This window comes from Siniperca chuatsi, linkage group LG15 (assembly GCF_020085105.1).
Source record: "Siniperca chuatsi isolate FFG_IHB_CAS linkage group LG15, ASM2008510v1, whole genome shotgun sequence".
Lineage (NCBI taxonomy): Eukaryota > Metazoa > Chordata > Actinopteri > Centrarchiformes > Sinipercidae > Siniperca > Siniperca chuatsi.
Genome location: NC_058056.1, coordinates 4,040,974 through 4,113,062, shown reverse-complemented (window position 1 = coordinate 4,113,062; position 72,089 = coordinate 4,040,974). Strand labels below are relative to the sequence as shown.

Sequence of the window (72,089 nt, the reverse complement as noted above, 5' to 3'; positions counted from 1 at the left end):
AACAGTAGTGACACAGGTGAATTCTGCATTTACCTGAAACACATCAAGAGTGTTTAGTATAATAAAATCAAAATTTAATTTCAAGCTGAAAAGCAGTGTTATACCACATGAGGTTCCAAAACCTCAGAGTCCACTGACTTTTGGCCATGTGGGTTAAGTTAAGCTAACATTATTCCTGGGGCCAGAGCGAGCGACAATGAATCCTATTTAAAATTGCTGACTAAGGATAAATGTAAATACAGTAAGATTTTTATTCATGTTAATGGTAACGACTCCCAATCTGAGGTCACTAAAGTTAATGTTGAGTCGTTGTCAGAGTCTGTGTCATATGCAATGTCAGACAATGTCAGTTGTTTTCTCTGGGCCCATGCTAAACCTTCATTCCACCGCTGGCTGACTTGGTGGTGTCTAGCAAACGATGTGGGCTTTGTAGATAATTGGCGGACTTTCTGGGGAAGATCTGGTCTGATTAGGACCACTTTGGATGGAGCAGCTCTCATCTAGAAATCTGGCTGAGTTTATTAGTGGACCAAAACCATGACAACCAAGAGCTGAGACCAGTAGGCAGAGTTGCAGTCCTACAGGCTTCTCTGCGCTACCAGAGCAGTTACCCACCAAAAACTCCCTAGTTAAAAGGTTAACAGAAGAGGAGTTATACATAAAAACCTAAACAAAATTACCGCCACTAAAATAGCACAACAAAATAGGAGAATTAAATATGAATTTCTATACATGAGATCTCTGTCATCGAAAGCTGTATTAGTGAACAATTTAATATCAGAGTATCATACTGACTTATTTTGTCTTACCTGGCTGGGTCATGAAGAATATGCTAGCCTAAATGAATCCACTCCGCCCAGTCATATTAATACTTATATTCCTCGAGGCACTGGCCGATGAGGTGGAGTTGCAGCCATCTTCGACTCAAGCCTATTAATCAACCCTAAACCTAAACTAAATTATAACAAATTCGAAAGCCTTGTTCTTAGTCTTTCACACCCAACCTGCAAAACACGACAACCAATTCTATTTGTTATTGTGGACTTACTCCTGGTCCTTATTCTGAATTTTTATCTGAATTCTCAGAGTTTTTATCAAGTTTAGTCCTTAAAACAGATAAAGTAATTATTGTGAGTAATTTCAATATTTATGTGGACGTTGAAAATGATATGCTACTTTCAGCCCCTCTCAAATTGACCATCTTGTTGATAGTGCTGCAGGCTCACTACGAACGACACTCGATTCTATTGCCCCTCTAAAAAAGAAGATAATAAAACAAAGAAGATTAGCTCCATGGTATATCCCCCAAACCCTGCAAATTAAAGCAAACATCGCGAAAACTTGAAAGGAAATGGCGTTCCACCAATCTGGAGAAATCTCGTTTAGCCTGGCAAGACAGTCTTAAAACATTTCGGAAAGCCAGTGGAAAATAATAACAACCCCAGGTTTCTTTTCAGCACTGTAGCCAGGCTGACAGAGAGTCACAGCTCTACTGAGCCATGTATTCCTATAGCACTCAGTAGTAACGACTTTATGAGCTTCTTTAATGATAAAATTTTTACTATTTGAGAAAAAATTCATCATGTCCTGCCCTGATTTATCTTCAAACACAGGACCCTTAAAAACAGCTGAAAAACATAAATATATATATATATATTTAGACTGCATTTCTCCTATTGACCTCCTTCAACTAACTTCAATGATCTCTTCATCTAAGCCATCAACTTGTCTCTTAGACCCCATTCCAACGAGGCTGCTTAAAGAAGTTTTACCCTTAGTTAGCACTTCTTTACTGAATATGATCAATCTGTCTTTATTAAAAGGCTATGTCTTTTAAAATAGCTGTAAATTGAACCTCTTCTTAAAAAGCCCACTCTTGATCCAGGGGTTTCAGCCAACTATAGACCTATATCTAACCTTCCCTTTGTCTCTAAGATCCTTGAGAAAGCAGTCGCCAATCAGTTGTGTGACTTTCTCAATAACAATAGTTTATTTGAAGATTTTCAGTCAGGATTTAGAGTGCATCATAGCACAGAGACAGCACTGGTGAAAATTACAAATGACATTTTAATTGCATCAGACAATGGACTTGTCTCTATACTTGTCTTGTTAGATCTTAGTGCTGCATTCGACACATCCTATTACAGAGACTGGAACATGTAATTGCCATTAAAGGAACCACACTAAGCTGATTTAAATCCTATCTATCAGATCAATCTCAGTTTGTACATGTTAACGGTTAGTCCTCCGTGCACGTCAAAGTTAGTCACGGAGTACCACTCTGTGCTTGGACCGATTTTATTCACCTTATATATGCTTCTTTTAGGCAATGTTATTAGGAAATATTTCATTGTTGTGCGGATGATACCTAATTATATATATTGATCAAGCCAGATGAAACTTCAGCTGAACTTCATGCATGCCTTAAGGACATAAAAACCTGGATGATCTGCACTTTTCTGATGTTAAACTTTGACAAAACTGTTGTTATTGTACTTGGCCCCAAACACCTCTGAGACACATTATCTAAAGATATAGTTGCTCTAGATGGCATTGCCCTGGCCTCCAGCACCACCATAAGGAACCTCGGAGTTATCTCTGATCAGTATTTATCCTTTAACTCCCACATGAAACAAAATTCAAGGACTGCCTTCTTTCACCTACGTAACATTGCAAAAATCAGGCACATTCTGTCTCAAAATGATGCCAAAAAACTAGTCCATGCATTTGTTACTTCTAGGCTGGATTATTGCAATTCCTTATTATAAGGCTGCCCGAATAAGTCCCTAAAGAGTCTCCAGTTGATCCAGAATGCTGTGGCACGTGTAATGACAAGAACTAGGAAAATACATCACATTTCACTAATATTAGCTTTTCTGCACTGGCTCCCTGTAAAATCCTGAATAGAATTAAAAACCTACAAAGCACTTAATGGTCAGGCACCATCATATCTTAAAGATCTCATAATATCTTACTACCCTACTAGAACACTGCACTCTCACAATACAGGGTTACTTTTGGTTCCTAGAGTCTCCAAAAGTAGAATGGGAGCCAGAGCCTTCAGTTATCAAGCTCCTCTCCTCTGGCAGCAGGTCCCAGTTTGGGTTTGGGAGGCAGACACCATCTCCACATTTAAGAGTAGGCTTTATACTTTCCTCTTTACAAAGCTTTTAGGTACGGCTGGCTTGGGTGAGTCCTGAACCACCCCTTAGTTATGCTGCTGCTGCTCTCTCCTGTAGTTTTGTGCTTTCTCGTCTCTCTCTTCTCTCTTTCTGTCACTTTCAGCAGGTATTTCTGTCTCTGGAGCTGCAGAGTGTGGATCAGTGATTATGGTCCACCTGCTGCCACATGTTCCTGCACGTCTTATTACTATTATTATCATTATTATTCCTATCATGTTCATTCCTAATATTAATATTACCACTACCATTACATTAATATTATTTTAACATTCTAGGTGGAATTTGCATTGTGCTCCCCCCCACCAAACCAACATGGCAACGGCAGATATATCCAACATTGAGTCTGGTTCTGGAAAGGAAGTTTTTCCTCGCCACTGTCGCCAAGTGCTTGCTCAAGGTGGGATTTATTGGGTCTCTATAAAATAAATAATATTATAAAGAGTACAGTCTAGACCTACTCTATAGGAAAAGTGCAATGAGATAACTACTGTTATGAATTGGTGCTATATAAATAATATTGAATTTAACTGAATTTACCAATTAAAACCTAATCAAGCTAAAATTATTAACTACAGAACTATTAAAACTCCTACAGATTAAACTTGAAATTTCTTTTGTGACAGATTCTAACACTTTCAAGAGAAACATGAACGAGGGCACATCATTTAATTTCAATCATTTCAATCAGCGATGCAAAGCTTTTCAAATCTAAGTTCAAAGTATATGACAGATCGTACAAAAGTCAAAAATGCTCATCGTCTGATGGCGTACATGCACCTTTTTGTTAATATTGTTTAATTATTCATGTACTTCCCAAAAAAATTTAAGAATGGCAAAGTATTGAGGAGAAGGCTTTCATTTGTGGTTGCATTACGCGCATGGCAGAGCTCGGCACAGTGGCGGCTCGTCCAAGGTGTCCTTGGCCATGTCCAAGAAAGTTTAGAAAATGCGTTGGGACAATCTTTATTCAGTTCAACCCTGCAGTGCTTTTTAAATATCTTGATTACACATATTCAATTCAGCTTTTTACTATTACATTAACAAGACTCATTATTAGATTAATGCAATGGAACTCTCGTTTTAATTGTCAAAAGTCCAATTATTTAGTAGTTTCACCATAAATAATTATCTAATGCACATAACATCCATGTTTTACTTCTTAGAGTGTATTGACCAATCAGAACAGAGGACTGCTTTGATGTGTAATCATCCAAACAACCTCAGGTGTGTGTGTAACTGACTGTGCTGAGTCATTGAGACAGACAGAGGACCACTTGAACAAGACACCCTCATTAAAAAACTGTAGGTCGTATCGTTGAAATGACCACACCGACAGCATACTTAGGCTTTTCTGAACGTCTACATATGTAATTTGTGTGGATAAAGTTAAATGAGTCAAAATTTCTGGAGGAAAGCAGAGAGTGCCAGTTTTTAAAATCACTGTAATGGTCACATTTTTAACATGGCATTTAATATTATATTTCATGGTAGTTAATTGACTTTTTGTCAGTTGAGAGCTCACCAAGCCAAATATATAAGTCTATTTTATTCCATAGTTACATGTCAACGACCAGAGCCCAATTTTCCTACGTTTTGATCTTTAAATTATCTATGTGGAATGAATTTTTATGAATGAGAAAAGTAACAGCAATACTGTCCTAATTGAGCTGAATATTTTGATGTTTGATTGAAGTTTCTACGTTGAAAAATGTGGAAGGAGTTGCAAATCGAAAAAGCGGACTGATAATAAAGAATTTTTCGTGGAAGAACATAGGTTTCAGCATTCACATACAACGAAAGAAGCGGGTGTGAATGCTGGCTATTGAAAGGCTGATGCTAAATTGGATTGTTGACTTTAAATGTTGAATATTACCAATAACGTATGAAAGATGTGGAATATTTAACATTTGTTGAAAAGCTGATGCTAAAGTTGAATATTTCCAATAATATATTTCCAATAATGTATGAAAGATATCAGGTTTGAATGGAGTTTTCCGCAGAAATTATGAATAAATAATAGTTGGAAAATGCATGAAAAAGTGTACGAAGGAATATGAATAGTGTGGGTTCAAGGATGCAAAATATAGTATAAGCTAGGAGCTGAAATGCATTGCTGTCTTAAGTTTACATGAAGAAGTAGCTGAAGGACTATGAAGACTTGAAAACATGGGGAAGTGTTTGATTAGTATGAATAGGATTTAAAAGTTGAATAAGCCTCATATTGCATTAAAAGATGGAGCAATTTAAGATTTATATGGAGTGTCTTTCTAATAGTATGAATGAGCAGATGAGACTTGAAAAATGCTTGAAAAAGTGAGAGGATATCTGAGTGCTGGTTGTGTGTGTGTGTGTGTGTCAAACTAATTAGCTCATGTCAATCAGCTGTGTATCCAAGGTTGCCATGGTGATGCTAACTGCTGCATGTGACTTCTGGCTGAAGGAGTTCATTTTATAGACATTTTAGCTGAGCTGCACTTCTCAAATTCCTGCTTTTAGCTCCAAGACTAACTTAGATTGCCAAAGTTAAAATACCATGAGAGAGAGGAAAACCTGCTGCAGAGGCTGTGTAAGATTTGTGTGTGTAGTTTCAAAATTGTGAGAATGAGAGCAGGGTAGAAATGTCTCTGTTCCTGCCTCCCTCCTGAAAATTCTGGTCTCTGTTATTATGGAAGTCTACTGTATATTATTGAAGTTGAGTGAGTTTAAAGGCTTTTCTCAGTGTCTGCCATTGTAACTTTACTAAGTTTTAATGGGATTTGAAAAGTTGTGGACCATTTTGATGTTTGAATGGAGTTTCTAGCTGAAAGTATGAATGAATAAATAAGGGTTGAAAAAGTAATGTATGAAAAATGTGGAAAATTTTAAGGTTTGTTGAAAAAGCTAACTCTAAACTGAATTTCTGGCGTTAAAATTTGAATACTACCAGTAATGTATGAAAGATGTGGAACACCGTAAGGTTTGAATGGAGTTTTGTTCAAAAAGTATGAATGAAAAGGTAAGGTAGAAAATAGCTGAATCATAGCGTAAATGTAATTAAAAAGCTGAACATTTAGAGAGAGAGAGAGAGAGAGAGAGAGAGAGAGAGAGAGAGAGAGAGAGAGACAGACAGACAGACAGACAGACAGACAAGAGGTCAGAGACAGAGAGAGTCTTTCTGAAGTCTTAGTCAACTTAAAATTAACTCAGGTTGGTGGAAAATTGAGTGTCTTGTGCAGACTACCATAGTTGGTAAATTGTGACAATAACTATAAAGATCACCATCACACAAATGTGTAATCTTGTGTGTTGATTTTTCTCCTATACAAAAAATGTGGATATATATTATTGAATCAAAATTTCTATATTTTCAAATTAGCAGAGCTGCAACACAATCAAAGGTCAGTGTTCATGACTCCACCATAAGAAAGAGACTGGGCAAAAAAAAAACAGCCCCAGACCATCACACTACCACCACCATATATCAACTTCTGTCTCGTCAATCCACAGAGTATTTTCCCAAAAGTCTTGGGGATCATCAAGATGTTTTCTGGCAAAAATGAGACTGTGGAGGTGGGTATGGGTAGCTTTAAGCTGCAGAGGGAGAGGTGGGGGAGTTGCTCAGGTGAGCAGCATCAAGGAGAGATAATTGGCACAGCTGAACCCAGTTAACTAATTATTCTCTCCTTAAATACAGTAGCATGCTGGACAAGGGAAAAGAAGAGAGGCGGTTGGAGAGCGGACGGAGGAAGAAAGATACATACACTGAAACCCTGGTGTCAGCGTGGTATCTCAGGGCCAAGAGGAACTCTCGGTAGCACGATTACGCTACAGAGACAAGCCTTGATGTTCTTTTTGCTCGCAGTGGTTTTCGTCTTGGAATTCTGCCATGCCGGCTATTTTTGCCCAGCCTCTTTCTTATGGTGGAGTCATGAACGCTGACCTTAACTGAGGCAAGTGAGGCCTGCAGTTCTTTTGATGTTGTTTTGGGGTCTCTGAATGGCTGAAGAAGAACAAAATGAAGACTTTGGAGTGGCCTAGTCAAAGTCCTGACCTGAATCCTATTGAGATGCTGTGGCATGAAAAATGCAGTTCATGCTCGAAAACCCTCCAATGTGGCTGAATTACAACAATTCTGCAAAGATGAGTGGGCCAAAATTCCTCCACAGCGCTGTAAAAGACTCATTGCAAGTTATCGCAAATGCTTGATTGCAGTTGTTGCTGCTAAGGGTAGCCCAACCAGTTATTAGGTTTAGGGGGCAATCACTATTTCACACAGGGCCATGTAGGTTTGGATTTTGTTTTCCCTTAATAATAACAACCTTCATTTAAAACTGCATTTTGTGTTTACTTGTGTTATCTTTGACTAATATTTAAATTTGTTTGATGATCTGAAACATTTAAGTTTGACAAACATGCAAAAAAATAAGAAATCAGGAAGGGGGCAAACACTTTTTCACACCACTGTAACTGCAAAGCATTGCTAAAAATGCAGAAATCTGAAATTAAGTCTCTGAAAAATCTTAAAGCTCAATGCATAGCAATGCACTGCTGAACAACCTGAAATCTGAACTGCATTGGCTAAAGAAGCTTAGAGCTGAAATACATTGCTAAAATATCTGGAAGCTAAATTGTGAAACTGTTACTGCTGGAAATTAAAATGAGTTACCTGAAAGAAGAAATGCATTGTATTAATTTCAGACCGATGAACTGCATTGCTAAACACTTTGGAACAAAAAGAGTAATGTCCTAAAAAGCAGAGAGTAATTAAGTCTCCTTAAAGGAGTTAAGGTGTCATCTGAAGTGTATAAATAGAAAGAAATTAAAATGTTGGTTGAAGTGTAAGATATGCCATTTCAGATAATTCATCTTTGACAATATTACAATTTAGCCTTCATTATACTTACTTGTAGGCCCAATTGAAATTATTAATTTTTTTTAACTCAAAATTCACTTCTAAGTCACTTCTTTCACACACAATACATCAGGAATATTTACTAGAAGTCACATCAACAATATAATGTACAAACAATATGATGTTCATACAGAATTACAAAATTATAATTTATTTCTAAGAGGAAAACGTGTCTCAATTAATTTTGGATCTTTAAATGTTAGCTGTATTACTTCACTGCACTGTGATTACTACACAATCATTCAATTAATCTTAAATCAAATGCTGAAAATGCTTTCAATTTGAAACATAATCTGTACATATTATGAAGAAATAGCAGCACAAAATAGGAATTAATAGTTTTTAATATTTTCAGTATACATTTATATTATACAGTGACATGGAAAGACTTGAGTTTCCATCAAATGGATGAAATTATCAGGCTAATAGTGTGCTCAAATGCGTGTGAGCCCACTTTAACTGAGGGAAAGAAATAAAACTTAATAAAATTTGCTTAATAATTTCATTGTCAATAAGTTTGCTTATTAAACACTTAAGCTTGCAATAAAACAAATAATCAAACAAATAAAAAGAGCATAGAAAATACATGAATACATGAAAGCGATATTTGAAAAATCAAAATCCATAGTGCCTAAACACTAAGGCAGGGCTCAACAATATATATAGCCATCATCAATAGTACCAGGTACTGTGCAAAAGATGCATAGTTCGGGTAACTGAAATCTATCTAGACATCCTTCTTTCACCCATTCTCTTAATTGTTTTTTGTTTGTTTGTTTTACAATAAGCACAGTGCTTATCAAGACCTTTAGTCAAGATTCATGGGTAAATATTAAAGGGATGCAATGTGTCCGGATTGGGGAACCTGGACACCATTTAACAAATATCATGCCTAAATACACTCTTATCATAGCAAGAGTGAGACGTTTGTCAAAACAGAGGTTTTGACATTAGAAGTTTGCATACAAAGTGTCCTTTGAGGGACATCAATAAACAAAGATATTACAATTTTAATGGTTTACAATATTGTTCTGCCCTACCATTAAAGGCTTTTCACATCGTGGTTAGACCTGAACAAATACATCCATTAGTTCATGGCTTCAAGCTCCAGTAGCCATGTCAACATTGTCATTTCAGTTTTGTGTTATCCGAACATTTAGCTCAGTTTACTGAGCCTTACTCAAAAGCTGGGTTATCCTTGACTTTTAAGGATTCTTCCCCAAAACATGGGGTTAACATGTGACTTTAGGTTAGAAGACTAGCATGGGACATTTATTTTCCAGTCAAATCATTTGATGAGGCTCATTTAACCAAGCCATGTGTTTTGGGCATTCTGAAGACAGCTTCGACTTCTTAGTCTGAATTTTTAGCACTTGGCTTATACTGTATATGACTGCTTTTCAATAGGGTTTAGATTAGCTCAAGGCTAAGTATACAAATGTGGAAAAACCTTTAATATACCTACCAGCTTAAACCCCACACTATTTTAAAAATATGTCCTCTCTTCCAAGTTAATTAGGTCAGATGCAACTGACCTAACTGACATGTTTTCGCCCTTTATCTGTGTCGTTTATCTGTTGAATAGAAAAGAGATAATGGGGGAAAGGGAAGCATGACATGAAAAGGAAATAAATAAAATAAAAATAATAAATCAAATAATACATTTTGATGAAATACAAAATGAAAATACATTTAATGGATCATATAAGGTAGAGATCAATAATCAAGAAAACAAAATAAATTGCTGTCCTATTTTTCAGAGAAGCAATTATTTTGTTCATGGGTCAGTATTGCATTCTGTCATGTTGCTGTTTGTTGAATCTGTCCATTGTTGGCACAGACCAAAACTTTCAATGGAGCACAGTGTCAGTGAGAAGATGTAAAAAGCTGTAACGTCAAGACCTTTTACATGTCCAGTGGCTGTAGAACAGCTGCTTCCAGTTATCTTGTCAGTGTTTGGTGTGAGGACATGGGGAAGGAGGAGGAGAGGACTTAAAAAGAGAAACAGTAAGAAACTATTACTCACATTCCTGTAGTTGTTAATGCAAATAGCTTGCACAGTAATGCCAACAGTATTTTTGTTAGTTGTTTGGTCAAAGAGGGATCTTGTACCTAGGGATTAAAATAAATTGCTACCTTTACAACTTGTCTAGTGATGAGCTTGATGCTGCACAGGGGAGGAACTGTCTCCCTGAAAGTGATGACTGATCTGCAGCAGTTTGTTTTCCTGCAGCAGTATACCTCATCACTTGCCAAAAGAGCAATTGTAGTTTGGCTCTACTGAACTGAGCTGTCCACAGAAATGGATGCACAGATGGTGATGTGGAGGTAGGAGGATGGAGTTGGCAAGAGAAAACAGAATGTTAATAGAAGTTAACTGAAGACTGTAACACAAAAGATGTTCAAGAGTTACATAATATACAATCATCAAATATCTCACTTCTGCAGGGCAGAAAACCGTCTTTTGTCCAGTGCCATTTCACACAGAGAAGTTTTGGAAGGCTGCATGTGTCACAGATACGCCAGGCTTTCCTATCACACTCCTGCTCCCCATCAGCACCTAATCACAGCCAGCATAAAAGCTCAGCACTCACCTCAGCCTGTTGTCCGACCTTGTTGAACTAAGGACTCACCATAGGATTCTTCATGACTCCTGCATTCCATTCCAATGTCTCCACTCCAGCGTGTCCCTACTCCTGCGTGTTCCCCCACTCCATCCTACTCCAGCCTGTTACCCACTCCATCCTACTCCAGCGTGTTCCCCGCTCCATCCTGCTCCAACGAGGTGTCTGCTCTGTTCAACTCTAGCAGGATTCCCTGTCTCCGTGCCTGCATACCTGTCTGCTCTGGCTGTAATCAAATAAACACACCTCAGTTTCCATATCAGTGTCTCCTGCCTCTCTATCCGTAACAGAAGGTCGAGTGGCAGGCTCCGGATTCCCGGACATCACTGGTGCAGTCTGCCAGCTACTCTGCCAATCTTCCCGTCACCGGCTCCCTGTCCTGCTGTCCCACCACCGGCTCCCTGTCCTGCTGTCCCATCCTACTGACAGGGAGCTCAGCCTTCACCGCTGATCTCAAGGGACCCTCAGCCATTGGCATTCCGCCAGGACTCTAAATGGTTTTGATCTTTGTCACGGACCTCATACAGTGAGCTCCGCACATGTCCAGCTCCCGGACTGTCCGTCCGAAGCGCCCGGCTCCACACCTGTCCAGGCCCCGGTGTGACCCTAGACTCTGTAGGGTGTTAACTCACAATGAAATTGGTACTGCAGCATCTAGTCTGTGGCAGCATGATGCCTTGGTTGCTATGAGCCAGAGAATCAGAGTCAGAGAAAAGGTGGCAGGAGTTATCTCATCCTCTGCTGAACAATGACTGGGAGTAGCAGGAAGTAGAATGTGTCTCTGTGTGGTCCAGAAGTGATGGGTTTGCTGTAGATTGACAGTTGAGCTGGTGCTTGTGTTGTTATGAGCTGGTCCTCACAGTGCTGGAGGAGGTGAGGCCCAAGCTGGCAGGTGTCCTCACAGAGGATACAGGAGAACTGTGTCTCCCATCCAAGGGAAAAGTAAACATACACTCTCTAGAAGGACGGGTGGCCTTGCCAGAGACTATAACTTATGTTATAGTATGTGAACTTCACATATGTATGTGAAGTTCACATACTTTCTGATGTATTTCTGATACAGTAAATGTTAGCAGATGTGTACAATGCTGTATACAGCTGCTTAAACAGTTTTGGCTTATGCATTTATCAACCCAGACCCAGACCCACCCTGATAAATGCACAGGCCAAAATATGTTGAAAATATAGCTCATTACAGTATGGTTACCTGAAAAACATACGACCCATAATATTATCCATTATTACCAAACAAAATTTCATTCTACTTAATATGTAATAATAGTAATAGTAAGTAATAATAATAGTAAAAATATGTCATGTAACCACATAATCAGGTTTCCTTTGCATGGACAGTTAAATAAAATAAGTCCAACAATAATGTAGTTACCTAAAAAACACAACATGATGCTCAGTGTATTTTTGTCATACCTTCCATTTTTAAAACCTAATGGAGGAACTCAAACAGAGTACACAATTGTGACAACTGTTACGTTATCACCATACCAGAATGGACACGTCATTGTCCAGCATTGTGTTATTCTCTCAACAACAAAGAGACCTTGCAGATCTGTTTCTCACATTGCAGGTTGACACATAACAGCAGTCACATTAGGTTTTGAGGAGGGGGTTCTCTTGGCCACCCTCCTTCCCTCCCAGCCTCAGAGAGACTGAGGCAGCCTGGCAAGGTGCTGAAGACTGGCTGCACAGAGGACACCACTACTCTTGATAATTATGGACCATTGTATTTGTAATTTAAATCTTTGTAAGTGTGTGTTCTGTCATATTCTCTACATCATTCTCAGTAAACAGTGTCATCATAATATACTCCTTTTGATTTTATCATTGGACATTTCAATAATTTATTCTTATAAAATCAAACTGTGTTATTAATACATGTTTCACTCACTTTTGTTCTTCTCAATTAGTCTATACTCAATTGTGGTATGCTTTATTAAAACAAACTGTTATGCTGTGTTTTTTTTCCTAATTCAAGTTCTAATAAACTATTTTCTTAACCTTTGCATTGAAAATATTAGTTTAAGTTCAGTCACAAGTCCTTTGCATTTTTTAATTTAAAACTCAACTGACTTCTTTATGAACTGTTTGAGGACATTACACAGTATACAGGATTGTGATAACTGTAATAGGTTTTCATGACACCAGAGTGGAGACAATGCTGTGGCTGAGAAATGAAAATGAGGTCCAGCAGTGTGTTATATGTGGTTGCAGCAGTGATGAGTTGTGCATATCCCCTGGACTGAAACAGCTCCAGTATTGGCTTACTTGCGTTGGATAAGAGATTCTCATTGATGGAATGCAATCAATGGGGCAATTCAACCTTCAGAGCCAAAAACTTGTAGGTGCGTTTCTGTGAGACACAAAACATCTGAGAGACACAGTTCATGTTGGCTCTTGATGTCATTGACATGAGAAGGCAATCCTTCTGTGTTATGGTGAACAATGGTCAGAGTGTCATGTCTGTTCAATGTTTGTTTGATATGAAGAAGAGGTATCATGTCGTCCAAGCTGACTTGTCTCACGGTCTGTATGGCTGCAGTGATTTCTGGGTTGGCATATATTTTACTCTCATCCATATCCAGCAGATGCAGTCCACTGAGAGAGATCACTCTGCTGATAGCTACATAAGTCATGCCAGGTTCAAAAATGTGTTTCAATGAGACTACAGCTGATGTCCTTGTCATACCTTGAACCTTATGTATTGTAGAAGCAAAGGCAAGCTTAATAGGAAGCTGTCTGCAGACCACTCTTTTCTGTTTCAGATTCTCCTCGGTTCTCTCTATGTACACTAGATTGTCAGGCCCTCCTGGTGCTCTATCACGGTAATTCCTTCCAGCTGTTTCATCATCCATCTTGAGCCCAAGCATAGTGACATGTACAAAACCATTTTGTTCAGAGGTTAGTACCCTGACTAGTGTAGAGAATGATCCATTCACTAATCCTTGAGGCACGTCTATGTTTCTAGTGAGCATGACACAAGCAATCTCAGCAACATTTAGTGTATCTGGTAAGTAATTTCTGCCTCCTTTAAATGGTGTGGCTTGTCGAGCCATTCTGCCAGTGTGTGGGTCCTTTTTATAATCATCTGTATCAAGTTGTGTGAATCATCTTGTTTATTAGTTACGAAAATGTGCAGGACATCAGTTGGACAAAGTGCTAGTTCAGTGATGGCCTGTGACAGCAAAGCTCTCTTTGCTTCAGACAGCTCATCTGACTTTTCCTTCACACGGATCCGGTTCAGCATCTCTGCAAAAGTGACATCACCCTTCTGACGCATAATCTCAGTCAGAGTGATCATCTGAAAGTGTTCCTACCACAGGCCAATCTCACATGGGTCATACAGACAGAGGACCTTGGACTGTTGCACTGGTCGTAGCTGATAAAAGTCTCCTACAGCTATTATGGACATTCCTCCAAAAGGTATCTGACTGCCTTTGATCTGTTTGAGTCTCACATCCACATAGGCAAAAAGGGGCTTTGACACCATGGACACTTCGACTCGACAGTTTGCACAGTATCTTAGATGCCTCTGAGCAGATGCATTTGATAAGATGTGACTTTCTTGTTCCAGCACCACCGTTTAAGTAAAAGAGAAATGGATATGGATTCAATTCACAGATGCGCTTCATGCACCAGTCTCTAACTGTATAGAATACACATGCTTGTTTCTGGTTCAGATTCTGATACATTTGGCGTAGTAGTTTGGGGTCGATTGCAGGAAGCTCTCTGATGGCTCTGGCTTCTGTTACAGCATTAGCCTGATTAGTGTATTCTGGGACATTCTCTTGTATATTTTCATGATCTGGTTCTCTTGCCTCCAGTTCTTCAAGACACTCCAACATCACTACTTCAGATTCAGGCACCAGATTACACCATTCATCAATTATACCTCTGTTCTGTTGAAACTCCTTGACTGCATTCTCAATTTTTTCACGTTTTTTATCATATTTGTCTCTGTTTCGTTTGACAGTGTGTTGGACATACTCAGGATGGTCGGAACCTGGTAGTTGAACCCAGCCACCATTGTAGAAGGACTCATATGTGGGTCTTTTCAGTTCTTGGTCTGATCGGTGATGGAGGTACAGTTTCAGTAATGTGCCATAAATCTGCTCAGGATATTTCTCCTGTGATGTGCAGTGAAATCTGATGATAGTAGGCTTATCAGTTTCTTTCCTTTGAACAAAGCCCATCTCATTCAGCAGGCGCAAAACATTTTTGTCTTTTGTCTCTCGGCCATAGACAATTCTGCAAGTAGAGGCAAAATCAGCCGAGTACATTGCCTCAAACTCTGGTGTTTCAGGTCTGGCTTTGTATTTGTCTGTCAAAGATATCATCCACACATTTACACATTCTGATGCTGTGTTTTCCAGGTATGACATGGGGCAACTCATTTTCAATGCGTTGTCATCTGTTGGTATGAATACGACACCACGTGAGCACTTCTTCAAGTTAATACCACATGCACGAGTCACACAATGAGCCCTCTCTTTTTGGAATAGGCCTCATTTCATCACATTCATTGACATTGTCTCTGTTGGAGTTCTAAATCAGTGTTTTGAGATACTCACTTATAGAGTTCTCACTTTTGCATATATATGTGCAGATGTAATGTATTAAACTGTAATAATTGAGTATGAACTGCACATCAATGTTGGCGTTCCAGGCATCGAGTAGATACAGGTTGTAGCCAGGAGCTGATCTAAACTCAGGGAGGCAGTTTCCGGGTCATTCAGCAGCAGGTTCAGTGGTGTGAGCTTTGATGTATTTGGGCACAAAGTTTCAGACAGCCTGGTCACTATCTTCCTCAAACACAGGTGCACCTTCTACCCATATGAGACAGTGTATGTGTGGGCTTCCTCTGTGCTGAAACTCTACCTGGTAAAAGTAGTCAACTTTCCCAAGGGGATGTGCAGGAGACAAGATTAAATCTCTGTATAAGGCCTCAACACGTTTATCAAACATGTGCATTGTTGTCACACTTTGTGGACCAGTTGAGCTCATCAAAATTAACTTCCTCATCCTGCTGAGTTTTTATTGCCTCAATCACTTCAGGCCAACGCATTTCAGCTGCAGAAAATGTACAGAAGAATGTTGGAGTTCTGAGTTGTCTGATCATGGCAAAAAGATCTCTTGTTGTTTTCTCCCAATACGCTGGAGTCCCTCTCAAAGGCTGCATGAATCTGACTGCATCTTTATTTCTCACCAGTCTCTCTACCTTGTGTCTGTCTTGCAACATTCCTGATTTTGCGTCCATCTCTGGTGAAAGGTTTTCCTTTACATAACTGTATTATCTTGCTGGAAGTGGCCAAGTGTATTTCAGTCACAAACTGTGCAAAGCAGAAATAGTTTGTGACTCTGGCAAACCAATCATCAGCACCAAAAAGCTGTGTTCTGAAATACTTACTGGGTGTTACTTCAATAGGTCTGTTTTCATCCAGTGTGTTTTGACCAGTGGGAAACTGAACAAGGAAAGCCATCGCCTCCAGTTTAGGTGTTCTGAAAAAGCTGACTGGACTGTTTCTTTCTGCAGGAGCAACAGAATAGATTCCTTCCCTAAAACACATCTCCTTTGAAACATCACCTGGCTGTAGGCATGATTCAAGAGCAAGACCACAATTAGGCATGTCACCTTCCTGTTCTGGATCATCTCTCTGCTCCTGTTGTTGACTGTCGTCACAAAGCAGCATGTCATTGTTTTGTTACTCATTTTCAGGATCATTTTCTGCCTCACACAGTGCATTACTCTCACATCTGTCAATTTCCATCAAGTCATCTTCATCATAATCATCATCCTCCATGTTGTCATCTACATCATCATCATCATTATCTTCCTCTTCATCATCAGGAAGTGTTGGATCACATAAGTCATGCTCATCTCTGATACTTATTTCCTCATATTGTGGGTGAATGTGTTACAGAGGACATCAGCTGTTTCAGACTGTTACCTGGTCTGTCACCTGAGACTCACTTCTCAGTATGGATAGAGCATTTATTGTATTTTCTAATTCAGCCAGAACGCAAACAACATTTCCTCGGCTCTCTGTCGACCTTTGGGAAGAGGAATTATTTTGGCAAATGTAATGCACTTGGCTATGAGATGTCTCTCCAATATTTCAGCAAGTGCCAAGTTGTTAGCTTGCTAGCTGTTAGCATGACTCCATTTTTAAGATGATTATGACAGGTGTAACAAATCCACTCTCTCCTTCTCTCATCAGATACCTTGCACTGTTGTTCATTTCTGCACTCATTACAGTCATGGACATACTTTCCTGTCAGGCATGCTGCAACCACATCTGTATTTTTGACGTAGTTTTACCTTCTGCAGTGTTGGACTTATGACACACAGTAAACACATAAGTGGGGCCGTCCTTTATTTGTGATCTGAAAACAGATATGGCTTCTTGGATCAAAGAGTTGTCACTCATGTGTCTATTTATCCATGTGTATTTCCTTTAGATTTTTGTTGCACATCTGATGTTTTGCATACTCCTAAATGCACGATTGTTTTTATACCTGTCTCGCATTCATTGTCTCATTAGTTGTCTGTGTCTGACCCTGAATGCTTGGTCATGTGCATAACGAGTGATATAAGATTGCTGCCTCTCCCTGAATTCAAGATGGTCTCTGTATCGTTTGGTAATGATGTTTTTTCTGTTTATGTTCAGCATATTTTCTGTAACAGTTGTTCATGTGCTGTTTGTGCCTCAGCCTGAAGTCAGCATTTTCTCTGTATCGGGTTGTTATATTATTTATAATTCAGAATTGTTTCGATAGTGGTTGGTTGTTTTCTTTGTCTGAGTTCTTCATTAGAATATTTCCTGTTTGAGTAAGATGTTTTCTTTGCTCTGTATGTTTCATCAGAAGCATACTTTTCCTTTGCTTTCCTTTTTTGATTCTCCGTTCTTTACATTTTCAGAGAGCAATAGTCTCTTATATTTTCGCCTTTGCTGTTTACTAAGTTTATGGGAGATGTCATGCACAACATTATCACTGGCCACAGCATTTATTATTGGAGCAGATAAGTTTGATTCACTTTGACGAGCATCATGTGATGTGAGAGAATTCAAGCTGAACTGGCTGAATGTTTGTGGTTCAGTTTCCATATCAGTGGAATCATGTACAATGTTATCAGAGACATCAGTGACAACAGTGTTTATCTTAGGACCACTTGACTCATTTTGAGCAGAATCATCCAGCAGAGCGGATGTTACAGCATCACTGTGAGGTGTAGGCCGACTCTCTGTGTCTGGGATAGCAGTTTTCAGGTGGGGCTGTGTTCACATTGTAAAACTCATGCCTCTTTATACATCACGTTACCTCATCTGCTCTGGTGATGTTTTCATTCTCATGATGGAATGCAAGAAATGTTAGTGAGTTACAGGTACACTGCTTATTTCTGGATTTGCCATATTTATGAGAAGCCTGGCTGTGGGATGCACGGACATGTTCAGAAGGCAGATCTCCCAGGTTTACACAGTCTCCATGGGAAGGCCCTACTACACACTGATCATCACTGTGACGTCCCCTCTTTACAATGTCAGCATATGATACCTGTGGTACACATGATGCATCATGCTGACCTCCCTGTTTCACACTTTCAACAAGAGATGCTGCAGACATCTTGACTTTTCCACCGCTTTGAGGACCAACACATTCTGCTTGTTCACTTGCTGCTGCACAGTGAACCTCTTTTGACCTCTTCCAGCGCAGACTTGCAGCTTACACTTCCTTGGCATTGTTGTTGTGCTCCAAAACCACAGTTTTTTAAACTTTTATTTTATACAACCAAGATATTTAACACAATATTAATAATAAAAGCTTACTGTTAATGGAACAGGATCAGAAGATAGAGGAAACCTTTGTTTGCTTTAAAAAAAAATCTAATTTAGGAATAGAAAATTTACTCACAGAAAAGAGTTCAAGTTTCAAAACTATTCAGTCAATTTCTAATTATTTACTACAGGAACATACTATTAACAGTTGCCAATTTCCAGAAAATCCTTGTCAAGGAAATATATTTAAGCTACACCAAAAAGGATGAATTATGCTAATTTAATGCTATTTACAATTTACAGATTTATATGCACACTAGGCAGTAGTTAACTGTTTCAGTATATTCAGCAAAGAGGGAAATAGAAAAATAGTCCAGTCTCAGATATAGAACGTACAGAAATGCTGTTTGTTCAATATTTCAAAGCACTTTCAGTACTAATGCTAATTTTTTTTTACTCAAAGGATAATAACTGAACACTACAGTATTTGTATGTTTTAGTGCTTGTAATACAAATTACTTAAATGTCAAATTCACTGACAGCAACCTGAATAAAATTCCTCAAACTGTCTTAATATATTATTGAATATAATCAGGTTTATATTCAAATATCAGAATCAAAGAATACACTTTCACCTTACAGCTGATGGTTGATTTATTACAGTATATAAAGGTTTAAAACAACAAAGCACTTATATACACTTACTGATTTAAACAATGTGAGCAGGTCAATAGATTAGGTACCACTGTGTATATGTGAATCTGGACAATTAATACAATGTATGTAGTTGTATTACTTTTACACTTATTTACACTACTTGAATAAACAAAAACTGATTGTGTGCAGTCAAATGTGAAGATATTTGCAATTAAAGCAAACCTTTGGGTACAAACCTACAGTTCTCCAAAATGGTAGTAAACTTCAGGAACAACTATAATTCTTTTCTAGTATAAATATGTATTTTCACTCCAATTATTTCTTATGTATATTGTTTCACAAGAATACAGTGTTATCTTTGATTATGTATTTAGTTACAAAGTAAAAAAATATGTATTTAGTATGTACAAGATTCAATTTTGAATTACAGTTTTGTCTTTTTGCAATGTAATATCCAAACCAATTTTGTAAAAAAGACTTTTCCTTAATAATTACATTTTCCCCCCCAGATAGAATATACAAGAAAATATGGACAATGTAAACAATTAGCTTATTGCCAATTGCAAAGATCAAATCATGTGTGTGATAGAGAGATATGAGAGTTACAAACTGTGAGCAGAGAGACTCACAGACCCAAAAAATGATCAGGTACCAATAACCATTAAACCAAAAACACAGATGCCAGTAATCTGTAGTAACCATGAACCAAATATATTCGAGTAGGTAAAATGTTGCAACCAGAACCAGAATCCTATTATTACTACTTTATTAATATTACTACTACTTTCTGCCTGTTAAACTGAAGTTTTTCCTTGCTACTGTAGCCAAGTGCTTGCTCATGGTGGGTTTTGTTGGGTCTCTGTAAATAATTTTATAAAGCGTATGGTCTAGACCTGCTCTATAGGAAAAGTGCAATGAGATAACTTCTGTTATGATTTGGCGCTATATAAATAAAATTTAATTGGAAATTGATTGTTAAAAAAGCCGGAAGCTAAACTGAAATACTGTCAACACTAAGTTGAACACTAATGAACACTAATTTACCTGAAAAGGCTGAAAGTTGAAATGCATCACACTGCACTGCTGAAAAACCTGGAAGTTGGAATGTAAAACTGACAGAGTTGGAAGCTGACCTTAATTACCAAATAATGCTTACAGCTGAAATACATTGCTAAAGCTAAAGACTTACCTGTAATACTGTCAAAGCTACATTCACTTCTCTTAAGTTCTTGAAAAAAGCTTAACATTTTTAAAAAGCATAAAAGGTAGAAAAAGGTGGAATAGAAGCTTAAATGTCCCTAAAGTGCTGAACATTTTGACATTTGAATGGTTTCTGTACATAAAAGTATGCAGAAGTAGTACTCCACTAACTCCAAGATATAACTGCAAAGCACTGCTGAAAATGCAGAAGTCTGAAATTAATTATCTGAAAAATCTGGAAGCTAAACTGTAATACTGTCAAAGATGGACGTCCAACTCTGAAAGTCTGAATCCAAGTCACTAAGCTTGAAAAACTAGACATAATGTGATTTTTTGAAGAGTGTATGGCCATAAAATTAGGTAAATGCCCACCCCCAGTTCAAAAGGTATCATTCCATGGTCAGATCCGTTTAGAGAAGCAGAAAGAGAGACACAAAAGAGACAAAGAAATTTGTAGGAAAAGGTTCCTACAAAGCCCTATGCTCACAAGAAAGAACAGTACTACAGTTGTTGTAGTAGTAGTAGTAGCAGCAGCAGCAGCAGCAGAGATTGTAGTAGTAGTAAAGACTGTAGTGGTATTAGTAGTAGTAAAGACAGTAGTAGTAAAAACTAGTGGTAGTATTAGTAGTAAAGACTGTAGTAGTAGTAGTAGTAGCAACAGGAGTAATAAAAACTGCAGTAGTAGTAGTAGTAATAAAGACTGTAGTAGTACTAAAGACTGTAGAACTAGTATTAATACTAGTACTACTACTAAAGATTGCAGTAATAAAGACTGTAGTAGTAGTAGTAGTAGTAGTAGTAGTATTAAAGACTGAAGTAGTAGTAGGGGTAGTATTAGCACTATTAGAAGTAGTAAAGACGGTAGTAATAGTAAAGACTGTAGTAGCAGTCGTAGTTCTAAGAACTGTAGTAGGTGGTGGTAGCAGTATTATTAGTAGTAAAATCTGTGATAGTAGTCGTAGTTGTAAAGACTGAAGTAGTAGTAGTCTGGGTTGCAAAGATCCAGAGTTAGTAAAGACTGCAGCAGCAGTCGTAGTAGCAGTACCAGCATTAGTAATGACTGTAGTAGTACTACTACTAAAGGCTGCAGTACTAAAGACTGTAGTAGTAGTAGCAGTATTAGAAGTAGTAAAGACTGAAGTAGTTGTAAGGGTAGTAGTAGCAGTAGTAGTAGTAGTAGTAGTAAAGTCTGCAGTAGTAGTAGTAGCGGCAGTAGCAGTAGTAGTAGTAATAGTAGTAGTAGTAGACTGTAGTAATAAAGGATTATAATTTGAAGATTTCTCCCATTATAAAAATCTTTTTGAAAAAAAGCTTAATATTTTAAAAAAAAGTTTAAAAAGGTAGTAAATAGCTGAATCATAGCACACGTGGAACATTTTCATATTTGAATGGTTTCTGTAGCTAAATGGATGCAGGAGTAGGAGGTATGCAGTTTGCTGAAGAAGAGACAAACAGAAATACAAACAGAGTGAGAGACAGACAGGAAGGGTGAGAGACAGGCAGACTGACAGACAAACAGACACAGAAAGAGGTAGATTTGAATTCCGAATTAAAACTCAAACAACTCAAGGTTTGAATTTATTAACAGGTTGAAAGGACAGAGGCCTAAACTGCCCAACAACAATGCATCAATCAGATCAAAAGAACAAACTGCTTTGATATTTAACGAGCTAATCAACTTCACCTGTGTGCAACTGTATATGGGTAAAGAGAGAGAAATCTGTAAAACGTCCCATCAGAGAAGACACAGTAAAACTTAAACTGTAGGCCATATTGGTGAAATGACGCCCACCAACCCCAGAAGGCACTGATTAACATTTAGATGTATAAATTGTGTGGCTAAAGTTCAAAATGCGAAATCACAGTTTCAAAAGTCGGCACATTTTTGTTTTTGACTGAGATGTAAAACATCACAATGAATGAGACAGCTGAATAACAGGAGGAGTGAGAGAGACAGATAAGGAGTAAGAGTCAGACAGACAGACAAACAGGCAGGGAGTAAGTGTCAGACAGACACAATGACAGACAGACAGAAAGAAAGGTCTAAACTGAGCTAAAAATAGCTCAACTTTTATCCACCAATCAGAACAGAGGAACAAACTCCATTGATGTGTAATCAGCCAGTCAACAACACCTGTGTGTAACTGTATCTGTGTAGCCTGAAAGTGCTCAGAGGCAGAGAGCCCTGTAAAAGTTTCCTTAAAAAAAGACACAATGAAGCTTAAACTGTAGGTCATATTGGTAAAATGACTTCACCATCAGCATCGGAACATTTATGTGTGGAAGTTAAAAATAACAATCACAGTTTTGCCTGAGACTGTGAGAGGTAAAATAACACTACAGTCAATGAGATAGTTGAAGAGTTTTCTTGGTGTTTTGAGGTAGATAATTCAAAAACTGTATGTCCTATTGCTTAAATAGTTACATTATCTGAACCAGGACAAGTTTGTCTGTCGTAGACTCAGGTTTTAGGACCCAAACGCAGAACACACGGAACAGAGCTCGGTAAATAGACCACAGTCTTTTATTGAACAGAAAGTTGGTGGGTTGTGAGAAGTTCGGCGTAGTTGTCTGTCGCTTCGGGAAACTCTACCGGACCAGGTCGGGGCGAAAACTGGCGGCACTCTGAATGGAGACGGGGCTGACGGCACAGGACTGATGAGTGTAGATATGGTAGCAGAACAACCAGGCGGTGGACTGGTGAAGCGAGGTGTAGAGTGGTCTGGAGCGGTGATCACCGGCAGCGGACGTGTCTGAGGCAGAGAGAGATCCAAATCACCGATATGCAAGATAATACTCATTTAATCGTAACTTACAGTTAGCCGTTGAACGTGGCGTACTCAAATGCACGGGACGATCTGGCGTCGGTGGTGTGGAGGTGCCTGGTATAAGAACAGTGGAGACTGATGAATAATGGAATGCAGGTGTGCCGGTGATCAGCCGCAAGCAGGTGCCTAGGAAGCCAGACAAACAACACAAAGACAGACAGAGGACAGCCAGAAGACATAAGGGAGGGTGGAAACACAGGGTAACATGAGGATCAGAGGGGCATAGAGGCTAGCTATGACAGGACCCCCCCTCTAATGGGCGCCTCCTGGCGCCCCTCCAGGTTTCTCCGGATGAGCCAGGTGGAAGTCCCGTATCAGCTGGGGGTCCAAGATGCGAGCTCGGGGAACCCAGCATCGCTCCTCGGGACCATAGCCCTCCCAGTCCACCAAATACTGAAACCCCCTACCTCGCCGTCGAACATCCAGCAGCCGCCGGACGGTGTAAGCCGGAGGGCACAAATCACTGACCGCCACAGGCTTGATCTGGGATACGTGGAAGGTGGGGTGCACCCTCATTGACTGGGGTAACCTTAACCTCACCGCAACGGGGTTGATGATACGCTCAATGGTGAATGGCCCAATGTAACGGGGGGCCAAATTCTGGGACTCTGTACGCAGCGGAATGTTCCTGGATGATAACCAGACCCGTTGACCTGGCTCATATGTCGGGGCTGGAATTCTCCGCCGATCCGCGATCTGCCGGTTCCGGTCCCCCGACCGACACAGTGCCGCTCGGGTCTCTTTCCAGACCCTATGACAGCGGCGGAGATGGTGCTGCACCGAAGGAACTGCCAGCTCCCTCTCCTGGGACGGGAACAGAGGAGGCTGGTAGCCCAAGGATGCCTCAAAGGGAGAGAGACCCGAGGCGGAGCAAGTGAGTGAGTTGTGTGCGTACTCTACCCAGGCCAGTTGGGAGCTCCAGGTGGATGGATTGCTGGCCACCACGCAGCGTAAAGCAGCCTCGAGATCTTGATTGGTCCTCTCAGTCTGTCCATTGGACTGTGGATGGAAACCCGACGAGAGACTGACTGTGGCCCCCAGCGCCTGGCAGAAAGCCTTCCAGACTTGAGAAATGAATTGGGGACCCCAGTCAGAAACTATATCCAGTGGAATACCATGTAGACGAAAAACGTGCTGGATCATAAGGTTGGCTGTCTCCCGGGCTGAAGGAAGTTTGACCAGGTGCACGAAGTGGGCTGCCGGTCCACGATCGAGGCAATCCGGTGACGAAGTCCAGGGCTAGGTGAGACCAGGGGTGGCTAGGGATAGGGAGAGGCCGGAGTAAGCCTGCCGGTGGTCGGTGAGACGCCTTCCCTCTAGCGCATACACAGCATGCAGCAACGAAATCACGGGTATCAGCCTCCATAGTGGTCCACCAGAAATGTCTCCTCAGCAGTGAAAGGGTCCGGGTCACCCCAGGATGACAGGCGAAGCGTGACTTGTGTCCCCATTGAAGCACCTGTGAACGAGCCGCGTCCGGGACAAACAATCGATTAGGAGGCCCGTTCCCGGGGTCTGGTTGGTCATGCTGAGCCCTCCTAATGATTTGCTCAACCTCCCAGGAGACAGCAGCCACCACACAGGCGGACGGGAGGATAGAGTCTGGCTCGAGAGAAACATCCATAGTAGCGTGCTGCCGGGAGAGAGCGTCAGGTTTAGTGTTCTTCGACCCAGGACGATAAGTGAGAACAAACCGAAAACGACCGAAGAACAGAGCCCAACGTGCTTGGCGGGAATTCAGTCTTTTAGCACTTTGGATGTATTCCAGATTTTTATGATCTGTCCACACAACAAACGGTTGTTCAGCTCCCTCCAACCAGTGCCGCCATTCTTCCAAAGCCAGCTTGACGGCTAGAAGTTCTCTATTTCCGACATCGTAGTTGCGTTCAGCCGGGGAGAGTCGCCGAGAGAAGAAAGCGCACGGATGGAGCTTCTGATCAGAGGGGGAACGCTGAGAAAGGACCGCCCCGACGCCGATGTCTGAGGCGTCCACTTCTACGATGAATTGTCGCGTGGGATCTGGCTGGATGAGGATCGGGGCCGAGGTGAAGAGGGCTTTCAAACGGGTCCAGGCCGCCTTAGCCTCCGGGTCCCAGGTGAAGGGGATCTTGGGAGAGGTAAGCTTGGTTAGAGGGGCAGCAACCCGACTATAGTCGCGGATGAACCGGCGATAGAAGTTGGCGAATCCCAGAAAGCGCTGTAGCTGCTTCCGTGTGGTGGGTGTTGGCCAATCAGCCACTGCTTGTGTCTTGGCAGGATCTGTCCTCATCTGACCGCCCTCAAGGATGTAACCAAGGAAACTTACGGAGCTGACATGGAACTCACACTTCTCTGCTTTTACGAAGAGCTGGTTCTCCAGAAGCCTCTGCAACACCTGCCGAACGTGGTGGACATGGCTGGACAGGTCAGGGGAGAAGATTAAGATGTCATCCAGGTAAACGAACACAAAGTGGTTGAGGAAATCCTGCAATACATCATTAATTAACGCTTGGAAGACGGCTGGGGCGTTGGTAAGTCCGAATGGCATGACTAGATATTCGAAATGACCCAAGGGGGTGTTAAAAGCTGTCTTCCACTCGTCTCCCTCTCTAATGCGAACTAGGTGATATGCGTTCCGGAGATCTAATTTTGTGAAGACCCTGGCTCCCTGGAGTGGTTCGAAAGCTGCATTGATCAGAGGCAGGGGATATTTTTTCCTGATAGTAATTTGATTGAGTCCTCGATAATCTATGCAGGGGCGTAGTGTCTTGTCCTTTTTAGTGACGAAGAAGAATCCTGCCCCTGCTGGCGAGGAGGACGAGCGAATGAGTCCAGCGCGAAGTGAGTCCCCAATGTACTTCTCCATGGCCTCTCTCTCTGGTCGTGAAAGATTGTAGAGTCGGGTTGCTGGCAGGGGAGCCCCAGGGAGAAGATCAATGGCACAATCATACGGGCGATGCGGTGGCAGGGATAGTGCCAGGTCTTTGTTAAAGACCTCACCGAGATCGTGATATTCTTGAGGGACTGAGGACAGATCTGGAGGAGCCGCACTTGGTGCCCTAATGTTGTTCTCAGGTGGTGACCGGGCGGATCGCAGGCAGGCGGCCAGACAAAAGGGACTCTAGCCCATTATTGTCCCTTTTTCCCAGTCGATGTGAGGATTATGCAATTGCAGCCAAGGATAACCGAGCACCAGTGGTGTGTTCGGAGAAGAGATTAATTGGAACTGTATGCTCTCCCTGTGGTTTCCGGAGAGCACCAGACCCAATGGGACCGTACGGTGGGTAACTCGGGCCAAGAATCTGCCATCTAGTGCCTCCGCGTTGCGTGGAGTATCCAATGGTTCGGTGCAGATACCAGCCTGCCGAACCAACTCAACGTCGAGGAAGTTACCCTCAGCTCCGGAGTCTATCAGCGCCAGCAGCGGGAGAGTCTCGTTCTGAAAGTAGAGGGTGGCTGGAAAGTGCAACTTGCGCTGACAAGGGTCACGGGGGTTGTTGTGACTCACCCGAACCCCCACTGCGACGGGTGAGCCTAGTCTTTTGGCCGTCTAAGGCATTTAGCCAGGAAGTGGCCCTTGTTACCGCAGTAGAAACACTCTCCAGCAGCGAGTCGGCGGCGACGGCGTTCAGATGGAGACAAAGGAGTGCGGCCTAGTTGCATCGGCTCCTCCATAAGACAGGCGGAGTTGGACGACGGTGGTGTCTCCGAACCGGTGTTCTGGCTTGTTATCCGGGTTACGGAGCGGGAGGAGGGGGCCGTGTGGCGAGATGGATGGAAGTTAGCACGGATGGCACGCTCCTGGCGCCGCTCATGCAAACGGTTGTCCAGCCGGATGCACAGCGATACCAGCGCGTCCAGCCCGCTGGGTTCCTCCCGCGTGGCTAGCTCATCTTTGAGTCCTTCCTTTAGACCGGCAACAAACGCACTCATGAGCGCCTCCTCATTCCAACCTGAGGCCGCGGCCAAGGTGTGGAACTCTACTGCGTAGTCAGCGACACTTCGCTCTCCCTGATGGATCCGCAATAGCCGCTTCCCTGCGTTTCCTCCATCGTCGGGATGGTCGAAAACCTTTTTCAGTTCGTCCAAAAATTCTGCCAGGGACATCGACGAGAGTGGTCGTCGGGCGTGTGTAGCCTCTGCCCAGGCTAGCGCTCTGCCTCTCAATAATCCTACAATATAGTTTACCTTGGACTGGTCGGAAGGGAAGGTGACCGGGCGCTGGCAAAAAACCAATGAGCACTGCAACAGGAAACTCCCACATCCAGTGACGTCTCCAGAGAAAGGAACTGGGTCGGAGGCATGGGATTCCCGGATGGCTGCAGGAGGGGGCGTGGCCGGAGGTTCCGCCGAGGGCGAAGGTGACGCTGACGGGGCTGCGGTGGAAAGTTGGGCAGTGAGCCGGGAAACTTGTTGGGTTAACTGAGTGAGCTGGGTAAGCATGGCCTGATTACTCTCCGCGAGAGCCTGTATTAGATGCTCATGTTGACAAACACATTGTCTACTAATTGATGTATAAATTATGTATGAAGAATCTAAACTGTGGGCATGAGAGCAAGTTGAACAGAATTTCTTAAGATTTTACAACTGCCACGCACTCTAACGATGATTGCATCCACTGTAGCTCACCCTATACACACCCATTATAAACTCAGAAAAGGACTCAAGAAAGCTTAAAACTTAAAATGTGATAATTTAAAAACTGTAAAAGCGAGCATAAAAAAAAGAAAACAATATACGGAAGAAGAATAATGAACTAGAATGTGCAATTTCTGGAGAAATTGTGTGAGAGCTGGAAGCTGTTGGCTGCTGCTTCCAATGCTCCCAGCGCTGCTACAGCAGCAGTTTTCAAAATCTTTTAGCGCCACCTACAAGTGAACTTTGCTGAATTTGGTCACCATGGAATATTACATTAAAAGAGATACAGCTGTTAATTAGTATGGTGGTGTTTAACTAATGGCCACAAGATTGGTGCCACGCTTATGTCATGCACGTGCTAATGGAGAACTTGTGTACCAAGTTTCATTTTATTGAAGTCGGAGCTGGCCAAGTCCAAAATCCAAAGTCCATAAATGAAGTCCACAAGAAACAGAGCATAAATCCCACACAGAAAACTAAGGTTGGGAAGCTTAACACAAATACAATGATGATCTGACACACAACAACGGAAGACACAAACTTAAGTACACACAGCTAGGGGAGACAACGAGACACAGGTGAAACTGATCAAGACACAGGTGAAAACAATCAAAGCCAATCAAAGACAGGAAGCAAAACTAAAAGACACATGAGGGAAGGAGACCCAAAACCATGACATAAACAGAGGACAAAAAATTGCTGAATAATAATAATGAACAACAAAAAATAACTGTTTTTTAAAAATGTATATCAATCTAAATATTGAAAAGAATTACATAAAATCACTGAAACATGTTAGAATAAAGAAAAGTAATAGCATAAATCTCATGAAGAGGATGTACAATTTGACGTTGAAACAAAGTTTGTAGCACAAATGGTACAGGAGTAATTAGATGCTCAAGAATAGCGAAATAAATAAATAATAATGAAGAGAACAAAAGTGTGAGAGCTGGAGGGTATTCCATCAATGCCACTAATGAAATCTGCACTTAATTGAAAAAGCCCAGTTTGAATTAACCTCGACTTTGACTTGGCTGCAGCAGCCTCCTGAACCTCCTGAGCTGCAGCAATCCCCTGTTTCTGACCTGCTTGAACTCTCTTAGCTGCAGCAGTCCCCTGAACTCTCTGAGCTGCAGCTCAAGCCATTCCACTAACACAATTCAGCTGTGTCTAGTCAAGGTCAAACTCAAGCCAGGCTTGAACAATCTAGCATTGAGCACAGAGTATATAAGCAGCCCAGTCGATTGTTGAAAAGAGGATATATGTTGCAAAAAGAAGGGAAGACGAGAGTGGTGGTCCTATAAGTGGCGGGAAAAACCCTGCTGATGGAACTATACAAGGAAAGGAGTCATCACCAAAAAGGATAATACTGCAGCAATTAACAAGGCGAGGGAGATGGCTTGGCAAAAAATTGCAGACAGACTAAATGCGCAAGTTTTACAAGCCTACTTATTGTTTTATTTGTATTTGTTAATAAATGAACATTCAGATTACTAGATACAGTAAGACTGTATTTCTTTATTATCAGCAGGCTAGACAATATCAGATGTATGTTTAAAATTATGGTGTAGGCTAACTTAGGAGAACTGACATAACTACAATGCCTAATTCTGTGAGGTGTGTGTGAAGCATCTCTGACCTATATTCATTCTTCTCTGTTACATCTCAACAAGAGCCATCTCAATAGCCAGAAAAGAATGTGGCACCAAGTGAAACTTAAGCACAAAATATTTTCCAGAGAGGTATGTAGCCTTCAATGAATATGACATATATTGTCTTTTATGTGTGTGTATGTTTATGCATATAGTATGTACATAAGGATGTATGTAGCCTATGTGTGTATATATGTATATCTATGCTTGTATGTATGCACGTTTCATTATTTACCACTTGTAACTGTTCTTAGTATTGCCTATGCATTTAATCTTCTGACCTTGGAAAACACTTTGTGCTTACTGCTTGAAAAGCACTTTATAAATAAAATAATTATTAAATGTAAATGTTAAAATATTAGCTGTAATGGTAATAACTAATGGAAGGCCTATATCTTTCAGTGAGTGGCGACACTTTATGTCCGCTAGATCCCCCGACTCATTATGCCCAAGGCTTACCTGACATGTGTGAGTAGGTCTTTTGTGTAAAACACTGTATCTTATGCAATTCTTTCTTCTTTTGCTTTATCAACTGCAGTGTTCTTCTATTTGCAGGGAGATGGTGTAAGCCACGGGCCATTGATGAGGTGATTATCTGCAGTTACAGAGATGTAAGACCAAATGTGAAGTGTTTTGGATGTGTCTGCATTCTACAAATGATAACATGATGATGAGAGAGAGAGAGAGAGAGAGAGAGAGAGAGAGAGAGAGAGAGAGAGAGATTTTGGGGAAGTGGGGGTGAGGATTATTTTTTTTAATTTAATTTTAATTAGTAGAATAGTAATTGTAGTGTTAATATTAATAAATTAGTAATAATAGGATGACAGCTATAGGAAAATAATGTCAGTATTAGTAACAGAGCCAATTACAACAACTGTAGTAGCAGTTGTTGAGCGGGAACACGGGGGCAGCAGGTGGCCCACAACCACAGATCCAGATCTCTGCGGCTCCGGAGGCAGAAATACCTGCTAAAAGCGATAGAAGGAGAGAGGAGAGAAATGAGAAAGCACAAAACTAAGGGAGAGAGAAGCTGTGGAGTTAGTAACATGCAGTAATGGGATAAAAATGCATACAGATGTAGAGGGAGAGAAGTCTCCCGGCATTCTAGGCCTATAGCAGCATAACTAAGATGGTTCAGGGCTCACCCAAGCCAGCCCTAACTATAAACTTTATCAAAGAGGAAAGTCTTAACCCTACTCTTAAATGTGGAGATGGTGTCTGCCTCCCGAACCCAAACTGGGATCTGATTCCATAGGAGAGGAGCTTGATAACTGAAGGCTCTGGCTCCCATTCTACTTTTGGAGACTCCAGGAACCAAAAGTAACCCTGCATTCTGGGAGCGCAGTGTTCTAGTTGATAATAAGGTATTATGAGATCTTTAAGATATGATGGTGCCAGACCATTACGAGCTTTGTAGGTGAGGAGAAGGATTTTAAATTCTATTCTGGATTTTATGGGGAGCCAGTGCAGAGAAGCTAATATTGGAGAAATATGATCTCTTTTCCTAGTTGTCAATACACGTGCAGCAGCATTCTGGATCAACTGGAGACTCTTTAGGGACTTATTCGGGCAGCCTGATAATAAGGAATTGCAATAATCCAGCCTAGAAGTAACAAATGCATGGACTAGTTTTTCGGCATCATTTTGAAACAGGATGTGCCTGATTTTTGCAATGTTATGTAACTGAAAAAAGGCAGTCCTTGAAGTTTGTTTCATGTGGGAATTAAAGGATAAATCCTGTTCAAAGATAACTGAGGTTACTTACAGTGGTGCTGGAGGCCAGGGCAATGCCATCTAGAGTAACTATATCTTTAGATAATGTGTCTCAGAGGTGTTTGGGGCCAAGTACAATAACTTCAGTTTTGTCAAAGTTTAACATCAGAAAATTGCAGGTCATCCAGGTCTTTATGTCCTTAAGGCATTCTTGAAGTTTGGCTAACTGGTTAGTTTCATCTGGCTTGATTGATAGATATAATTAGGTATCATCCATATAACAATGAAAGTTTATGGAGTGTTTCCTAATATTGTTGCCTAAAGGAAGCATATATAAAGGTGAATAGAATCGGTCCAAGCACAGAACCTTGTGGAACTCTGTGACTAACTTTGGCGTGCACGGAGGACTCACCGTTAACATGTACAAACTGAGATTGATCTGATAGATAGTATTCAAACCAGCTTAGTGCAGTTCCTTTAATGGCAATTAAATGTTCCAGTCTCTGTAATAGGATGTGATGGTCAGTGGTATTGAACGCAGCACTAAGATCTAACAAGACAAGTACAGAGACAAGTCCATTGTCTCATGCAATTAAAAGGTCATTTGTAATTTTCACCAGTGCTGGCTCTGTGCTTTGATGCACTTTAAATCCTGACTGAAAATCTTCAAATAAACTATTGTTATTTAGATTGGCGACTGCTTTCTCAAGGATCTTAGAGAGAAAAGGGAAGGTTAGATATACGGTAGGTCTATAGTTAGCTAAAACCCCTGGATCAAGAGTGGGCTTTTTAAGAAACTGTTTAATTACAGCTACTTTAAAGGATTGTGGTACATAGCCTGTTAATAAAGACAGACTGATCATATCCAGTAAAGAAGTGCTAACTAAGGGTAAAACGTCTTTAAGCAGCCTAGTTGAAATGGGGCCTAAGAGACAGGTTGATGGCTTAGATGAATTAATCATCGAAGTCAGCTGAAAAAGATCGACAGGAGCAAAACAGCTAAAACACACATCAGGTTCTACAGCTGTTTCCAAGGTTCCTGTGTTTGAAGATAAATCGGTACCGGTCGAAGGCAGGACTTGGTGAATTTTTTCTATAATAGTTAAAATTTTATCATTAAAGAAGCTCATGAAGTCGTTACTACTGAAGGCTATAGGAATACATCATTCAGTAGAGCTGTGATTCTCTTTCAGCCTGGCTACAGTGCTGAAAAGAAACCTAGGGTTGATTTTATTTTCTTCTATTAATGATGTGTAGTAAGCTGCTCTGGCATTACGGAGGGCCTTCCTATATGTTTTTGTCTTGCCAGACTAAACGAGATTCTTCCAGGTTGTTGGAACGCCATTTCCTTTCACGTTTCCGTGATGTTTGCTTTAATTTGCGGGTTTGGGGGTTATACCATGGAGCTAACCTTCTTTGTTTTATTATCTTCTTTTTTAGAGGAGCGATAGAATCGTGTGTCGTTCACAGTGAACCTGCAGCGCTATCAACTAGATGGTCAAATTGGGAGGGGCTGCGATTTGCATAGGAGTCCTCTGTTATATTGTGACATAACATTGAATTAAATACAGATGGGATCGCTTCCTTGAATCTAGCCACAGCAATATCAGATAGACATCTAGAGTAAGAATTTTTGTCTAATGGCGTGTAGTCTAGCAATAGCATTTCAAAAGTTATTAAATAATGGTCCAATAATGAAGGATTCTGTGGAAAGACTATTAAATGTTCAATTTCAATGCCATATACCAGAACAAGGTCGAGGGTGTGGTTAAAACAGTGAGTGGCTTCATGTACAATCTGACAAAAGCCAATCAAATCTAATAATGAGATAAATGCAGTACTAAGGTTATCATTTTCAATGTCCACATGAATACTGAAATCACCTAAAATAATTACTTTATCTGTTTTAACTAAACTTGATTAAAAACTTCAGTCTAAAATTCAGAATATGGACCAGGAGCGCGGTACACTATAACAAACAGAATTGGCTGTCGTGTTTTCCAGATTGGGTGTGAAAGACATGGAGCTAAAAATTAAGACGTTGGGGATAAACAAATTGGAGAATGATAATAAGTATACATTTAAACACAGCAGAAGGTCGTGGTTTGGACTGCAATTGATGTTTTGTCTTAAATTATACAAGCTAAGCTTTCAAATAAAAGGTTTCACTCAAATAAAGGTGACCATGAATGAAATGGGGATTAACTGAAATAGGTCTTAGTTTATCTTTCAGAACACATAGCATATGTGATGCGAGTGCAAAAAGACACTTGACGGTCTTTTGGGATTCTGTTTCCGCCTGTCGGACATTCTTTGACACACAGCTAAATTAAGCTTGACAGTTAGCTTGCTATGGAGCAGGCTAGTTCAGCGGTATAAGTTACCTTAGTTACTGAGCAGGGAATCCTATAAGCCACAGTAATGGAACGGATCTCTCACTTAAATTAGTGAGACTTATCAAAATAAGCCAGGATTTTCCTTTATCCACCTTGATGGAATACCCTTTTGGAAGCTTCCAGCTCTCACCCTAATTATTATAATAATAATAATTAATAATAAAGAGAAGAAAAGTGTGACTTGTTGGTGCATTTCCAAAAGAAAATGCATTTGAGAGCTCAAAGCTCTTAGCAGCTGCTGCTGCTGCCATCTGCTGCTACAAGGTGCTGCTCCAACAGCAAGTTTTGTCCGTAAATGCAACATTCAAAGTTGGCCCCTCTGCAGCTTAGAGCGAGAGAGTCTTGCATAGCTAGACCTATTTCCACACTTTGTTTTAGTGCTGTGCCAGTGATGGAGATACATCCATAATATCATATCATTCTATACATTGTATTTTTTTTTATGAAAATCCTACTTATTCTGCCTTTAAAGACAACAGAATTGTAGAAACATCATTTTTTAATGTTACTTTAGCAATCCCTGGAAGCTGAATACTATTGAAAAATGTATCACGACTAACAGTGCCTGCAGATCGGATCAAACCTACAATCTCACATTTGTAAGAGAGCCATGCTATGCACTAACCTAACATATCACACAACAAAAAACATGCAAGTCAGGGCAGATATATAGTGAAGAAATCCCATCTTTACTTATTGCAGATTCAGGGCTAGATGCTTATTTCTGGGTTTGAGTGGTATGACTTTATTGTTTATGCACAAGATGACAAACTGATTCAGAGGACTGTTTGTTATTTTTACCAACACACTCCCATTGAGAGAGTGGTAAATATGGTTCTTTTAATAGACAAACAAAGCTAATAAAGCTTTGAGAACAGATATTAATATTCTTAACATGTTTTACCTTATTTTATGCTCACTTCTAAATTATCACAGCTCTGCTGCAAATTATATATTATATATATATATATATATATATATATATATATATATATATATATATATATATATATATATATATATATATATATATATATACATACAGATTCCACCAATAATACATCAGTGACATGTTGTGTTACGGTACAGACAGGCAGGCAAGGGACACCAAGATGGACCAGAATGTTCTTTATTGAATGACAGCCAGATATAATGGGTATGGAGAGAGGGAAGTCTGTAGGAGGGAGATCGCTGGAGGCAGGCAGGGAGATCGCTGGAGAAGGGAGATAGAAGTGTTATGCCGAGTGGCATGGAGAGTCCTAAATTCGAACGAGGTCGGACACATACTGAGGTGAGTGCAGGGCTTATATACTGGCTGTGATTGGGAACTAATGGGGAGCAGGAGTGTAATTGGGAGCAGGTGTGGGTGATTAGTGGATGGTGGAGCCTGGCGTATCTGTGACATGTTGCTGTTAATGCATTGTAATGCATAATTTTATCTTTGGTGTTTCAGATTTAGATTGTAATCCTTCATCTTTATCGTCCAGAATTTGTTATATAAAATTACTCATCTGATTGTTTAGGTGTCTCTGAAAATAAGTGATTTGGAATAGTAAGTGAGGAGAACTGATGGGTGAGCAAATAATCTGATAGTACAGCTGAAGTTGAACAAAGTGTATTTTAAGAAATAAATATTTGATAACTTCCACAATACAAAAAATATTTCATGTAAGTGGAGATAGATAAATAATTGCTATTTGTGGACTCTACATAACTGTTAAATATGCATTATTATATGCAACATTTTTGTGAAATCTGTATCATGTCAAAAATGCTATCTAGAGTATGACATCCTACACTGTTGGGTGAGCAAAAAAGGTGATAGAACAAGTGGCTGTTTCATTAAATTGATATTCAATAAATTAAACAATATACAACAGATTTCAGTTTAGTGTACACATTATACAGACAATTATATAAATATAGATAAATAGTTATTTACAGACTTTATATATAACTGTGTAATAGTCTTTGTGCCACATTTATGTGCAAATAATTGCTGTGTACATTTTTGAAGTCTTACAATGGCTTTTTTGCCCAAGCATTTACAAGAGATCTGTTTTCATAGTTTATGCAACAGTATAGTGGTCGCAACATGGAGAAAATACAAGCCAAATGCAATAAAGATTCATAAAATACTGCAGAAGAGGTTGGACTGACCGACTGCGTCAATACTGCACCGACATGAACCACTATGACGTCACTGATATGCGTTGAGCAACAAGCAAGACAAAATAGTAAGTGCTTTATTTTTCGAAAGCATAAGTATTTAAAGAGCTAGCTAAACCTAGAAAGCATGACACGGATTTAAATGTTGTATTTGTTGTAACGTTTATAAATATGCAATGTTGAAGTTGTGAACGCAGCACGTTTTCGAGAGCGAATACCGAGTGTTTCATAGTAATCGCGGAGGGTGAAAGTTGGAGTTGGGAATGGTAATACATTGTAGTAGAATAATCTAATAAAAGGCCCGTTCGAGAAAGCAGACGAGAGCAGGCGGCAGCAGTAGTGGGCAGAGACAAAAGGCTGCAGTTAAGTCGGACTGTTTCCAGCAGCACCAGTCTGTAGGAAGTCACAGAAACACTCACATCTTCTTAGATCTGATTCCGATTTATTAAAATGTTATCTGACCCATATATCAGTTTGTACTCAGTCTCTAATTGTTTTAATTAAACAATTAGAGAGGGTAATCTATTAAAATGCTATACAGGCGATCTGTCATTCTGTTCATGTTTCAACCTTCATTTTACATGAATTATCCTGTAAATCAGCATTATATCAGTTTGCTGTTGTCAGCTCCTACACATGCACACACACACACCCCGGACAGTAGAGCCGCGGTGCAGACAGTAAAGGTAAATTGAGGTGAATTTATCTGAATGTGGAAAAAGTACATAGCAAAGTGAAGTATCAAAGACTTGTGGTAGAATAATGGTATTGAGATCATGGTGTATAGAGTTTCACGTTGCACGACCACCATAGATGTTATATGTTATTTTTATGTAAAATAAAATACATCCACAGAGCTTTTAGAAAGGTGCAGAAATTAAGTATGAATTCCCCCCCCCCCAAAAAAAAGATTGTGACTTAATCTTTTTAAAAATGCTTCTAAAATGTAGTGCGCATTCGCCAACGTGCATGCTGCCTGTTGCCTTAGCTCTGTCTGTTGTCTTACTTTTTCCAACTTTTAGCTTTCCTTTTTCTTCCAAACGTGGGTAACTTGTGTGTAAGTATAATTTAAACTACGCTCTTTACGAAAAGGAGAGTAGAAAGTGTTTTGGTACTTTTTTTCGCCATGAAACTTCTTCTCCTGCTACTAGGTCAGGGCACCGCTGCAGAACAGTTTGGCCGCACTGTTCACACCAGGGATCACGCTGAAGCCGAGCGGCATGGCGCCCAGGACTACCGATGTCCCCACTGAGATCTGGAGGTGGACACACCGAGGATGCAGAGGTGGAACGAAGCGGGGAGGGAAGAGAGAGGGGTGCAGACAAAAGAGATTTAAGAACAAGATATTTAAGCCGTGTCTGCCTTCTCTCGTCATGGGCAACGTGAGATCACTAGCGAATAAAATGGACGAGCTGAGTGTAGTTTGTTGTGCTTCTCAGAGACATGGCTACACCAAGATATCCCGGATTATAACGTTTCCATCGACGGCTTTCAGACTGTTCGGGGACAGGGATCACACCGGGAGCGGTAAGCGTAAAGGCGGCGGGCTTGCTGTTCTGATCAACAATAGATGGTGTAACCCTGGTCACGTTACTATCAAGCAGTGTATCTGTAGCCCGGACACTGAACTATGCTGGTCAAACAAAGTACCTTCAGCGGAAGACTCATCCCCCCAAAATGCACCATAGAGTGCCACAAGAAGTCATTCCTGCCTGTGGCCATCAAACTCTTTAACTCCTCCCTCTAAGTGTCAGTCTATATGACCCTAAGTCATTAAACTGGACATTGGACCATTAACATCACTGCAATACTTGAAATAATTGCGCATTATTCTCTGTTTAATACTGCTGTGCAATATACTCTTTTCAGTTTAAAATTCCCTATTTATTGATATTTATTCATACTTCTATTACTGCTGTGCAATATCCACTGTCTCATAATCATCTTAATAAGCTACACTTAACTTGACAGTACATGCAGTATTACTTATATTATTACATTGTATTATTATACCGTACATACTTATCATCAACCTGTAAATCCACTTTGTACTTTACACAAATTTTAATTTTATACTTATATCCACTTTGTACTTAATTTATCTTGCCTGTATTATAGTGTATTATATTTGATTTGCTTAGAACTTCTATTACTGTGTGCACTGACGTGATAGTGAGCAGCTGTAACAAAAGAGTTTCCCTTCGGGCATCCATAAAGTATTTCTGATTATGATTATGATTCTGATAACAAGGCTTGTGAGCAAATAGTATAACAATGTTGGTATCACGTGGCATAGTTGCCAGGTAGTGTGGAAAAAACGGACACTTAAGTTAGCACTTATTAGCTATCTTAGCTTAATTGTCTGAACAACAATAACCCATAAAATTACAGTTCTGCATATTTAAACAAAATAAACAACAACTACCGACAGCCATAGTCCTTAAAACCTTAACTAATTTACTGTCACAGGTTAGATTGTCAAAATTAGAAAAATAACAGCTTCAACCCCTGAGGAGCTACGTTAGTGATGGTTGCGCACAGTTACCTAAAGTTATATTTCCCTCAAACAATGTAATGTTATAATGAAGATGAGTATCAGAGGGGATTTAGAAGTGGGCCAGGGTCCGACATAACCGAAGGCCCAGGGCCAGTACAACTTTATGCAGGGCAAATTGATTGATCAGTCACTGGTCCGTTCAGGTCCAATATATTAGCAATGTGTCATGTCGAAGGTAAATTAAAGTTCAGAACTACTGTAAATCTACTCATTAGTGTTTAGACCCAAAACGTGACTGTTATTGAGGGTGTCATCTCATATAGCAGTCTAACATTTACCCTATTATGAGACACTGTGAGATGCTGACATAATCATACAGTCGTCCTTTCTCCCTGTAGCTATAGTTGCGGTGTGGCGCTCAGCTGTTTTTTATAATCTGTTATGAGAGTTGCTTTCAGCAAGAAAACACTTCGACTATTGTTTGGTGATCACTACGCTAACACTAACGCTAGCTAATGTCAACTTTTACTGTCGTCTGTCTAATGTGGAGTGCTGTGGGTTTTAATTTACAATGTACTGTACTGCACTCTTTGACTGGATTAAAATGTAAATATTTACCTAATGTCATATTGTAAGGATGATTGAAATGTCATTTTGGTGTGCAATATAGGGCCCCTATTATTATTATTAAATGATAGGAAAAACAACGTGGAAGTGTAGTGCTATGAAAATCTAGTGTGACTGGAGAGTACACAGAGAAATGCTGAGGAAAAGTTTAAGAGCCATTTATAAAGTGCATGTAGTATGGTCAAGAGGGTTTATTACATTTTTTTAGCTGATACCTTTTTCATGTTGTTTTGTAGACATTTTAGACCACCAGAGAAATTTAGAAGTTTCACAGTAGTATCTAGTCGAAGTACTTGAATTTACATTTATATTTCAATATATAGTGATGAACACATGAAGAAATCAGTAATTATAATCCAGTAACATACTGTATATATATCATACATAGGCAAATGTGTATAGAGTTGTATTAATTCAATTCAATTTTATTTATATAGCGCCAATTCATAACAGAAGTTATCTCATTGCGCTTTTCCTAATGCAAAGACCACATAGATTTTTTTTTATATAGTAGAATAGTAATTGTAGCGTTAATATTAATAAATTAGTAATAATAGGAATGACAGCTATAGGAAGAATAATGTCACCATCAGTAACAGAGTCAATAACAACAACTGTAGTAGCAGTTGTCAAGCCGGAAAACGGAGGCAGCAGGTGGCCCACAACCACAGATCCAGTCTCTGCAGCTCCGCAGGCAGAAATACCTGCTGAAAGCGACAGAAAGAAAAGAAGAGAGAAACGAGAAAGCACAAAACTAATGGAGAGAGAAGATGTTGAGTTAGTAACATGCAGTAATAGGATAAGAATGCGTACAGATGGAGAGGGAGAGGAGAGAGGTGCATCATGAGAAGTCTCCTGGCAGTTTAGGCCAATAGCAGCATAACTAAGTGATGGTTCAGGGCTCACCCAAGCCAGCCCTAACGATAAGCTTTATCAAAGAGGAAAGTCTTAGCCTACTCTTAAATGTGGAGATGGTGTCTGCCTCCCGAACCCAAACTGGGACCTAATTCCACAGGAGAGGAGCTTGATAACTGAAGGCTCTGGCTCCCATTCTACTTTTGGAGACTCTAGGAACCACAAGTAACTCTGCATCCTGGGAGTGCAGTGTTCTAGTTGGATAATATGGTATTATGAGATCTTTAAGATACAATGGTGCCAGACCATTAAGAGCTTTGTAGGTGAGGAGAAGGATTTTAAATTCTATTCTAAATTTTACAGGGAGCCAGTGCAGAGAAGCTAATATTGGAGAGATATGATCTCTTTTCCTAGTTTTTGTCAGTACACGTGCCACAGCATTCTGGATCAACTGGAGAGTCTTAAGGGACTTATTCGGGCAGCTGGATAATAAGGAATTGCAGTCTTCCAGCCTAGAAGTAACAAATGCATGCACTCATTTTTCGGCATCATTTTGAGACATGATGTGCCTGATTTTTGCAATATTATGTAGGTGAAAAAAGGCAGTCCTTGAAGTTTATATTACTGTTGTTATTTTAAGTATATTTTTGATTGTAGTACTTTTGTACTTGTAGTTTAGTTGACTTTTGCACGTGTATCTTTGACTTGTAATAAAGTATTTGTAGATTATGGTATTGGTAGTTTAACTTTAGGTACTAATATGTTTTACTTATCCACTGCAGTCTAGTTGTAACAAATATTTTTATTTTATGTATTTTTAGCCTGTCGTGATTAAGTGAAGTCAAACTTGAGTGTCATGATGGACATGGCATTTTCCCTTGGATTAGGTTTATGTCATCTGCAATCAGCTGTAGTTATGCACTACTGTCTTTTTGAGGCAAAGTACTGTGGAGAATTAATAAGGCTGCAGCAGCTGAATTAATTTATTGGGCATACCAAAATGAACAAAATTGGGTTATTAGAGAGTCGTAATGTAATATCAGTAACTGTGCCATTGCAGACTACAAACATTGCTTGTGTGCTTGTATAAAGTAGTTACTTTTATGTGCAGCGATCTGTTTTCAGTATGTCATGCAAAAATAATGAATAAAAACAATGCATTCGGTCATAAAGAAAACAGAAATGCAAATAATAGAAGAGGCAAAGAATAGTTAGGCTAGTTACTATGATATCAACCCGTTCTCATTCCCACGTCATTAAATACCAACGTTTTGTCACACCCCTTGGCGTGTCATACAGACGCACAAGGTACCCTTTATCGATTGTATGAGATGCACCGGGCTTTCAGTTAACTCCAATGTAAAACCATCCGCTGCAATATTAGACGCTCAGAGGAATTGCTTCAGCCGTCCATTCACTCCAATATTAACCTGAACGCTGTGAGCATCAATTCCAGAATCGAGGTGAATGGAGGATCGAGGACCTGCCAACTGGAAGTATTTTACTCAATGTTAATTCCCATTGTAGGATTATGATGAATACATACCAGGCAACCCTGTAACCCCAGAAGAGCAGGCTCAAATAGATGATCAGGTGTTTCAGAACCCCAGACAAGATCAAGTGAATGATCAGACGCTTCAGGGCCCAAGAGAGGAGCAAAATCCAAACCCTCTAGGGACAGATATACTCACTATTGGAGATGCAATGTTTTTGATTCAAGTAAAAGCACCAGACCAGGTTGACATGAGCTTTGGCCAAGGCGTTTCATGGACCCGATCTGACACAAACCCCAGACTACGAGCTCATGCTAAAAAAGCCGGGGCTAGAGTTATGGATGCTAGACACAGTGGAGATAGAGGAGGAACTCTTAAAGGGGGGCTCCTTAAAACGGGAAGACATTTATACTTCCTGTGGCCACATAGTGCTGACAGACCACCGCTCGAATGAAAGTGATCGAATGGGCCGCAGAGGATTTATCCAGAGTAATCACTATTTGTTGTAGAACGCAGGGAAAGACATACATGGGAATAGTAATTAAAAGGCTGTTGCAGGCCTTAGCCCTGGCAATGCCTTTTACATATTGCACGCCCCTGCTGAGAATCTTGGTTGACACTCCAGGTTTAAAAGGCTACCTGAGAGAAAAAATAATGGAGGCTCATGATGATTGGCGTAGATCTGTTGAAGAAGGTTCATCTCGTGAAGAAAGTTCAGAAGATGCGGAGGAAATTCTGGACACTCCACAGAGAGGGAGACGTGTAGAACGCACCTCTAATAATAACACTCCACACCCAGTCCTAGCCGGAGCCCAGCTAACAAAAGTTTACCCACAGTGAACGGAATATCAAGAGTGGTTCCTCAAAGGACCTCCACACCCAGAGCCGCAGGGCAACCCTGGGCTCAATATATGGCAAAAATGAAATAATACAAAGAAAATTATGTATTCAGACAAAAGAGGAAGCAATATATCAACATGCATTACAAAACAGACAGTGGATTTAAGGGCAAGCAGAAGCATTATATGAAGCAGTAAATTACCTGTCACTACAGAAAAGACAGTGGATTTAAGAACAGACAAAAATCTTATATTACTCAGCATTATGATAAGGAACCAATGTTCAGATTTAAACAGAAACAAGTCGTGAAATGGCTAATGCGGGAAAAGTATAGAAGCAACCTTGCATTTCGGATAGTGCATAACGAGATGTGCAATGGCAATAAAAAAATACAGACAGATTATTAGACAAACACATCAGACTGACAACACTTTGATCAATGAGGAAATATCAGTTTTCAAGTCACAAATAAAGAACAGTCCAACTGTGTGCACAGTATGTCACAAAGCCTGTTTCAGACTGTAACCTGGTTCAAACTTATTCAGGCGCTACATAAACTGAAACAGATCCACCCACATTATGAGGACATAACTTTCACAGATGAGGCTGACTTATGAGACCCAACAATTCCTGATGAGGAAGATGATGATGATGTGGATGTTACAATGAAGGATGATGATTATGATGAAGATGATTTGATGGAAATTGACAGATGTGAAAGTAGTGCACTTCATGAGACAGAACAAGAAAAATGAGCAACAAAACACTGACATGCTACCTCACAATGACCAACCACAGAAGCAAAAAGATTATGCAGAACAGAAAGATGACATGCCTAATGGCAGTTTTGCTCTAGAGTCATGCCTTCAGCCACCTGATGTTGTAGAGGAAATGTTGTGTTTTAGTGAAGGAATCTACTCTGTTGCAACTGCTGAAGGAAACAGTCCAGTTAGCTTTTTCAAAACACCTAAAGTAGAGGCCATGGGTTTCTCTGTTCAGTTTCCTATGTGTCAAAACACACTGGATTAACAGAGATGCATTAAAGTAATGCCCAGTAATTTTTTCAAAATGAGACTGTCCTGTAGTGATGATCGCTCTGCCAGAGACACAAATTGTTCTTTGCACAGTTTGTGACTGAAATACATTTGGCTACTTCCAACATGACAATCCAATTCGGGAAAGGAAAACCAATTACCAAAGATGGACGCAAAATTACCTCAGGAATGTTACAAGATAAACGAGAGGTTGAGAAACTTGTGCAGCATAAATAGGCAGTCAGATTCATGCTGCCACTCAGAGGGACACCAGCCTATAGAAAACAACAAAACATCTTTTTGCCATGGTCAGACAGCTGGGAACTACATTACTACTACTACATTCTTTTGTACATTTTCTGCAGCTGAAATGTGTTGGCCAGAAGTTATTGAGAAGACTCAGCAGGGTGAAGAAGTCAACTTTGCTTGAGTGGTCCACAAAGTGTGACATATTGCAAAGCAATCCTGTGACAACAATGTGCATGTTTGATAAATGTGTTGAGACATTATTCAGAGATTTAATCTTGTCTCCTGCACAACCAATTGGCAAAGTTGTTGACTACTTTTACAAAATGGAGTTTCAGCATAGAAGCCCACACATACACTGCCTCATATGGGTAGAAGATGCACCTCTGAGGAAGATGATGATCAGACTGTGTTGGAATTTGTGTCTAAATACATCAGTGTTCAACTACCTGATGCACATACACAACTGGACCTGCACAAGAAAGTCACAGAAGTGCAAATTCACAGCAAAAATCATTCAAAGACATGAAGTCACAAATCTCAGCGCTGGTTGCAGTTTCGGATTTCCCAAACCACCCTCCAGAAACACAATGATAACAAAACCTGGAGACAATGACTCTGGAACTGCTCACACCACTGAACCAGCTGCTGAATGAACGCGAAATTGCCTCCCTGAGTTTAGACCATCTCCTGGCTTGACGTAATTTAACAGTCAGCGAGTATGAGAGATAACTGCACATGATGAACCAATCTAGCACATCTGCTTAAAGACTGGAATGCAAATATGGATATTTAGTACATACTGAACCCATATACATGCAGAATTTATATCAAAAATGAGAGGTCAGCGCTCAGGAGTGTGTGACTCACATGTAGTATTAACGTGAAAAGGTCTTTGCGTGGTGTCCTAAACATACCAACAGATGACAATGCAATAAGAATGAGTTGTCCACTCACCTGGAAAACACTACACCAGAGAGTGAAAATGTGTGAATGACATCTTTGACTGACAAATACAAATCCAGGCCTGAAACAAGGGAGTTTGAGATGTGCTTGGCTGATTTTGCTGCTACTTGCAGGATTGTCTATGGCGAACACAGAGCAATACTATGGCACACTGCTGAAACTTTACCTTCCTTACCGATAAGAACAAGAACTGAAAAGACAGTCTTTACCCACATACGAGTCCTTCTACAATTGTGGCTTGGTTCAACTACAAAGTTCTAACCATCCTGAGAAAAACAGCAAGGAGATTGAAGATGCTGCCGAAGAGTACAGTATGAACAGAACAGAGGTGTGATTGATGAATGGTCGAACCTTGCACCTGAATCTGAAGTAGTGAAGTTGAAGTGTATTGAAGAACTTGAGGCAAAACAGCCAGACTGTGTAAATGAACAAGAAAATGTGCCATACTACAGCCTTCAGGCTAATGCTGTTACAGAATCCAAAGCCGTCAGAGAGGTCCCTGCAATAGATCCTGCACTGTTATGGCAAATGTTTCAGAATCCGAACCAGAAGCAAGCCTATGTATTCTATGCAGTTCAAGAGTGGTGTACAAAGCGAGTCTGTGGCCTAAACCCAGATCAGTTTTACATAAATGGCAGTGGTGGAACAACACATCTTATAAAATGCATCCATTCAGAGGCATACTGTGCAAATTGCCAAGATTCGCTGTCCTGTTGACTGCTTTCACTGGAACCACAGCCTTTAACATTTCAGGCACAACACTGCACTCTCCTAAAGCTACCAAGATTCCTTCACTTACTGGATATGGATAAGAGAAAATTAAATTCCGACCCAGAAATCACTGCAGCCCTGCAGATTATGAGACAAGCCAGCTTGAATAACATGATGCCTCTTCTCAATATCACACAAACATTAAGCAGGCCTGACACGTTGACCATTGTCCACCACAATACAGAGGGACTCCCAGCTCATGTAAATGACATAAAGAGCCATCATGAACTGTGTCTTTCAGATGTTTTGTGCTTGACTGAAAGTCATCTTCAAGGTTTGTTTGTTGGTGGAGCTGTTTCATTCTCAGGGGTATAGTCAACTCATCACTGCTGCAACCACAGAGAAGAACACACTGCTGGACCCCATTTTCATCTCGCACCCAGAACGATGTCTCTATTCTTGGATTCTGCAAACATAGTGTGTGAAGCACTCTGAGTGGTCTTAAGACTAGAAAGTCACTATAAAAGTATAATCCATTTACCATTTACCACAGTTATCACAACCCTGCATATAGTGTAATGTCCACCAACAGTTCATAAAGAAGTCTGAGTTTTAAAGATAAATAAACCGGCAGGGTCAGAAGACCCTTATGGATTATTTAAAATCAAGGCCAGTTACGTCGCCCGGATTGGCGCTACCGGGGCCCCACCCTGGAGCCAGGCCTGGGGTGGGTGCCCGACGGCGAGCGCCTGGTGGCCGGGCCTTTCCCACGGGGCCCGGCCGGGCACAGCCCGAAGGAGCGGCGTGGGGCCGTCCTCCCGTGGACCCACCACCCGCAGGAGGATCCGTAAGGGGCGGTGCAGAGAGATCTGGGCGGCAGTCGAAGGCAGGGGCCGGCGACCAGATCTCCGGACACAGAAACTGGCTCTAGGGACATGGAATGTCACTTCGCTGGGGGAAGGAGCCTGAGCTTGTGCGGGAGGTTGAGCGTTACCGGCTAGATATAGTCGGCCTCGCCTCCACGCACAGCCTGGGCTCTGGAACCCGTCTCCTCGAGAGGGGCTGGACGCTCCATTTCTCTGGCGTTGCCGGGCGGGAGAGGCGGCGGGCTGGTGTGGGCCTGCTCATAGCCCCACAGCTCAGCCGTCACGTGTTGGAGTTTACCCGGTGAACGAGAGGTCGCGTCCCTCCGCCTCCGGGTGGGGACAGGTCTCTCACTGTTGTGGCGGCCTACGGGCCGAACAGCAGTGCAGAGTACCAGGCCTTCTTGGAGTCCCTGGGAGGGGTACTAGACAGTGCACCACCCGGGGACTCCGTTGTTCTACTGGGGACTTCAACGCCCACGTGGGCAACGACAGTGACACCTGGAGAGGGGTAATCGGAAGGAACGGCCCCTGATCTGAACCCGAGCGGTGTTCAGTTGTTGGACTTCTGTGCTAGTTACAGTTTGTCCATAACTAACACCATGTTCAAGCACAAGGGTGTCCATCAGTGCACGTGGCACCAGGACACCCTAGGCGGAGGTCGATGATCGACTTTGTTGTCGTATCATCTGACCTCCGGCGCGTGTCTTGGACACTCGGGTGAAGAGAGGGGCGGAGCTGTCAACCGATCACCACCTGGTGGTGAGTTGGATCCGCTGGCGGGGAGGAAGCCGGACAGACTTGGCAGGCCCAAGCGTATCGTGAGGGTCTGCTGGGAACGTCTGGCGGAGCCCTCTGTCAGCAGGGTCTACAACTCACACCTCCGGGAGAGCTTCTCCCAGATCCCGGGAGGTTGGGGACATTGAGTCCGAGTGGACCATGTTTTCCACCTCCATTGTCGATCACGGCTCGTAGCTGTGGTCGCAAGGTTTCTGGTGCCTGTCGCGGCGGCAATCCCCGAACACGGTGGTGGGCGCCGAAGTAAGGGATGCCGTCAGGCTGAAGAAGGAGTCCTATCGGGCCTTGTTGGCTCGTGGGACTCCCGAGGCAGCTGACAGGTACCGGCAGGCTAAGCGTGCTGCAGCCCGTGCGGTCACAGAGGCAAAAACTCAGGACTGGGAGAGGTTCGGAGAGGCCATGGAGGAGGACTATCGGTCGGCCTCAAAGAAATTCTGGCAAACCGTCCGACGGCTCAGGAGGGGGAAGCAGTGCTTCACCAACACCTTGTGCGGTGCGGGTGGAGAGCTGTTGACCTCGACTGGGGATGTTGTCGGACCGTGGAAGGAATACTTTGAGGATCTCCTCAATCCCGCTGTCACGTCTTCCGAAGAGGAAGCGGAGGCTGGGGACCCGGAGGCGGACTCATCCATCACCCTGGCCAAAGTCACTGAGGTTGTTGGCAAGCTCCTTGGTGGCAAGGCTTCGGGGTGGATGAGATCCGTCCTGAGTATCTTAAGTCTCTGGATGTTGTGGGACTGTCTTGGCTGACACGTCTCTGCAACATCGCGTGGCGGTCTGGGACAGTGCCTCTGGACTGGCAGACCGGGGTGGTGGTCCCTCTGTATAAGAAGGGGACCGGAGGGTGTGTTCCAATCACAGAGGGATCACACTTCTCAGCCTCCCGGTAAGGTCTATTCCAGGGTACTGGAGAGGAGAATTCGTCCGATAGTCGAACCTCGGATTCAGGAGGAGCAGAGTGGTTTTCGTCCCGGTCGTGGAACACTGGACCAGCTCTATACTCTCCATCGGGTGCTCGAGGGTTCATGGGAGTTTGCCCAACCAGTCCACATGTGCTTTGTGGATCTGGAGAAGGCGATCGACCGTGTGCCCCGGGCGCTTTGTGGGGAGTGCTCTGGGAGTATGGGGTCCGGGGCCCTTTGCTAAGGGCTGTCCGGTCCCTGTATAACCGGAGCAGGAGCTGTGTTCGCATTGCCGGCAGTAAGTCAGACCTGTTCCCGGTGCATGTTGGACTCCGCCAGGGCTGCCCTTTGTCACCGGTTCTGTTCATAATTTATATGGACAGAATTTCTAGGCGCAGTCAGGGGCGGAGGGTGTCCGGTTTGGGAACCACAGGATCTCATCTCTGCTGTTTGCAGATGATGTCGTTCTGATGGCTTCTTCAAACCAGGACCTGCAGCATGCACTGGGACGGTTTGCAGCCGAGTGTGAAGCAGCTGGGATGAGAATCAGCTCTTCCAAATCTGAGGCCATGGTTCTTGACCGGAAAAAGGTGGTTTGCTCTCTTCGCGTGGGTGGGAGTCCTTGCCCCAAGTGGAGGAGTTTAAGTATCTCGGGGTCTTGTTCACGAGTGAGGGACGGATGGAGCGTGAGATTGACAGGCGGATCGGTGCAGCGTCTGCAGTGATGCGGGCGCTGTATCGGACCGTTGTGGTAAAGAAGGAGCTGAGTCGAAAGACAAAGCTCTCGATTTACCGGTCAATCTACGCTCCTGCCCTCACCTATGGTCATGAGCTTTGGGTAGTGACCGAAAGGACAAGATCGCGGATACAAGCAGCCGAAATGGGCTTCCTCCGCCGAGTGGCTGGGCGCTCCCTTAGAGATAGGGTGAGGAGCTCAGTCACACGGGGAGCTCGAGTAGAGCCGCTGCTCCTCCACGTCGAGAGGAGCCAGCTGAGGTGGCTAGGGCATCTGATCCGGATGCCTCCTGGACGCCTCCCTCGGGAGGTGTTCTGGGCATGTCCCACCGGGAGGCGGCCCCGGGGAAGACCCAGGACACGCTGGAGGGACTATGTCTCTCGGCTGGCCTGGGAACGCCTCGGGATCCCCCCGGAGGAGCTGGAGGAAGTGTCTGGGGCGAAGGAAGTCTGGGAGTCCCTGCTTAGACTGCTGCCCCCGCGACCCGGCCCCGGATAAGCGGAAGAAGATGGATGGATGGATGGATGGATGGATAAAAATGCAAATGACTTACTGACTAAACTAATATTTTCATTGCAAAGATTAAGAAAATAGTTTATTATTATTATTTGTGTAAAAAAAGTACAGAAGATTCTGTTTGATTTAAAACACATGCTAAAAACACATGATAAAATGAGTATTGGGGAATCCTCCGTACAGCCTGTGTACTTTGCCAGGCTGCGTCAGTCTATTTGAGGCTGTGAGGGAGGGAGGGTGGTCCAGAGGATCCCCTCCTCAAAACTTGATATGACTGTTGTAATGTAAGAGGAACTGACCTGCAAGGCTTCTTTGTTGCTAAGGGAATAGCAGTGTCTTTGTTCTGTACAGTTTTAACATATTAGTTGTCATAATCCAGCAGGTCTTCCATGTCAGCAGATCCTTCATGTCTTCCAGCAAGTCTTACAAAATGGTAGGTATGACATAAATCCACAGATTATTATGTTGTTGAAGTTTTTACAACATGTACATCCCACCCATTGCACTCTCTGGCAGGGCGGGTGGCCTTGCCAAAGATTATAACTTACTTATTAATTACTTTGCTTTCCCCTGAAAAAGAGTCCCAGTGTCTCCAGTGTCGTATGTGAGACAACACCTCCCAGCCTTGGCTTCACCTCCTCCAGCACTGTGAGAATCAGCTCAACAACCAAGATATCATGCTGCCACAGACCAGACGCTGCACCATCTTAACTGTAAAGTGGACACATCACTGCTGGACCATACAGACACTTCCTGTCAGTCCCAGTCATTCTTCAATGTGGAGAATAAAATAACACCTGCCAACCTTTGCTGCACCATCTCTCTGGCTCTGAGACACTGAACGAGTCAATACCACAACCAAAACGTCATGCTGCCACAGACCAGTGCTGCAACAACACCATGATTAACTGTCAGTCAATAGCGGACCCATCACTGCTACATGTACACATGTAGGGATAACACAATTGAAATTACAATTTTGACATGATTTTCACTCCAGGGCTACTGGAACTTAAAGCCATGATCTAACAGGTGTATTAACCCAGCATGATGTGAAAAGCTTTTCATGGTAGGGCTGAACAATATTGTAAACCACTGAAATTGAAACATTTGTATTTAAATTGTTTCAAGTTTCAACTGTCATCATTTTGGAAACACTTTGATTTCTATTTCTGTAATGGCATTACATCAGGCTTATTTGTATGTTATACAGTATACTCTGTGTTTGTATGTATGTTGTTATGTCTAAGGCTCAGAGAGAGAAACTGCTGTGTGACATGTTGGCTCAGTGCATAGCATGGCTGTCTTAAAAAAACCCAACAACTAGCAAAATTTTATTTCTGTATTTAGACTTTTAATTGCATAGAGACACTCAGCATGATGGTTCACAATAAACATATGAAGAAATGTATCCAGAAAAAAAGATTTCTTGACGATTTTGTGTGTTTGTGGATGCCAGTATGTTATGTTGTTTTTGTCATAAAGACAGTTTTGAATTGTGAACAAATCTGTCTTCATGTCACAAACCTAAACTCTGTTCAAACTTAAAACACTTACAACAGTCAAAATGTTGGTGAGAAAATAATGAAAAACAAAACCAAGCATCATTCTTCTGAGTTTGACAGCAATTTTTCAGATTCTTTAGTGCCACCTACAGGTAAAGTTATATCAAATGCTACAGACTTTTGCATCACTGAATTAGGTTACCATACCATCAGCAAGATTTTAACTCATAACCTTGGGATCTGACAAGGCCACACACATTGCAACATCTTAAACCACTGCACTATTCAGATACACCAAAAGATGACTATCCATGACAGCAATATTACATGGAGGACTGCCCTGAGCCAGTATTGAACCCAGAAGCCTTGCTATGTAACAGGGAAACTGACCATTACTTTTAACCACAGAGCCAGCAGAGGATCCCTAACACACAATGCACAAATTCACATTTTGTTGAGAAAAAAAAATTGTCTAAAATTAAGCTTTTGGGTCAGAAATTTGAATATTATTAGTGGCAGGAGGTCTTTCAGAATGTGAGGATGTACAGTGAGTGTACAAAGTAAAAGAAGAGAGCCAGCACCTGAGTTCGAACTGACAACCTTCTGATCTGAAAGGTTCCAACTCAGTTCACATAGACTTCCATTGTAAATTTTAACACTTTAAAATATTATATAAAATCACTAAAACATGTTAGAATAAGAAAAATGATAGCATAAATCTAAGGAAGAATATAGATGTTTTCATGTTGAAATGAAGTTTGTAGGACAAACAGTACAGGAGTAGATAAAAAAACTGTGAAATAAATAATAATAATAAGTATAATGAGCGAAGAAAACAAATGCATGAGAGCTTCAAGCTCAAGAAGTTCTCACACTAATATAGATTTGAAGAACATAGTGCAGCAATCACATAATAAAGATTAGAAGAACATAGTGTGATTGCTTGCAGCATAATTTCAGAGGAAGGTCACTTGGCCTTGATGTGCTGCTCTATGTGTATGTGCATGCTGTGTGTTTCTGTACAGAGGAGAATCCCACCTCACAGTGGGTACTTACACCAGAGAGACATTCTTTACAGTGTGTATTCCTCTACTGCCTCACACAAAGTAAATTATGTCTGGCGGCTGTTTTTTATTGGTAATAGATGGAGGGTTAGCTGGGTTTCTGTCCAACATCTCTGATGGATTGCTATGGTTGTACTCATAAACTTGCCTCTATTATTCAATATGAACAAGTCCTGCCAAATTTCTCATAATATATGAGCAGGGCACACTAAGCCAAGATAATCCACTTCATGCCATTTCAGTCATGTGATGCAGAATCAGTTTGTTTCTTTCATCACACTCACATTTGTGCTTTGGTTTACAATGAAGACCACAGTTAGAGATAATGTTTTGACAATCAGTGTCGGAACCTCAGCAGGAAAAAAAAAGTTCTCCAGCAGATGGCAGATTTTGTTCACTGAAACATGATTTTCCTCCTTGGTTGCTGTAGGCTGCTATTCACTACAAGAACACCACAAGCTATTATCCTGAACATCTTGTAGTTTCAAAACTATCCTTTATACACTGACACTGAATACACACTGTCCTTTATATTTTCATGCAGTGGTTCCTATGGGGGTCGAGATAATTTTGACACCTAGTGATAACTAGTGAGGCAATTCAAGTTCCGTTTTTTTGCAACTAAATGTAACCTTATTATTATTATTATTGTTCTTGATATTACTATTAAAATTAATAGTTGTCACGTGAATAGTGATATTTCATCATATGTGGAATGTGTTTAATACCTGATAGATTTACATGTGCTTTTTTGTACCATCAGGGGACAAACATCTGTTCAAAAATTCTAAACAATCCTAGGGGATGGCCACCAGTATATTCTATAGCCTACCCTAAATGAGCTCATAGTTAAAGGGAGTTTAGTTCTACTAAGATTACATTTGATTGTTTGATCACTCAAACAGACTTTTTTCATTAACATCTTACCTGTATCTTAAAATCAAAGGTTAATGTGGCTTTTAGGTATGCAGTCAACATTCAGTATCAATCCTCATTAGGACAAGATACACAAACTCCCTCTGTGACTGGGCTGACAGTCTAGCAGTCTCCCTGCACTGATTTGCGAGGCCTACAAGGTTTGTTTTTCCAAAATTATAATTGGCCGACAAGATATTATCTCTTAGTCGAGAGAAGGGACGCAGTCAGTGGGAACACTTCATATGCCTTATAATGGAATATTTTCCTTTAGAATTAAACGTCAGAAAACATGTTGACTCATCTTTTTATTATTAAAAAAAGAAATACTCTATTTCAAACTCTTTTTGGATTGATTTCAAAGAGCGTGTGCACACATGCCATGTAACCAGGGCAGACAGAAACACTACCACTTAAGTGTTTTTCCTGCGTGACACCACAGAATCATATAGCAGCAGCAGTAATGTTCCGTGTCCTGTAGTGGTGTGTTGTGTTGTATTGTATGTGGGCTGACTGAGTGACGCGCCAGTAGGAGTAGGACTCTGAGCTGCAATAAAGAGGCAGCGGCAACTGAGAGCGCAGAACAGTGGAGCGGAGAGGCTTCCCAACACCACAGATTACACTAGCACACCGCCGTGCATGCTCAGCTCAGCCTCCTCTCTTAGCTCGCACCGAAGGAAAGCAGCAGCAGCGGAGGACCATGCTGCTGCTCAGGCAGTCTCATTAACTCATCCACCCAGATAAACAAGGCTGCTCAGCTGGCTTCCTCGCCCTGATCCTCAGGCAGGACCCCAGAGCTGTAGAAGGAGAATTTAAAAAGTATCTTTTTATTGGTAAGTCTTCACTTTGTTTCCTTTCACTGTTTGTATGTTGCGATTAATTCCGTTTCATTTTCATTTTTAATATATAAACAAAGCTTTATATCAGATTGTCCGGATTTTATTAAGTTTAAAATAATATAGGCCTAGCGCGAATTCAATTAGCCTACCTGTGTTTTATTTATCAAATAATTATTTCAACCAATAAGAAACTCTACAGGAATTGGATGTTTTAGATGTGCAGGAAGGTTTGTGCAGCAGGTAGCCTATGCCATTCAGTTCTTCAGTAATGACATTGTTTTGATATTATTGTCAAGATCAGTACTGATTTTCTTAAATGTTAAATGATATTTAGTGATAACAAAATATATTTTTAAATTAAACGGTGTATGAGAAAGGGGACACTGGTGATATTTGCGCTTAAAAACCTAACTTTTTCCACTGTCGTCACATCGGCTGTATTTAAATTGATTGACTTAAAAGAGCAGAATAGTTTTTCCTCAGCAGATGCGCAAATGTGAGACCTCATGGAATATAGTTTTAGTTCCTTCCCTTCTCTAAACACAAGCAAGACTCCAAATACAGTTTTGTTAATTATCAGCACATGCCACATTAAGTATCTAATACTAAAAATATCTCTACAGAAGTAGACTGACAAAACTGTAAACTGTTTTAATACAATAAATCTTATCCAATTTGGCTCATTTGGTTCCCTCATTAATCCTCGTCCTCAACTGATCGTTAACCCACTTTGATGGGTCTCAGTTCAATGCAGTGTTAAACAAAGATTTATAAAGGCTGCACAGCGCAGTCTGAATAAACACAGACATCCGTGAAGAACAAGAAAGAGGAGGTCACCTCCGCTCTAAAAGCACTTCATTCTCTGCTTAGCTCAGTGACAGTCTCTCTCCCTGTTTCACTAATTAATGATGCTGCTCTGCTTAATGAAGCCCTGGATCAAACAAAGTCCATATGCATCAGATAGAATTTCTGTGAGGCAGGTGTGACGGGTCCAGGCCAGCGGCTTTTTCTCATAACCTCAGTTCATGAAGATCAGATCATGGTGGATGTGTCCGCCCGGAGGCTGAGCTCTGCTGGGGAAACAGCAAACACCGATTCACCGTGAGAGCTGACATCGTGGAAGCAGGCGGCAGGAGGGCATGCATGGACATGGCAAAGTTTGAAATACTGGATTAGTCAAATCTGTGCCATTTTAAATGTTACTTAATAGGTACCAGTGTGGAAAAAGATCTTTCACTGAATTAAAATTAGCCAAACTATGCTGTACTCCATTAGAGTAAAAGGCCTGCCTTCATTTTACTTAAAATTAAAGTATTAGTTAATGATACTCGTTAAGCATTAAGCCCTTAACAGAGTGTTATATTATTTATTAATGTGTTAAATGTGTAATCAGCATTTTGATGCAGTCGATGGTGCAAATTTCTAACTACTTTATATATCACTGGGTGGTTTAATCCATAAAAATGTATCATATTGTGTATGTTCGAAAATTATTTATTAAACTTATATTATTTATTAGATACAGCTGTCAGATAAATTAAGTGCAGTAAAAAGTATTATATTTCCCTTTAAAATGTAGCGGAGTAGAAATATAAAGTAACATAAAATGGAAATAGTCAAGTTCCTTTAAATTGTAATTAAGTAAGTTTCTTTAGCAAATGTACTAAAGCATTCCACCAATGATGGGTAGAAATGACCTACAAATTATTTAATGGAAATCCCAACTGCTGCGGTTCATTTAAAAGCCCAGTTTATAACTTTCAGCGTTTGTTTTTGATTTAGAATACAAATGTCATTTGAAGATTGTTAGTTATACAACAAGAGGTCTCTGTCTTAAGTAAGTAATTTCTTTTCTATAACTCATTTTATTTAAAAAAAATGGAACATCTGTAAATGCAATAAGAACGTTTCAAGCCTGTTTCCAGATAAAATAAACTTTTTTCAAAACATTTCCAGAGATGAGTTGATTTTTTTGGAAACAGGTTGAAATAGTTCCAATGCACTGGCAGATTTCTTGTTGTTGAAGAAAACACATTATAATGTAAACTACACATGCAGTCACTGTGCATATACTTGTTAGTTCAGGTGAATACACCTGTGGCGACTATTACAGTGTAACTTTGAGTCAATACAACATTCTGATGAAGGCTGGATTAAAGACTCTAACCTGCAGGGTAAAATGAGGACCTCTGCCATAGAGGGGGTGGGGGAAGGAGGTCCTAAATGACTGCTTCAACTTCACTAGCCTACAGCTGCCAGGGACTGTAGGTATTCAATGATTCAGGCCTCAAGAAAGCTGTTATCAAGGTTATCAATTTCTAACCACACCCGTGCGACCCTCTGTTCTTATCAATGCCAAGGTACAAATAAGGATCATGTCTTATTGCATAATGAAAAGACAACATACTAACAGGCTGTAAGGTGTGGCTCTCTCTATATCTAAGGCTGAGGGACTCATAACTTGGTTTACGCGTAGTTTTTAAAATAAATATGGAGAGCAAAGAGCAAGCAAAAATCAGCAGAAATCTATGTAAAAGTAAATTGTAGAAGACATAGTTGAGAACTGATGTTGCCGCAAAAATAAAGTTTGTCGACTCATGTCACAATGGTCATAATAACTTCTGAGCATACATGCATTTTACTCAATTCCTGTACCTAAGGTGCTGGCACTTTTAAAGACTTTATACTTTTACTGTTTCATCTGATAGCTGTAATTTGTAGATTAAGATTTTCTTTTCAACACATGCTTTTAAATCCATGGTCACAGTTTAAACCAGTGGTTTCCAACTTGGGGGTAAAGACCAGAACCACATGAGCCAGTTTGGATTTAGTTTTATTACTTGAGCATATATTTTATGAGTTGTAAATGTTAAAATTTGGAGTGGTGGTCTTTTAATGGAATATTTTCCCATAGTGGTTTTTCTACCATTTCGCTACCGCCTATATTTATTTGATATTTTGTTGGCATAAAACTGGTAGAAATTAAATATATTGAGTCACAAATTTCTGGAAGCAGCTTACAAAATACCCTGTGTAAGGTTTTAATTGTAAAACGTAAACTTCACCAGGTGCTAAAACCCCCCAAATTCACAAATTTAAAAAATCTGAGGACATGTATGTGTCCTCAATGTTTGCAGGATGTGTTTTCCATAGTTTGGACTGAGTTTGACCTGCTCAGTTCTGTAGAAGAAGAAAGGTTCCCATCCATTAATAATTTCTGGGTCTGGAGTGTGTACTACACCCTGCCACCCAGTGTCTCAGTCTTCACAATGAGACCCTCTGAGGCGCTGAATCTTGACCAAAGCAGAGGGCCACATGGCCGTTTGGATCTGGAGGCCCCTGGTATGCAGACATCAGAGGGTTAAAGGTGAGGAGAGGCTCAGCAGCATTGCACTTATCTCCTCTAATGACCTCCTAAGTAAAAGTCAATTACTTCTGCGTTACGATCAGAAAGGAACAGACCACAGGGGGCTGTTCGAGCTCCATTGCTCCTCATTACAACCACTTCACTAGAGTTTACTGGATGAGCAGCTCCACTTCAGGCTCGAGGTTAAGGCATTACTAATTTTCTTATTTACTCTATTTATTAAAATTTCTATAGCCTTTCTATAATTTCTATAAAGCTGGAAAATGTAAACTCTGTTCTCTCTGCCTGTATGGTCATGTTCAGATTCTTTCACTTACACTGCAAGACAACAGAATAACAACTTATTACAAAGAATTACCTCAAAGCGAAAATAAAACTCACCTGGCTGACTTGAATACAGTTTTTTGTATTAATATAAATGTTTGTTAAAGCAGCACTTTCCTCTACTGTACAGGTGGTGATGAAATGAAAAAAAATGTCTAGTGTCTCACAGTCCCAAATGAATTTACAATCCCATGCATTCTTCTTAAACTTACAAAAAACTCTGTTTTTCTTAGATCCTGAAAAACTTGGGAGATACCAGGTTCTCCCCCAGCAAAGACAGTTCAAATACATTTCCTTGCAGCGGTAACTTTTCAAGTTGACTTCAACAATGCCTGCTCGTGTTTCTCCACTCATACACTGCATTACACTATTTCTTCTCTAATTAATTAATCTATGTCTAAAATTATTAGTAAGAGTTTACTGATTATGAAATATTAATCATGGTCAATATCATTGCTATTATTATTATTATTTTTGTTATTATCATCATCATCATCATCAATATAATATTAATTATTGTTTGTTGCTTCAAAAAAAAAACTAATCGTTATCAGTATGAAAACTGATGGCTGCACCATTCCATCAAATGGAAATGTTCTACATGTTTTGTGCATCACTTTAGACACATGTCCCCCAGAGTTTTCTCACTGTAAACAGTGGTGGAAGAAAATACATCCTGTCCTAAAGTAGAAACAGCAACATCGCAAGGAAAAATGACTCAATTAACAGGAAAAGCATTCACGATTTTAGTAAAAGTACATACATTTACACTGGAACATATACTTCAGTATCAAAAGTAAAAGAACTAATTTTAAAAAATGGACCCTTTTACAGAGTTATTGTGTTATTGATACATGCATGTAAGCAGTATTTTTGGGTAATATACACCGTTGGTTTTACCACAACTACCACTGTATTTAATATTTTATGACTTTATCATATGTTCTGCGTGTAGTATTAATCTTTTATATTTTTTCATAATATTTCAGTCTTCATCTGAAAAATAACTACAGTAGTAACCAGTGGTGGAAGAACTAAAAACAGTAATAGCAAAATATAAAAATACTCCATAACAAGTAAAACTATTTAAAATGTTACCAAAGTATCAGACATTAAAATACTAACATCAGTGTTATATTATCAAATATCATATTATTGGATTATAATAATTACTGATATATTAATAAATAAGCAGCATTTTTATGTTGGTGGAAATGGTGATGACTTTAACTACTATATACACTGTTGGGTAGTTTAATCTATAACAATGTATCATATTTTGGTGCATTATAGGTTTTGGATGATATTTTTTACTTGAAAAGCAGCTGTCATGTAAATTTACAGGAGTAATAAGTACCATCTAAAATGTATTTGAGTAAAAGTATAAAGTAGTTTAAAATGGAAATACTTAAGTAAAGTACAAGTAACCCAAAACTGTACATAAGTACAGTACTTTAACAAATGAACTTATGCCACCTGTTGTAATAACTACAGCCATCAGATAAATGATGCAGTGAAGTAAACAGTAAAATATATTTTCTTCTGAAATTCAACTCATTCAACCTCAAAATTGTACTGAAATGCAGTTCCTCAAAAAAGTACTTTTTGAGTGTGCAGCAGTTGTGGGTCAGTAAACAGGTCTGCTGTATGAGATGAGATGAGTGGCCTGTGGGCTGTGTTAACTCTGAGAACAGGAACTTGGAGCTGCTGTGGCTGTGCCTGTCCTTTAGCGTCTGCCTCAGACAAAGATACATTATTGTCTATTGTTATTCCTGCTTATCAAACCTGATTTAACAGCTCACAGGTATTTCTCTTGCTGAATGCTGTCATTCTGTTTGTCTGCCCTCAAGAGCCCCGGGCATATTTCTGGGAACAGGAAACACCGACCCACCCACACACACACACACACACTGCTTTTTATCTGTCTGATGCATGCATATGTGTGTGTTAATGTTACCAATTGTTTTGTGTTCACTTTTGAAGACACATTTAGTGTCTTAGTACACTTGCGAGGACCATCAGCGATGGTTTGAGCCCTAATCCCTATCTCTACTGTAATCATAACCCCTAAACTAAAATGACTATTAAAACCAACTTTAAAGGACCATACCAGAGGGTTTTTTTCAGTAGTAGAGGCAGAATTTTTAAAGTAAGACTCTTTTCATTTAAAAAAAAAAAAAAAAAAAAAATATATATATATATATATATATATATATATATATAAACTGCTGAATGTTTGGGTTTAAGTCTAATTATAAGAATACAATTTGCAGGTCAGAGTAGCAGGTGGATGGGTGAGTAATGCTTCTGACTTTCATACAGAAAATTGTTGTTTGCATCCTGTTACAGACCTGTAATTAATGTTCGGCTTTTTAACCATCACCACGATCTTTCCTTAATAACCAAACTGTAGTTCCCATGTTCAAATATTGCAGAAAGTGAGAATTTAAAAACTTAACTTTTAGAGCTTTCTATAGGGTCTTTTCACATGCACAGCCTTAAGACTTATTCACACCAAATCAGGCATTGCGGCAAAAACGGCAGTCCTCCCGATCATTGAAATGGGGGTAATGCGTTTAGGCTGCGGTGGTGGGGACTGCAGGGGACGCTGGAAAAAAAACGCAGGGGCCCTGCGGCGAAAAGTTGAAAGGTCATCCACTAATCGGAAGGTCGGCGGCTTTCTCCAGCCCACATGTCAAAGTGTCCTTGGGCAAGATACTGAACACTAAATTGCTTCAGAGGGCTGTGCCTTCGGTGTGTGGGTGTGTGTGACTGAATTAGTTTCTTTGTACTGATGAGCAGTTGGCACCTGCCATCAGTGTATGAATGAGGTGAATGTGATATGTAGTGTGAAGCGCTTTGAGTAGTCGGAAGACTAGAAAGATGCTATAGAAGTACAGTACATTTACCATTTTGGACGCAACCAAACATCACGCTGTGGTGGCCAATCATGTAAGCTAGCGATCAGACCGGTCAAACTGCTCCACAGTCAGCCTGAAATATCGCTGAAACTGGGCTCTCTCCAGGCAGAGTTCATGGATCCAGTTACGTCCTCACTTGGTTTATTTCATGTACCCAGCTTCGAAGTCTGCATCTGGCTTGCAGTCTATGCTGCAAAATAACGATACCAAGAGGTATCACAGCGGATATGTTCTAAAGCACAAATTAACATACTGCTGCACAACCCTGCACTAATTGCCAAAACGGCTGATTTGGTGTGAATACAGCCTTAATAAGCTTAATGAGGTCCCCTTCAACAGCATTATCAGCAAGCCAGACTGGATGTGTATTGGCTCCTGATAGAAGTATGTGTGTTGTTATATGGGGTATGGGGAAGCACTAGGGTTCTGGGTAAATGGGGGTGTGGGGTGGGTACACCAGTAATATATATATATCAAACATGTCTATGGATTTCATCATGACATTAAAAATATTCTACCTTTGTATGAATTCAATCAGGTTGCAGTCCAAGCCACAACATTAAAGCATTCTAAGCAAATATACCATGAACCACCAGCCCTTAGAATACCCGCAATCTCTCAACCTTACAATAGTGGCAAATATCCTTTTTCCTTATACAACCATAACCTACCTACTATCCCCAACATTTTCTGGTGAGTGGATGTTATTCATTTAAGTTATTATGTATTGTACAAGGAAGTGGTTTCCCTTTTATATTGCTAATGTGAACGTCCTTGTGAACTAATCACAGCAATCACCTTTTTCCAAAGATGAGATAAAAATATGCATATCAATCTCATGTCTGTGTGTAAAGTACAGAACTGGAGTCAGGATGTGGTTAGCTCATCATAAGGAGTGAAAGCAAGGGGAAACAGCCTGGCTCTGTCCAAAGGTCAATAATACACCTAAAACCCATCTAAAGCTCAATAAATAATAGTTTGTATCTCTTTTGTTTAATCTGCACACAAACAGAAATGTCAAAAATTATAATTTGTGGTTTTAGGGGGAGTTACATACCAGAATTATTTCTTGACAAACATAGTGCAGTCTTTATGTCAAGCTAGGCTAACCACCTTGACTCCAGTTCAGTACTTAACACACATATGTGAAATTGATATCCATCTTCTAATCTCACTCTCAGAAAGTAAGCAAATAAGCATGTTTTCCCAACAGTTTCTTTAAACTGAACAAATCTGTATTGATCCTTCCTCTTATCAATTTTAAGCACTAAGTCAGTTTCCACAAGTGAATAGTACATCTGTAAAATGTATGCACTTGAGGGTGTATAATAAGGGATAAAATATACCTACTGACCAACGTCAGTTGGTAGAAGTGTACAAACAGTGTAGAAGCGTTATTAAGTGAATTCCTTCCTGACCTGATTTGTCACACTAATCTGGTTTCTTGTATAAATGTAGCTGTAGTTACACTATGTGTATGTGTAAGTGTAAGTGTGTGTTTTGCAGTAGAAACTTGTGATCAAACCTTCAGTGAATTTACTAACAAAAGCATAGTAACACCTAATAATAACCCTCATTAATAAATGATAAATTGATAGTTAATTAAACTGTATTAATAATTATTTCACTGTTAACAAACAATGAAATCATAATTAATAATGTTTTTATTAGTAATGCTAATGTAATCAGAATGTAATCATCTCTTTTCAGCTATGATACAATGTGTAATTTTAACTATTTTATATTACAAACTAATGATAAAATATAATAAACAAATTATAGCATTACTAATAATTAGTAAACATTAATTATCAATTCATTTTTTGTTAACAGTGAAATAACTATTAAAAAAGTTGAATTAACTATCAATTTACTATTCATTCATTATGGTTATTATAAAGTGTGACCGAAAGCATTATTAATGAATCAATGTGACATGGCCCAAAAGTTGCATATTTTCATCTGATAATGTTTTCTGTTTCTACCAGAGTGCCTGTTGGATTTTGTGTAGCAGCCATGGGCAGCAAGACTCTGCCAGCACCAGTCCCTCTCCACCCATCCCTCCAGCTGGCCAACTACTCCCTTCTCCAGAGCTCCACAGGGCTCCAGCCACCAGATCATTTTCACAGTATCTACAGCTTCAGCGCCCTACATGCAATCCACCTCCACCAGTGGACCCTCGGCTACCCGCCTTTGGCCCTGCCCCGCTGCACCATCTCCAAGCTGCCTGCCCAGTTCTCCTCCATGGCCTCCATCCCCATATTCCCTCACCTCCTGCAGCCCAAGCAGGACTCAGCAAGACTGCTGCAGAGCTCCAAGAACAAGCCCCGCTTTGACTTTGCCAACCTGGCAGCAGCAGCCACCCAGGAGGATCATCTGAAGGCGGAGGACCTGAGCATGACGGGTGCTGCTGCTGCCGGCACTGCAGCACAGGCTTCATATCACCATCCAACCTCAGCCAGCCTGGGATGCCTCCTGGATGTTACCAAACTCTCCTCACCGGAGCGCAAATCCAGCCGAGGCCGACTGCCCTCCAAGACCAAGAAAGAGTTTGTCTGCAAGTTCTGTGGCCGCCATTTTACCAAATCCTACAACCTTTTGATCCATGAGAGGACACACACAGATGAGAGGCCATATACCTGTGATATCTGCCACAAGGCCTTCAGAAGACAGGACCACCTCCGGGACCACAGGTGAGAACCAGACTTTATCAAAGCCTGTCAAGTCAAATGATATACAGAACAGAACATTGTATTTGCTGGGTGAATAAGGTGTTACTTTCTGAAACTGTCAATCTGACAAGCATGCCCACTTCATGTAGTGATTGGCTAGGTTTGAACTTCTCTCTCAAGCTCATCTTTTCAGTCTTCATACTACTTCTGTCACTGCCAGAAAGTGTGTGTATCATTATCCCCATTTGTATAATGAACTGCGTCTCACCCCTCTCTATAGTCAAGTTTCAATCCAAGTTTTAGTGGGCATTTTAACCGAATTTCCATGGAATCATCAAATTTAAATTCATGCACATTTTCATCCACTATTATGCAAATATTACCAGTTGGCCACACTGAAAAAAACATTTGGTTGTGCTAATTGTCCAGTTTGGCGGCCACTCCGCGGTAGGGTATAAACACTGTTGCATTTACACATGTTCGGATGACACTTTGTACGTTTGAAGCATACTGAACCCTTTAGCCTGCATATCTCTGACTGAACTAGACCACATATTTTACCTCACACATTTTTGCCTCATGTTTTATCCAAGGCTTAGAGTAACTTCACCATGAGTATCTGCATTTACTAGAAAGTGGTAGTACTAGAAAGTGGTAGTACTGGCTCAATGTAAAATGGAAGAAAAAAGACTCGAAGTAAAAATACACTTTGAGTCACGTTTATGTGCGTATAGCACAAGTGAAATGCAAGCCTGTGTAGATAGACGTGTGTGAGACAGATGACTAAATATGCTGCTGAAATGCCTCCTGTGTATCTTTGTCGTCAATCGACATTTTATCAGCAGTAACCTGAAACAGCAGGTTAATGAGCTTGGATTAGGGTGAAAAAATGTCCCATTAGGCAGAACAGGTTTAAAGGGTTTTTCCATAAAAGCTTGTCACTATAACGAGGTGTGTAAGAAGACACAAGATATTGAATGTTTCCAAAAGACTGCTCAGTCAGATATTTTGTGTGTAGTGTTCTGTCTATAGTGTGGTACACTAATTGTGTGGTGCATAAATAATGACTGAATGAAGTCAACCTAAAAAATTCAAAACCAAAGTCAAACCATTGACTAAATGTCTGATTTAATGTAATGGTTATCTGGTGCATTATTGTATAATTAGCATAATGTTACCAAATATCTGGAATTGCAGGGAGACGACTTGTTGGAAGGGTCATGAAGCCTTGCATATGTTGACCCATTCTGTACTAATGATGATGTTCTGAAATCTGAAATGATTCTTCCTAAATACTAACTGGCTGCTCTGTTGTCTTCCCCCAAAAGGTACATCCATTCCAAAGAAAAACCGTTCAAATGTCAGGAGTGTGGGAAGGGCTTCTGTCAGTCCAGAACTCTGGCTGTCCACAAAACATTACACATGCAGGTCAAGGAACTGAAGCCAGCCAAGATCAAGTGATTCACTCCACCAGCAGGGAAGGGACACTGGAAAAACAACAAAAGTCAACAACAGTCAAACAACAACCAAATATGTTTTCATATTAGCTGTTGGAGGCATAGCCCTCAGCTTCTATGGGATTACTTCTCAAGGATTACATATTTCACCAGCCAGTTCTTAAAGAAATAATACAGAAATAAGCCTTAATGGAGAAGTGTATGCTTGGTTATGAAAGAAATGGACCTTTTTCTTAAGGTTTATAATCCAAAGACTTTATAAAAGGCACACGACTCTTATGCAATTTTTTTTTTTTACAAAAACTGAGAATGATCAAAGCCATGTTAGCATAGACACATTTTCCTCCTTTTCAATATCACATTCCAATGTTATTTTTGTACAGATACATTATATTAAAATTTTATTTTTGCACTTTAACCTGATTATTGATTATTTACATATATCACTGGATTTCTTAAACTTATTTTCAAAATGAATAATCATTTCTGAATAAAATATTTTACTGTAACTGGTTGGCTGTGTGTCTGAGTTTGTCTGAGTGAAATGTTGCTCTGAGGTAAGAATTTAGGTAGGGTGGTCGTAATTCAGTGCAATCTTTTCCATCATGATCATGACAAGGACAATGATAGTGACGAGGTGACATACCAGTCATTAACTCCCCACTTACTCCTTAATCTAAATTTGGACATTTTTCTCATTTTTTTAAAAACTCTAGATAAATTAATTTAAAGCGGCTCTGTGAGACTGTACTTGAGCTAAATGCTGACATCACCATGCTAACATGCTTACAATGATAATACTAGCATGTTGATGTTTAGCAGGTATAAAGTTTATCATGTTCACCATTGGTTTAGTGTGTAAGCATGACAATATTTGCTAATTAGTCTGACTTACTCGTCGAGGGCATAAGAATGTGTTCAGCTCTGGCTTAACAAGATATAGTATGTGTGTGGACACGCTAAGAATAAGAACTCATTTATTCAGGGTTTTCCTATAATTTGATAGTAAGATAGTGTGATGCCTTTGAATTGTTGGGGAGATTTTGTACCAAACAGCAGATAGCACTTTACAACTTTGCACATGTAGTGCTATTTGTGATTGTCCAAGGTTTGAATATTCAAGATTAAACCTACATCCCGTATATACAAAATGTCTTCTTCCTTACTGTATGCAGCAGCAGACTGGTGAAGCCAGCTTTCTGTGCATGGTGCACTCACTTACTGATAGTTTGAGACACACATGGATATCATTTACGTTTTGAATGACCACTTCCTGTGCATTGCTTATTTTCTTCAGTGACCACAGGGCTAGAAAACAGTTTGTGAGAATCTACGCTTCTCAGTGATGTGCTGCCTTTTTCTTTTGCATTCTAACATTTCTTATTAAAGCTGAGGAGACAGGTGGACTTTCAGATTTCAAGAAAAGCTAAGAGATCAAACATCAAATGGTGTGTGTGTTTATGTGTGTTTACACTTTTAGTGTGTCATGCAGGAAGGAGGCTGCTGGTCCAGGGGAAGGAGGAGAGCTGAACGGATGGTCTGCATGTTGCTCACTGTTTCTCTTGTAGCCAGGAACTCATCAGTCTGTCATCAACTCCCTGAGTAGACTGGGACACACACACACATGCAGCTGGGCAGCTTGAGATGGCAGGGGATGGTGTACGTGACATAAGGCTTGTCAAGCAGAAGGGATACTACTGCTCCATGGCCTCCTGTCCACAGGCTGCTAGCAATATTCCACACCTTAACTACAGTACTGAGACAGTAGAGAACAAAGATTACTGCTTTCAGATACTGGTAGGACAATCATGTTGCTTTCTGATGTTCTGCAGGCTCCAAGACGGCTGGTGGGCATCCGAAGTCACATCCAAATCCATGGTCATGGTAGGGGCTGATAGTGTATTATTTGTGTTCCTTAGCATGCCACACACGCACCAGATTACCCAGTTTCTACTCCATTTATTTACAGGCTAATGGCATAGTCATTACATGTCTAAGTTATGCATGCCATATTTTGAGTTAGGCTACTCAAAATATGCCATCATCAGGTGTGTGAGTGGTGCACACCAAAAATCTGTATATGACACTAGAACAATATCAGTGTGCCAGGGATATAAAAACCATCTTGATGGGACATTTTGAGCCTTAGTACTGTCAAAAGTGTAAAACCAACAAAAAGCTCATTTTCATTGATTGTAATAGTTAAAGGACAGGTTCACATTTTATCAAGTCTGTATGTACATTGAAACAGTTATTTGACACTACATGCAGTACCGTTGTTGTGATTTAGTTTATATATTTGGAATTACACAATATATTCCACATATTCTCAACACACACTGCATGAGCGATCCACATGTGAAACCACACTTTATGATAGTAAATACTTACTACGTATTGGAGTGGATGTTTACCATAGAAGCTCTCTGAACATTGAGGGGAATGACTTCCTCCCCGGCCTTGGCTTTACCTCTGTGTCCTCTGGGCATGGAGGAAATGTCATTCACTGCTACTGTCTTAACTGAATGATTTAGGAAGGGCATGAAGGGGATAAGGTGGTGCTTCACACAGTAGATGTCGCTCTGGGCCACTGACAAGTTTATGGTTTCCGACCGGCAGGGTGAGTCAGAGGGTGGTAGGATGGACGCACAGTGAACTGACAGATACAGAGCCAATGGGGACTGGCTGCCCCCAGGCTTCCTCCAGCGAGGGAGGAAAAGCTGACCCCCTTTCCAAAAATTACAGAGCAGGATCAGAGTGGTTGATGGCCTCTTCACCCTACTACAGCAGGGTTACACAGACATAATGGCACAGGGCTCATGTTTGCCATTATCTGGGGACCATGGCAAACACTTTCAGATTTAATAGGTGACATTGATAACGATACAACAGCCTGCACATAAACAATGCATCCCTGTCATTCACTGACGTGTGCAGATTGATGTGAAGTGTGCAGATGCTGTCCCAAGCCGACAGCAAGTTCATGAAAACAACATGATGGCTTCAATGCAAAAAAAGCTTGGTCGGAAAAAAAGAATAGCTCTATGGTCACACTATTTATAATTCAGCAGAAAGGAACTGTATAACGAGAGATGGCGAGACATCCTGTGGCTTGTGGTGGTAGTAGTAGTTTTTATTCAGTCATCACACACAATGCAATAAGTATAAACAGTACATACTATATAATATATAAGAATAAACATTATAAACATAGTAAGTCTATGTATTAAGAACTGACTGAAAAGGCACAGATAGAAGCAAAAAGCTTATATATGCCTATCCTACATTCTTCATCAATTTAACCCTCATCCTACCAACATATTTAACATACAAGGACTACCGACTGGGATCTCTGGGGACCCCAAGAATAACCTACTGTAAGAAACAACCATCCTAGCAAAACGTTAACTTCTTTCTTCTCAAAACATTATTAGTTATGTAATTAAGGTCATTTGAAGAAAAAACACAGCTCTGAGATACAGAGCAAAACTTCCTCAAATCCTTCTCCTTGCATATGCCTCCTTCTCGCCCTCTCCCTCTGCAGCCTCAAAAATGGTAACATTTGTGCTTTTTCCCACACTCACACCATGTCCTGATCATGCTCTAACTGCATGTCAATCATATGCATGACACACTTTTTAACAGTCTTATCTTGTATAATAGAACATAAACATTCAATTTGATAGTCATAAAACATTTATCATGAAATTATGTATTGTATTTCTGACTTTGAACATCCTTTTACCTTAGGATGAGCAGATTTAGGGTCGTCGACAGAGCATATGAGGAAATCTGTGCATCTGTGTCTTTCTCCTTCAAAATTACTGACAGAGTGAGTGTTGGACTCACAAGCTCTGAATTTTATGCAGGACTTTTAAGACAATTAACGCTATAACTTGTCCACTTGATACTGTCACCTTGATTCCAATTTCCGATACCTGTATTAGCCTAATTGAATTAGCTGATTAAAGTTGACTAAACATTTTAGTTGACGAAAAGTCATTACATTTCAGAGTTATCGTTGACCAAAACTAGACTAAAACTAATAATGAAGAATAAGAATGACTAAAATGTGACTAAAACTAAGCATTTTCATCTAAAAACAAACACAAATTTTCTTCTTGACCAACAATTTGGCTCATTAAAATTGATCTCCAAAACTAACACAAAGATTGCAGTAAAATTTACACAAGACGATTTTAAAACATTTTGTAGACTCCCTTGCCCTTGTCTCTAGTGCTACTCAACTAATAAGGTGTTGAAATGTAACAAATACTCTATAAACTATCTGTAGGCGGACTATCCAAATTAAGTGTAATCCATATTTGTGCATAAGCACCACAAAATTCTACTACTACTACTACTACTACTACTACTACTACTATAAAATATCAACTTAAATCTGAAATGAAAAGGGTACGAACAAAGGGAACCGAGTTCTTTTTATCGTTGTGCCCAAATTTCACTGCCTGCCCTAAATCCACTCCCCTTTACGTGAACAGTGTACCAGTAAGACGGAGTAGTCCCTCATTCGTCCAGGAGTGTTCTATTGTAGAAAAGGTTTCAGTCGTAGTCATCTGGACACTGTTTTCAGAATCAAGACGTTTCGGCTCCCATCCGGAAGTCATTCTCAATTGTGAAAAAATATTGTGCCCACCGGCTCAGAGGGTAAGATGAAAGAACGAAAGGCATGTCCAGAATGCACTCTCAGCCTGTGGTTATCCTACTTGGGCTATCAACAAAGTTAAAAGAGCCAAAAAACAGGACAAAAGTGTAACTGAACCAAGAAGGAACGGTGTCTCCATTCCTTATGTGTCTGGACTGTCTGAAAAACTACAAAGGATCTTTAGACAGCACGATGTTCCTGTCTTCTTTAAACCAGGCAACACTTTAAGACAGAAACTCGTTCACCCTAAGGACAAGTTACCCACACAGAAACAGAGCAATGTTGTCTACTCCATTCAGTGCAGTGAGGAAACCTGCAAAGAACGGTACATAGGCGAGACCAAACAGCCACTTCACAAAAGACTTTATCAGCACAGACGACACACTAACTCAGGATTACAGAGCGCCGTGCATTTGCATTTAAAAGCTACAAACCACACATTTGAAGACAGCGAGGTGAAGATTCTTAGTAGAGAGAAGAGTTGGTTTGAACGGGGCATCAAGGAAGCCATTTTTGTGAAAAAAAGAGAACCCCTCTTTGAACAGAAATGGTGGTCTGAGATTTAATCTGCCCAAAGTCTATCACCTTGTGATAATACCAGTGTATTATCACCTTGGTCACGCCTATCACATGCTAATCAGGCACTTAACAGTGATGAAGTAGATGCAGCCAGAAAACAATAGGCCTGATTACTGATTACTGGGCCATCTTGAAACTATTAGGTCAGTTTCAGGTGAAACTAGCTATTAACAGATACTCAGGCAGATTCCTTCCTGAGGGCAGGGCTTATGTAACTCAGAGTAGCTTAAATTTCCAGTTCCCGTCCAATTTTTTCACAATTGAGAATGACTTCCGGATGGGAGCCAAAACGTCTTGATTCTGAAAACAGTGTCCAGATGACTACGACTGAAACCTTTTCTACGACAGTGTACCAGTAACATTACCACTCTAGTCACAAACTGTCTGCGACTCACAGTGCGATAGTGGGTCCACTTGATTACTATCCCAGCGTACGCTGCCTTTGGCGGAGTTAAAATGTTTTATAATATTAACATCCGGGACAACCTAGATTGGGACCGGCACCTATTTGATTAGATCCAGCACCTCCTTTGTCACTATCAAAATCTGTAAATAAATTTTGTGTAATATTTAGTTATCTATTATTCTTTTAGTTCCCATTGAAGTTACCCATAAATCGCTTGAAAGAGAGAGGGAGGTCAGGTCACACAGTGATGCCTAAAGCGAGTTTTGTGCATGTCACATGAGCTAATGTTACTGCAAATTGAATTAGGATACCCTCAGCAACAAGGAGGAAACTGGTAAAATGTCAAAAAGACTTTGTTGAATTTCTTCAATCTAGTAGGTCACTTGGACCCTAAGCAGGCCAAAGTCATTTCGGTGGATCAACAGGGTGGTGATAATAGCAGCACAGCTTGGAGTAAAGTAGCCTAAGAAGCAGGGAAAAGGAGGCAGAGATGTTTTGTGGGCTGTTGGACAAATAAACAGTAAGGTAAGCATGCTATTCTCTGCTGTGTAGTGTTGATGATTGATTAGGAGGGTGATGATGATTATGATGATGATGAATGCATCAGGCCAATGAATGTGGGAATGCAAGCCCCACATATACCGGTAGATGCACTGAATGCTAGCAAGTCGTTTAATGCTTTTTGGTGTCTAAATATTTTGGAATATGATAAGTGTTATAATAATAATAATAATAACAGCACTTTTCAAAATCAAACTTACAAAGTGCTTTACATGGTTGAATCAGGGTTAAAACATTTAAGGACTAAGGCAAATACAATCATTTAGAAATACAGCTATACAATGAAATAAAATAAACCCCCCAACAATAAAGATAGTTACTAATAATAAAACAGATACGATATGTTGGCAATAAAACAGAGCACTAGAATTAATAAAAGGCTTTTTTGAAAAGATATGTTTTGAGAAGATGTCACTGATCCAGCAAGCCACAGATCCTCCGGCAGGGAGTTCCAGAACCAAGGGGCCCTGACAACTGTAAGCCCCACAGGTAAGTGGGCGTTTGTGCTGTGAAATGGTGAAATGAGTATGGCTGAATTAGGGGGTGCGTTGTAGGTGCGGTGCTGTCCATAGCAATGAAACGGAGCGGCTGAGGAGATCGATAGTCAGATGGACAGAACACATCACTTTGGTTTCTTAGGATGCTTGCTTTTCGTGGTTGTAAATAGAACTTTTGGCCCTAATTCAACCCCCTCACCCCATTGTAGCAATCCACAAACAGAAAGGAAACAACAGGGAAGTGAAGGGACAGTCAACAAGAGTGAGAGATTTTGAGTGATTAATTTGAATGCTGTGATTATAAATGTAAGTAAATAATGCTGAGTTCAGGACGTTGCTGGGCGTCAACCTTTGGGTAATGGGTGTGTATTCCCCAGCCAATAACAGCACGCAGGGTGTGAGGAAGATACAAAAATAGTGGACACAGCGCTGAAAAAACGCAAATATAGCGAGGCAAAACACCAAGCAGACAAAACTCATTCCAAAATGAGAGTTAATCTGGGGTTGGCTTTCACCCGCTGGGAGCATTGAAGGAGAGGATGAGGATGAAGAGCGATGCAGAGTTGGCCTGTTTTCTGTTGGACAGTTAGGTGGTTATTGCTAAAGTATCAGCTTTTCCATTACAACAAATGTAATGTTCCAAAAATACTGTAGTAACTAGCAGTGTACATACAAGCAGTACACACTAAGTCCTACTATCAACCAATGCAAATAAATTTCTGTGTAACACACAAGCCACGTGGTTACCCCGGCAGTCCCAAACCAATGTAGTTAGTTGATCATCGGAGAATCAGTGCTAGTGTCTGTAATGAGCTGGTATAAATGTAAATTGTTTATGTCTACTTGTCCATTAGCACATGTGTACAAGTGAAGTCTTTCGGTGCTGCTAAAGAAAAAGGCCAGGAGGTCACCAAAATCATTTGGATATATATCCAAATGATTTTGGTGACCTCCTGGCCTTTTTCCTCTGGTGAAAATGTGTATCCACAGCAAATCTGAATGGAAATCATGCAGGTTATTATCAGTAAAGTGTTGGATGGACAAACCAACTGACATTGGCAACCTTAGGTCCAGTGGTAAGTGGGAAAAAATATTCTGACCAAATGAAACCATTGCCTGCTGCAGGGATATCATGTACCCATGTGAAATGGACCATCTTGATTTTGCTAGAAAGGCAAGGACATCCTGCTTGTTAAATAAGTATCATAAAATGTTCACTTTCAACCACTGCCAGCATGCAGGATTGATTAATTTGTTGTGGCTGGCTCTCACAAGTTGTCATCTGATTTGATTTGATTTGATTTGCCCCCTTCCTGATTTCTTTCTCTACAAATTTAAATATTAGTCAAAGATAACACAAGTAAACACAAAATGCAGTTTTTAAATGAAGGTTATTATTAAGGGAAAACAAGATCCAAACCTACATGGCCCTGTGTGAAATAGTGATTGCTCCCTATACCTAATAACTGGTTGGGCTACCCTTAGCAGCAACAACTGCAATCAAACGTTTGCG

The 72,089-nt window shown here is 40.6% G+C and overlaps 1 protein-coding gene and 1 long non-coding RNA gene across 3 annotated transcripts; both read left to right on the top strand.

Moving 5' to 3' along the window:
* Positions 1-29,461: 29,461 nt before the first annotated feature.
* Positions 29,462-30,057, top strand: LOC122861659. Its single transcript, XR_006374542.1, has 3 exons — positions 29,462-29,531; positions 29,844-29,909; positions 29,997-30,057. It is a non-coding gene; the product is annotated as an uncharacterized LOC122861659 (long non-coding RNA).
* Positions 30,058-52,859: 22,802 nt separating this feature from the next.
* osr1 (odd-skipped related transcription factor 1) lies at positions 52,860-64,376 on the top strand. Of its 2 annotated transcripts, XM_044166383.1 has the most exons (3): positions 52,860-53,120; positions 61,727-62,431; positions 63,739-64,376. In XM_044166383.1, the coding sequence occupies exons 2-3, from the start codon at positions 61,755-61,757 to the stop codon at positions 63,869-63,871; spliced, it is 810 nt and encodes a 269-aa protein (XP_044022318.1). In that variant the 5' UTR covers positions 52,860-53,120; positions 61,727-61,754; the 3' UTR covers positions 63,872-64,376. The 2 variants fall into 2 exon arrangements, with proteins under 2 accessions (XP_044022318.1, XP_044022317.1); XM_044166382.1 differs by lacking the exon at positions 52,860-53,120 and having other exon boundaries at positions 61,470-62,431.
* Positions 64,377-72,089: the final 7,713 nt, after the last annotated feature.

Bases quoted from the DNA above. Each gene is read 5' to 3' on its own strand.
- osr1 (XM_044166382.1), top strand. From the start codon at position 61,707: ATGTTTTCTGTTTCTACCAGAGTGCCTGTTGGATTTTGTGTAGCAGCC. The intron at 62,432-63,738 runs GTGAGAACCAGA...TTCCCCCAAAAG, and splicing joins GACCACCTCCGGGACCACAG to GTACATCCATTCCAAAGAAA.